Below are 72089 nucleotides of genomic sequence, written 5' to 3'. Positions count from 1 at the left end.
GGCTCTGGCACGTCTCCACCCAGACGGAATGTCACCTGTGAACTGTGCTTCACTGCTGTCATCCTGACCTCTCAAGATGTCTGCTTAACCTCATAGATAAGAACTGTCTGCTTAGAGACGGCCTTAGCAACCAGTCACGTTTAGCCAGGAAGCAACAGTCGTTGCCAGCATAATCACAAATCTTGCAAAACAGCCTTTGTGATTTAGCTCTTTTTGCCTTTATAAACCCCTGCCTCCTTTGTTCTCTTTGGAGCACATTTGGGTTTCTACTCATATCTGTGTCTGCTGAATTGCAATTCTTGAGACCCCACGTGAACTTTTTGCTTCTCTTGTAGTTTATGCTGCTTATTTGCTCACACAGGGTTTGAGCAAGCTTGGCTTTAGGCCAAAGCACCTGATGATGTTTTCAGCTATTAAAGGAGGCAAAATGAAAGTGCTCTACCATATCCTGTAAACATTTTACAAGCAGGAACTTACTGATTGTGCAGAGTATTTGAATAAACAAAGTATTCTCCAAACAGCCTCAACGCACAGGAAGGAACCTGTGCAGTGGGCCTCTTTTTTTGTTTTTCTTCTCCCATTTGTAGCCAAGAAGAAGGCACGTAGTTGGAGGAACTAGTAAGGGGCTGGAGTTGAGGATTAATAGGTGTTGAATCCAGAAGGATGGAGGAGGCCAGCAAGATGGAAGAGGAGGTGTGGTTGGGCTGCGATGAATCAATGCAGCGCCATTCTCCTGCATAGCACTACTCTGGAGTATAATCCATGTCACTTTGTTTTCAATTTGATCCCCCCACCAGCCCCATAAGGATGAGAGAGTGGGTCTGTCTTGCCCACTGGGCACAGCTGTGGTTGGCCTGTCCAAGCTGCCCTGTATTGTTGAATCAGGCCTGCAGCCCAGCACACAGGGCACCAAACCCACCCACTTAGCGTGTTTCCGTGACAGTGGCTGAGGATCACAGCCCAGCAAACACGAATCCTGCTTCTGATTCTAAGCTCACTCCTGATTGCATTGTCTTTCAAAGGAAAAAGGTTTTGTAACAAAGATTCTTTCATATTTTAAAAAATTTTGCACTGTCACTTTTGAAATATGTTGGTAATATCGTCACTGACATTGTAACAGAGCTCTTTTCCCTTGTGCATTGTATCTTCATACGCTCTCACAACACCCAGCACTGCCACATCTCCCAGGCGCAGACCCTGCACTCTACTCAAGGCCACCTGCCAAGTTCCTCCCACTGGACAGGCTACCTCCCACCATCCTCCCTGGCACGAGGAAGAGGGAGGGACATGGGCTTGGGAACAGCACTATAGAGTCCATGGCACCAGCCCACAGGCATCAGAGGCCCTACCCAGACACTGGAGGACTAGATGGAGAGAGGAGGAAGATGCGGGAACTGTGAGGAGTGGGATGGGCAGGCTTTGGTAACTACATGGTCCTGACAAACTGGGGAGATGGGGCAGTCGAGGGTGACTTGGACACATGTCTCTGAGCCTGATGACAGGAAGCACAGCATTGCCCAATGTGAATGGTGACCCTGGATTCTGAAATCAGGGCCCTGTTGCCATCCACAGACATTCAGGGAGTCATGAAGATAAATAATACACGAGTTTATGTATCTATAAAATAGTGTTTGAGCTCTATAATTACAGCCAGGCCACCTTCTTTCTCATCAATTCCACTTTAGCTTGAAAATAAGAAAAACAGCTGTTTAACAGACTCAAAATATTCTATGATGTAGAACTTAAAGTTTATAAAATTACAGGGACCAAAGTCAATTTATGAGAATATACGTATGTTCTGGTCATTAAAGTCCTTAAAACACAGACTGTGCAATAGTAAAATACAGTCCTTTGCTCAAAAGTAAAATCTCCTTAGGGGAGCCAGCCGGGTGGTGCAAGCAGTTAAGTGTGCGCGCTCTGCTGCAGCGGCCCTGGGTTCGCCAGTTTGCATCCCGGGCGCGCACCAACACACCACTTGTCAAGCCATGCTGTGGCGGCGTCCCATATAAAGTAGAGGAAGATGGGCATGGATGTTAGCCCAGGGCCAATCTTCCTCAGCAAAGAAAGAGGAAGATTGGCAGTTGTTAGCTCAGGGCCGATCTTCCTCACACACACAAAAAAAATCTCCTTAGTAACTCAATAATAAATTGGTCATTACTTAACAAATAATTAACAATTTCCATGGAAAAAAATTCCACCTGGGTTGCCTTATTTAGTAAGTACTTAAATTCTCTAAAGTAAAGGTGAACCTGTCAAAACACTGATTTTTTCTTAACGATTCAAGGTTTCTTATGAATGGTGCTCTTTTCTATTCTGATCATCTCCCCAAGGTAAACTGACTTCCCCCAGGTGTTGACTCTGGAAAGGGAACCCGCAGGGTGGGGGAAGCACCTAGAATCTCAGCAGGGTTTTCTTACCGGGGCTTATGCAATAATCTAGAAAAGTCGCATGCTCTGACTGAACGATGGACTGGAGTGTACATGTGGGGGCCCTCTCCCCTCTCTGCTCCTGCAGCCCCCACTTTGAACGGCCCCCAGACAGGGAGGCTCAGCCGCTGGTGGGGACTCTGCCGGCAGCTCCTCCCAGACCAGCAGGGCCTGTGCGCTTGTCAGGGACGGGAAAGGTTCCGGGGAACACTTCTGCCATGAGGCACAGAGTGGGGGACAGGGGCCCCCACCACACAGCCTCCCACCACTTAGAACACCAGCTCTCCTCACCAGGGCTTTCCACCCAACCGCCCACTGCAGTCTCACTCAGGGCGCTTTGTAGGTCTCAGCTCATCCACCACCCAGGACGTCTGCGCAACTGCTAGGAAGAGTGAGGGAGATTTCACAGGACACACGTGGAAAAATATTCAAGATATATTGTCAAGTGGAAAAGCAAGAACTTGAAGAACAAGTTTAAGAGTGTGAATCTGTTCTTTTCCGTGTATTCTGTGGACAGCTAGCGTGTGGTGAGAAAACATTCAGAAGGAAGTTACACTGGTGGTTAGATTATGGGGACACTAACGTTCTAAACTGCCTTGTTCTGGGTTATGAAATATGTTTGTAATAAACACGTGCACATTTGTGAATAGAAGATTCCAGGGTGAGAACAAATGTGCTCAACCAGACCTTGAGCGTCCTCTTCATCCTCCCAGGCACTTGCTCTTGGGGCCCAAAGACATGTCCTCCTCACCCAGCAGGGTGATGGGCCACTCACTCCCTACAGTGCATGCTGGGCCCCTACTCGTGCCAGGCGCGGCTGGCAGGCTCCACAGACCATCCGTGGTCTCCTTCCTGGAAGTCCACGTTCTCTCGCATCCCGCAGGCCCTACACTTCATGCTCCTTGCAGCACGTATTCCAGACCCCGGCATGCCTGGCAGGCACACACTGGACATGGTCCAAGTTCAAGCATTGCCCATAGCAGGATGTTCCCGTCCCAGGTCTGTGGGGAGTTGAAAACCTTTCTTAGTTTCTGTAGCGATCCCCATCTGATGTTCTCTTCCCCCTGCCATTCACTGCACCAGGGGCTTTTTGTGTTTTTCAAGAACCAACTCACCTGGAGAGTCTAGGAGCCTTTTCACATGACCTTACTGCTAATGGTCTCAAACTGGTGCCCTCCCTGCACTGCATGTGGGACAATCCCTGGGGATGGGGTGAGTTGTCCAAGATTAGACAACTGGACCTGAGAAGACCCAAGACTTGGGGTCCAGCTGCAGAGGCCGCTCCCCATCCTCCTTCCATCTTTTAGGCTTCGGTACTAGTGCCCATGAGGTCAGCACTGGAGGGCATGTGACACACAAAACTTCCACAGGGCCAATCACTCTGTGAGCACTCAGAAGGCAGGACCTTGGTTTGAATGGCTTTTGGAACACCGGATTCCTAGTGCCCTGGGCTGGGCATAGCATTGGCTGTTAAAGGACTGAGGGGAGGACCTGATCCCCCTGGGGACATGCGTCGGGGCATCCAGTTTCATGTGCCAAGTAGCTTCCTGCGGTTCTGCTTCCCAAAGGCTTTAAGGAGTCTCACAGGAAAGAAAAATCCAGAAGGTTGAGTTCCTCAGGCTTGATGACACCAGGAGCAGTAGGGAGAAGATGACATTTAACTGGCATAAAAAGCTGAGACCAAAAGATGGATGATTCACTCACAAGGTGCTGACGGGATGTTGGGGGGGGATGTGGAAGACTTCTGGTGACACTCTCTTCTGACCCTCTCCTTGCTCCATGCCAGGCACCTGGCTAACGTGATGCTAAGATCAAACCCTGCTGGAGAAGCCTTGTGCTGGGACAGAGCTGCAAAGAGACCCTGGAAGCAGTGACATCCCTGCTCCCAGTGAATAAGTCCCTGGTTGGGGCTGGGTAAGGCTGGGGGAGGAGCAGGAGCCAAAGCTGCGAGTGGGCAGAAGGGCAGAGAGAGGACAGGAGGTAGTTAGCGTTTAAGAACGGGATCTGGGCAGGGACAGTCCCAACCTCACTTTCCTGTTCACAGTAGAGGGCACAGTGTCCTGGAGACCCCAGTGTCTTCCTCCTCCCCACTCCCCAACTTCCCAATGACCAGGATAGGACTCGGAAATAAACAAAACCGCTGGGTCTGCGTAGCCTCCACAGGGCGAGGGTTTGTGCCACGTCCCGTCCCGGCCTTCCCGAGGTGCAGGCTGACATGCGCAGCTGGTCCTCAGAGCCCAGACGTGTCTGGGTGTCTATATGGAACTACGGCCAATTTACGTACTGACTCCTGATTCGCCCTTTCTGGTGAAGCAAATACAGGGGTGTAAAAGTAGAGGTGGGAAGGGACCCCCAAGAGCAGTCGTGGAGACAGAAGGCAGCGAACTGCCCCGACACCCCACGGGCTGCAGGGACGTTCCCGTGCCCCTACAAAATACAGAGATGAATTCCTGATGACTGCCAGGTTTCAACCCGCAGCGGCCAGAACTAGGAGTGCTCCCTGACCGCACGGGGCAGGGGGTACAGAGCGCACGGGCCACGGTTCCTTCTCCGGAAGGCCGGGGAGTGGGGGCTGGGGCGCAAAGACAGTTGCGGGGACGCGGCGGGGTTCCTGCCAGGGTCATCGGTGGCTGGGGCATGTCCTGGCAGCACGAACTCTTGCGCAGAGTCGAGGGGATAAGCCGGGTCGGGCCTAGCAGAACGAGCCCTGGCGGAGAGGGAGGAGGGTCCCCATTTCCCCTCCCGGTCCTTGTCCTCTAGCCCAGAAGTAAAGCCCAGAATCAGTGGAGCAAAACGAGTTGGAAACTCCGTAGCAAGCATTCTAGGTGACTGATCCCTTTTGGGGGAGGGGGGGGGTGTATTTAATTTTAAAACATGTTCATTGCAAATCAGTTAAATGTACAGCCCCGGAAAAGTCACTTCCCCGCTGCTGTCTTCCACACCTGCCGGATCCGACCCCGAGTGTCCCCAGGGAGCAGTTTACCAGATTCCTCCCAGTCGTTCTCCTGCACCGCAACAGAGATGAGGCTCACAAACAACTAATAATCCCACAGCCCGCGCCTGGGGTCCCCCCTTCCTGCAGAAGGTGGTGGGAAGCTCTTGCTTTGATTTCTCTTTTGAGACAGAAAAACAGCTAGTGGTGAGCTTGGAGATGAAACTCAGTATAGAAAAAATGTGCAACTTCAAACCTTTCCCATGTTGATTGAGGTTCCTGGCCAATTGCCCTTTTGAGATTCCTTATATGTCAAAAAAATTTTTTTAAATGACAAACCAAGGTTACAGGAATAATGAAATTTTAAATGTTTTTATTTAACTAATACTAAATTCAAAAAAGCAATCATTTTGTACTCATAAAATAATTACAGAACTTATTTTTAAAATAGTCTATGTTAAGTGGGATCCACATTTAACACTGCTTCATGAATGACTCAATTTAGTCAGGATGGTGTGTCTCAGGTGAATGTACGGATACCTGCGTAGACAAGGTAAAAAAATCTAAACTTGACGGTTTTGGGAATGTGAGACCTAGGCCTCTGACATCCCAGTCCCCTGGGTCTCTCCCCAATAAGTCTTGCCTATTCTGCAAGAATATATACATGCTCAATCATTCTTAAAACTCTGAAGCCAATAAAAAATTATATTAGATTTTTTTAATTGATGTCTTAATACTTTATAACATTGTGAAATTTTGGTTGTACATTATTGTTTGCCAGTCACCATGTAAAGGCCTCTGTTCACCCCTTGTACCCACTCCCCAATCCCCTTGCCCCTAGTACCCACCATACAGTTCTCTCTGTCCATGTGTTCGTTTATATTTCATATATGTGTGAAATCACGTGGTGTTTGTCTTTCTATCTCTGGCTTATTTCACTTAACATAATACCCTCCATGTCCAACTATGTTGTTGCAAATGGGACGATTTTGTCTTTTTTTATGGCTAAGTAGTATTCCATTGTATAGATATACCACATCTTCTTTATCTGGTCATCTGTTGAGGGGCACTTGGGTTGTTTCCACTTCTTGGCTATAGTGAATAATACTGCAATGAACATAGGGGTGCATAAGCCTCTTTGGATTGTTGATTTCAGATTCGTTGGATAGATTCCCAGTAGTGGGATAGCTGGATCATAGGGTATTTCTATTTTTAATTTTTTGAGGAATCTCAATACTGTTTTCCATAGAGGCTGCACCAGTTTGCATTCCCACCAGCAGTGAATGAGGGTTCCCGTTTCTCCACAGCCTCTCCAACATTTGTTGTCTTTTGTCTTGGTGATTATAGCCATTCTAACGAGTGTCAGGTGATATCTGAGTGTAGTTTTGATTTGCATTTCTCTGATGATTAGTGATGTTGAACATCTTTTCATGTGCCTACTGGCCATCTGTGTATCTTCTTTAGAGAAGTGTCAGTTCATTTCCTCTGCCCATTTTGTGATCGGGTTGTTTGCTTTGTTGTTGTTCAGATGTGTGAGTTCTTTATATATTATGGAGATTAACCCCTTGTCAGATATACAATTTGCACCATATTTTCTCCCAGCTGGTGGGTTGTCTATTCATTTTGATCCTAGTTTCATGTGCCTTGTAGAAGCTGTTTAATCTGATGAAGTCCCACTTGTTTATTTTTTCTTTTCTTTCCCATGTCTGAGTAGACGTACAATCCTAAAAGATCCCTTTATGACCGATGTCAAATAGTGTACTGCCTATATTTTCTTCCAGGAGCTTTATAGTTTCAGGTCTCACCTTCAGGTCTTTGATCCGTTTTGAGTTAATTTTTGTGAATGGCGAAAGCAGATGATCTACTTTCACTCTTTTGCATGTGGCTGTCCAGTTTTCCCAGCACCGTTTATTGAAGAGACTTTCCTTTCTCAATTGTATGTTTTTAGCTCCCTTATCGAAGATTAGCTGTCTGTAGGTGTGTGGTTTTATTTCTGGGCTTTCAACTCTGTTCCATTGATCTGTGTGTCTGTTTTTGTACCAGTACCATGCTGTTTTGATTACTACTGCTTTGTAGTATGTTTTGAAGACTGGGATTGTAATGCCTCCAGCTTTGTTCTTCTTTCTCAGGATTTATTTGGTTATTCAGGGTCTTTTGTTGCCCCATTTGAATTTTAGTATTCTTTGTTCCATTTCCATGAAGAATGTCATTGGGATTCTGATTGGGATTGCATTGAATCTGTAGATTGCTTTAGGTAATATAGACATTTTAACTACGTTTATTCTTCCAATCCATGTACATGGAAAATCTTTCCATTTCTTTTTGTCATCATCGATTTCTTTCAATAATGTCTTATAGTTTTCATTGTATAGGTCTTTCACCTCCTTGGTAAGATTTATTCCTAGATATTTTATTCTTTTTGTTGGGATTGTAAATGGAATTATCTTTTTGAGTTCTCTTTCTCTTAGTTCGTTATTATCATACAGAAATGCAACTGATTTTTGTAAGTTGATTTTGTAGCCTGCAACTTTGCTGTAGTTGTTGATTATTTCTAATAGTTTTCCAATGGATTCTCTAGGGTTTTCTATATATAAAATCATGTCATCTGCAAATAGTGAGAGTTTCACTTCTTCGTTGCCTGTTTGGATTCTTTTTGTTTCTTTTTCTTGCCTAATTGCTCTGGCCAAAACCTCCAGTACTATGTTGAATAAGAGTGGCCAGAGTGGGCACCCTTGTCTTGTTTCTCTTCTCAGAGGAATGGCTTTCAGACTTTCCCCATTGAGTATGATGTTGGCTGTGGGTTTGTCAAGTATGGCCTTTATTATGTTGAGGCACTTTCCTTCTATGCCTATTTTGTTGAGAGTTTTTATCGTAAATTGATGTTGGATCTTGTCAAATGCCTTCTCTGCATCTATTGAGATGATCGTGTGGTTTTTATGCCTCATTTTGTTAATGTGGTGTATCATGTTGATTGATTTGTGGATGTTGAACCATCCCTGCGTCCCTGGTGTAAATCCCACTTGGTCATGGTGTATGACCTTTTTAACATATTGCTGTATTTGGTTTGCCAATATTTTATTGAGGATTTTTGTGTCTATGTTCATCAGCAATATCGGCCTGTACTTTTCCTTTTTTGTATTGTCCTTGTCTGGCTTTGGTATTGGGGTGATGTTGGCCTCGTAGAATGTGTTGGGAAGTGTTCCATCTTCTTCTATGTTTTGGAATAGTTTGAGAAGGATAGGTATTAAATCGTCTTTGAATGTTTGGTAAAATTCTCCAGAGAAGCCATCTGGTCCTGGACTTTTATTTCTTGGGAGGTTTTTGATTACTGTTTCAATCTCTTTACCTGTGACTTGTCTATTCTCTATGTCTTCTTGGTTCAGTTTTTGGAGGTTGTATGAGTCTAAGAATTTATCCGTTTTCTTCTAGATTGTCCAATTTGTTGGCATATAGTTTTTTTACAGTATTCTCTTAGAAGTCTTTGTATTTCTGTGGTAGCTGTTGTAATTTCTCCTCTTTCATATCTAATTTTATTTATTTGAGACCTCTCTCTTTTTTTATTAGTGAGTCTGGCTAAGAGCTTGTCAATTTTTTTTATCTTCTCAAAGAACAAACTCTTTGTTTCGTTGATACTTTCTACTGGTTTCTTAAATTTCAATTTCATTTATTTCTGCTCTAATTTTTATTATTTCTCTCCTTCTATTGACTTTGGGGTTCATTTGTTCTTCTTTTTCTAGTTCTGTTAGGTGTAGTTTGAGGTTGCTTATTTGGGAGGGAGTTCATTACCACTAGAATTGCCCTAAAAAAAATCCAATGAAGTCCTCAAAGTTGAAATGAAAGGGCAATAGATAGTAACTAGAAGCCATACAAAATGTAAAGATCTCTGATAAAGGCAAATACAGAGACAAATATAAAAATAAAAATTATTGTAGAATTTAGATTTTTATTTTTACAGAATTTAAAAGACACATGCATAAAGATTAATTATTAATCTATGTTAATTGGTACATAAGATATAAAAATGTAATTTGGGACATCACTAGCATAAAGTGAGAGGTGGAACTGTAAAGGAGTTTAGAGTTATTTATAAGTAACTGACGTTAAATTAGCATCTATTTAAAATAGATTGTTATATCTTTATGATGTTCTATGTAATCTCCATAGTAACCACAAAGAAAATATCTGTAGAATATACACAAAGGCAGTAAGAAGGGAATTAAAACATGTCATTACAAAAAATTAGCTAACACAAAGGAATGTACTTAAAGTGCTGGATCTAATTAAGGACTAAAAATGTATAAAGCATTCATAAAACATATCAAAAAATGGGAAAAGTATGTCCTTCTCTATCAGTAATTACTTTAAATGTAAATGTATTATATTTCCCAATCAAAAGACATAGATTGTAAGAATGGATTAAAAAAAAACCATATCCAATAAATGCTGTGCACAGGAGACTCACATTAGATCTAAGGACACACACAGATTGAAAGTGAAAGGATGGAAAAAGATATTCCATGCAAATAGTAAGCAAAACATAGCAGCAGTGGCTATACTAGTATCAAAAAAAAAAAAAATAGACGTTAAGTCAAAAACTGTTACAAGAGACAAAGAAGGGCATTAGAGTTAGTAAAAGGGTCAACTGACCAAGAAGATATAATGAATATAAATATAAATATGCACTAAACATGAGAACTCCAAAATATATGAAACATAGATAGAATTGTGGGAAGAAAACAGCTCTACAATAGTAGTAAGAGACTTCAATATCCCACTTTCAATAATAAGTAGAACAACCAAAATGAAGATAGATAAGCAAATAAAGGGCTTGAACAACACTATAGAACAATCAGATCTAATAGGCATATACAGAAAACTCCGAACAACAACAAGGAAGACACATTTTAAAAATGTACATGGAACAGGTAGACCACATGTTAGGCCCCAAAACAAGTCCTTGTAAGTTGAAAATGACTGAAATCATACAAAGTATATTTTTTGATCACAATGGATTGGAAGTAGAAATCAATAGGAGGAGGAAAACTGGAAAATTCACCAATATATGATAATTCAACAACATATTCTTAAACAACTAATGGATAAAAGAAGAAATCACATGAGAAATTAGAAAATATCACGACAAATTAACACGAAAATACAATATACCAAAAATGGCATACAATGAAAGCAGCACTAAAAGGGAAATTTATGACTGTAGATGCTTACATTGAAAAAGAAGAAAGATGTGAAGTCAACAATCTAACTTTACCCCTTAAGGAACTAGGAAAACAATAGCAAAGTAGACCCACAGCTAGCAGAATAAAGGAAATAATAAAAGATTAGAGTAGAAATAAATAAAATAGAGAATAAAAAGGGATAGAGAAAATCAATGAAAACAAGGGTTGGTTATTCAAAAAGATGAAAAAATTGACACAGCTAGATTGACTAAGAAAAAAGAGAGAAGACTCATATAAATGAAATTTGAAATGAAGGTGGAGACATTACCATAAATTTTACAAAAATGAAAAAGACTCTAAGGAAGTACTATGATCATTTGTATGGTAACAAATTGGATAACCTTGAGGAAATGGATAAATTCCTAGAAACACAAAACCTACCAAAACTAAATCATGAAGAAATAGACAATCTCCATAATTAGTTAGGGGATGGAATCAGTAGTCAAAAACCTCTGAACAAAGAAAAGGCCCAGACCAAGTGGCTTCCCTGGTGAATTCCACCAGCTAAAGGAGAGCTAATGTGAATAATTTCAATCTCTTCCAAAAGTTCAGGTGAAAGAAATACTTCTTAACTCATTTTCTGAAGTCAGTATTACCATGATGCCAGAGTTAGATATAGACACTACAAGAAAAGTAAATTGCACACTATTATCCCATATGAATACTAATGCAAATATTCTCAACAAAATACTAGCAAACAAAATTCAACTTCAAATTAAAAGAAGTGTACATATGACCAAGTGGGATTTGTCCCAGGAATGTAAGGATGGTTCAATATATGAAAGTTAATCAATGTAATATACTTTATTAACAGAATAAAGGGGAAAAATAAACACATGTGATCATCACAATTGATTCAGAGAAAGCATTTTACAAAATTCAACATCCTTTCATGATAAAAACTCTGAACAAAGTAGTAGTAGATACCTCAACATAATAAAGACCATGTGTGGAAAACTCACAACGAACATAATACTCAATGATAGAGACTGGAAACTTTTCCCTCAAAATCACAAACAAGACAAGGATGCCCATATTTACAACTTTTATTCATCATAGTATTGGAAGTTCTAGCTAGAGCAATTTGGCAAGAAAAAGAAATAAACGGTATGCAAATTGGAAAGGAAGAAGTAAAATTATCTTTCTTCACAGATACAGGACCTTATATGTAGACAACACTAAAGACTCCACAAAAACTGTTATAACTAATAAACAAATTCAGTGAAGTTGATGGACACAATATTGACATGAAAAATCAGTTGCATTTATACACACTAACTGGAAAAATTTTTAAGGAAAACAAATCCATTTACAATATCATCAAAAACAATAAAATCATTAGCAAGAAACTTAACCTGGTAGGTAAAAGACATGTACCCTGAAAACTTCAAAACTTTGCTGAAAAAAATTAAAGAAGACACAAATAAATAGAAAGACATCCTGCGTTCATGAATTGGAAGACCTAACATTATCAAGATGTCATTACTACCCAAATTGATCTACATATACAATGTAATACCTATGAAAATCACAATGACATTTTTTAAACAAAAATAGTAAAATCCAACCTAAAATTCATATGGAATCTCAAGAGACCGCAAATAGCCAAAACAGTTGAAGAAGGAGAACAAAGTTGGAGTCCTCACACTTCGTGATTTCAAAACTTACTACAAAACTACAGTACTCAAAACAGTGTGTGATACTGCCATAGGGACAGATATAGACCAATGGGATAGACAGAGTGCCCAGAAATAAACCCTAGCATATACAGTCGAATGATTTTCAACAAGATCGCCAAGACCATTTGATGGAAAAGGACTGTCTTTTCAACAAATTGTGTTGGGAAAATTGGATACCCAATGCAAAAAAACAAAGATGGACCTTTACCTTACACCATATTTAAAATTAACTCAAAATGAATCAAATACCTAAATGTGAGAGCTAAAACTACAAAACTCTTAGAAGAAACATAGGAGAAAATCTTCATGACATTGGATTTGGCATTGATTTCTTGGATATTACACCACAAGCACAGAGAATAGCAGAGTCAAACAAGCAGAAGAAATAATTAATGGACTTGAAGGGAAGTCATTTGAAATTGTTGAGTCTGAGGAGCAAAAATAAAAAAGAAGGAAGAAAAGTGAACAGAGCCTAAGGGAGTTATGGGATCTCATCAAGCAGAGTAACAGAAACATAATGGAAGTCCCAGAAGGAGAAAAGAGAGGAGAGATTTAAGCAATGGCCCCAAACATCACATATTTGACGAAAGATGTGAAGATAAACATCCAAGAAGCCCAAGCAGGATAAACCCAAAAAGATCCAAGACACATTATAATCAAACTGTTGAAAGCTAAAGTCAAAGACAGAATTTTGAAGGCAGCAAGAAAAAGGTGATTTGTCACATGCAAGGGCTCCACAATAAGATTATTAGCTGATTTCTTGGTAGAACTCTTGAGGTCAGAGGGGTCAGACTGGGATGATATATTTAAAGTGATGAAAGGAAAAGAAAGTGTAAATCAAGAAAGCTATCTGTGGCAAAATTGTCCTCTAAATATGAGAGAGATATTGAGAGATACTCAGATAAAGAAAGCTCATGAAATTCATTACCACTAAATGCTCAAGGAGTCCTTCAGGTTGAAATAAAAAGATGCTGAACAGTAATTTGAAGCCATATGAAGACATAAAGATCTCTGGTAAAGGTAAATACATTGGCAAATATAAAACAAGTTTTCTAATTTTGGCTTTATAACTCCACTTTAATTTTCTGTAGAATTTAAAGGACAAATTCATAAAATAATTATAAATGTACAATAACGGGTACACAATATATAAAGATGTAATTTATGACAACAATAAAATAATGTTTGGGGGGATGGAGCTGTAAAGGACTAGTGAGTTTGTATGCAAATTAAATTGTTATTATCAATCCAAAATAGATTATTATAACTTTAGGATGTTGTACGTAATCCCCATGATAATCACAAACAAAATATCTGTAGAATAAACACATATGGAAATGAGAAGGGAATCAAACATATCACTACAAAAAAATGAACAAAATACAAAGGAAAGAAGTAAGAAAATGAGGGAGAAAAAAGCTATGAAACATACAGAAAACAAATAAGAAAATAGCAATAGGAGCCGGCCCCGTGGCTTAGCGGTTAGGTGCACGCTCTGCTACTGGCGGGCCGGGTTTGGATCCCAGGCGCGCACTGACGCACCGCTTCTCTGGCCATGCTGAGGCCGCGTCCCACATACAACAACTAGAAGGATGTGCAACTATGACATATAACTATCTACTGGGGCTTTGGGGAAAAAAAGGAGGAGGATTGGCAATAGATGTTAGCTTAGGGCCAGTCTTCCTCAGCAAAGAGAGGAAGATTGGCATGGATGTTAGCTCAGGGCTGATCTTCCTCACAAAAAAAAAAAAAGAAAGAAAATAGCAATAGTAAATTCTTCCTATCAGTAATTGTTTTAAATGTAAATGTATTAAACTCCCTAATCAAAAGATACAGATTGTCAGAATAGATTAAAAAAAAAAAGCACAGGATCCAACTGTATACTGTTAGAAGAGACTCACTTTAGATCTAAGAACACATATAGGTTGAAAGTGAAAGGATGGAAAGAGATATTCATGCAAATAGTAACCAAAAGAGAGCAGGAGTAGCTATACTAATATTAGACAAAATAGACTAAGTCAAAAACTGTTACAAGAGACAATGAAGGGCAGTATATGTTGATAAATGGGTCAATTCACCAAGAAGATAAAACAATTGTAAACTCAACAAGCCACTGAAAATCATTTTTCAAAATTTATAAAGCGAACGCATCAAATTGTAGGGAGAAATAGTTTTAAAATAATAATAGGAGACTTTAATATCCCACTTTCAATAATGAATAGAGCAACCAGACAGAAGATCAGTTAATAAATAGAGGACTTGAACAACACTATAGAGCAATTGGACCTAACAGACATATACTGAAAACTTCATCCAACAACAGCAGAATATACATTTTTCTCAAGTGCACATGGAACATTCTCAAGAATAGAGCATATGTTTCATCACCAAAAAAGTGTTAATGAATTTTAAAAGATTAAAATCATTTAAAGTATCTTTCCCCATCAGAATATAATGAAATTTGAAATTAATAGAAGAAGAAAAGCTGGAGAATCCACAAATATGTAGAAATTAAACATCACATTCTTAAACAACTAATGGGTCAATGAAGAAGTTGCTAGGGAAATTAAGAAATATCTTGGGTCAAATAAAAGTGAAAATTCAGTGTATTAAGATTTATGGAATGAAGTAAAAGGAGCACTAGGAGGGAAATTTATAGCTGTAAAATGCTTAATTTAAAAAAGAAGAAAGATCACAAATAAACAACTTAATTTTACACCTTAAGGAACTAGAAAGAGAAGAACGAACTAAACCCAAAGCTAGCGGAAGGAAGGAAATAATAACTAGACTAGAAATAAAATAGAGAATAGAAAAACAATAGAGAAAACTGATGAAACCAAAAGTTGGTTCTTGAAAATATCAACATAATTTACAAACTTCTAGCTAGATTGACTAAGAATAAAGGAGAGAAGACACAAATTATTAAAATCATAAATGAAAGTAGGGACATTACCAGTGATTTTATAGAAATAAAAATAATAAGAGAGTACTATGAAAAATTATACACCAACAAATTGCATAACCTGGATGAAATGGACAAATTAGTAGAAACCCAAAACCTACCAAGATGGAATCATGAAGAAATAGAAAATCTGAATAGCCTTATAACTAGTAAAGATATTGAATTGGCGGTAAAAAATATCCAAATAAAGAAAAGGCCTGGTCCAGATAACTTCACTCATGAATTCTACAAAACATTTAAAGAAGAATTATAAACAATCCTGCTGAAAGTCTTCCAAATTGAAGAGGAGGGAACACTTCCTAACTCCTTCTACGAGGCCAGCATTACCTTGACACCAAAGCCAAAGAAAGACATTATAAGTAAAGAAAGCTACAAACTAATATCCCTTATGTATATTGATGCAAAAATCCTCAATAAAATGCTAGTGTTAGAGACTGAATGTTTATGTCCACCCCCCGCCCCCAGTTCATATATGGAAGCCCTAGCTACCAGTGTGGCTATATTTGGAAATGAGGCCTCTAGGGGAAGTAAAGTTAAATGAGGTCATAATGGTGGGGCCCGGAACTTACAGGGTTAGTGTCCTTATAAGAAAAGATATGAGAGAGCCTCTCTCTCTCTCTCTGTCTCTCTCTCTCTCTATATCTATCTTCTCCCATGTGTGTGCACCTAGGAAATGCCATATAAGAATACAGTGAGAAGGAGACCATCTTCAATCCAGTGGGAGAGCTCTCACAAAAACACCAACCCTAGAGGCACCTGGATCTTGGACTTACTAGCCTACAGAACTATGAGAAAGTTAATTTATGTTGTTTAAGCCACTCAGTCCATGGTATTTTGTATGGCACCTCTAGCAGACTAATGAAACTAGGAAACTGAATTCACCAGTATATTAAAAAGTTTCTATACCATGACCAAGTGGCATTTATTCCTGGAATGCAAGGATATGAAAATCAATCAATGCCATACAATACATTAACAGAATGAAGCAAAAATACCACCAGACCACCCAAGTGTAGAGACAAAGTCACTGAGGCTGGAGGGCAAAAGTTCACCACCCACCCACTTTCTATGGCCCTGGTGGGCCTGCCACATAGGCAGGGTGTGAATGGCAGTTAGGGTGCTATAGGCAGCACACCCCAGTACGGCTACCTAGGAAAAGAATCCATGTCACTGTGAGTGCTGTGACTTTCACCAGCACTGGCCCCCATTGTGTCTCCATGACTTGCTGAATATGTGAAGAGAGAAGCAGCCAGGTTGGAGATTTAGTGGAGGGAGGATGCAATTAATAGCAACCAGGAGTCTTACATAACTAAAGGTGATCATGAGGGTGGCATCCTCCCACTTTGTCACATCATGTGACCCAATCTGGGAGTGACATCCCATCACCTTTGCATATTCTCTTGGTGGGAAGCAAGTCTCAGATTCTGTCCACACCCAACGGGTGGGGACACCACAAGGGCTGGACTCATTGGTGGTCACCTTAGGGTGTGTCTGCCACGTGGAGTATTTTAAACCAGAAAACAATTGAAGGTGAAGGTAACTGGTAACAAATCATTGGAATCTGTACAAGATGAGGTAGGAGGAGGGAAAGGGCGCCGAAGCGTAAAGCACAGGTTTGATGGGCTGGTTGTTTTTCCAATGCCCACTGAAATACATACCGTGCCTGACCTTCAAAATGACATAAGAATCCTCCATGTTCTCTCTTAACACACTTTGGACGTTGTTAAAGGTCCCACGCTGGCAGCACTGCTCTCTTCCGCATTCTAAATGGCAGCAGGGTAGATTAGGACCTAGGGCCAAATGAGAGAGAAAAGCAAGCAGATAACTGAGGAGAAGACATTAAGAGGAGAGTTGATGACCAGGTATATAACAGACTATTTTCCCTCTTTAAATTGTTGCTCTAATTTCTTTGAGTAAGGGGAAGGTGGAAGGAACTCTAACGGTAACAAGGACTGAACACCCCACAAGACAGCAGTGGGTGCAGGGAGGGATTTTCCCGCAGAGACCTGGGAGTGAGGAGATGCAGGGCCCTACCTTCTGCTGCTGACCAGGACACACAGGATGGGCGAGTCAGCTCTGCTGGACCACTTCCCTTCCAGGGTCCTCTCTCCCTGCGGTGATGACATTCCCTCCCTGGGAATGCCCTGCTCCCTCTGCAGGAGTGGACGTTCTCCCAGGGTCCGTCCTCATGTGCCTGCAGGGCGCTGAACAGCTCTGTGCAGACCTGCCCCTGTCCCGGCCCCAGTATGACCCTCCAGCCTTCTCAACCCCAGTCCCGGGCCCAGCCTTCCTCCAGCACAGGGCAGAAGGGGCACCTGGATGTCAAGCTGTGGGAAACCTGAGACCATAGTTCCCCCAGAAATCTCCACTGACTTCCAATCCCTCTTTATTCTTCCTACATCTGCCTTGCTGGACCAGAGGCCAGGGAACAGGCTCAAGGGGCAGATGTCAGAGGGGTTGTGTGAGGGTCTGACGGGGGAGGCGGGTGTGCGGGAGGAAGAACACAGTGAGCACCACGACACTTTGTTCCCACTGTCTTGATTCTTGCTACGGTGCCAGCAATTTTACCTCCATCTCTTCTTCACGGTGGAGCAAATGCTAACGGAGAACAGAAAAAGTCTTAATGTTCTTTTGTAACCATCCCGACCTCCTGAAGGCCCTGACAGGATCTCAGGGACAGCCAGGGTCCATGGACCACGTTTCAGAACTGCCGATTTAGCACAATAGCCTCAGTGGGGCTAGATTTTAGAACATGAGGCAATTTCTCTTTTGGGACCAGCCGCACTTTCCCCTGAGACAGAGCAACACGTGAAGTCCTGGATGCGGGGACCCAAGTCTCCCTGTGAGATTATTCTCTCAGTACTGAAATACTATGGAGAAAGGTTCAGCGCAGGAGAGCTGAGAAGGTGACTGAGGATTTAAGACAATAGGACAAAGCAGTGAAAGGACAATCTTCTAACTTCTCAGTCATTCTCGTAGTCTTTAAAAATCGGGCATTGTTTCAAAAAGGATTAACACAGCGGTGGAGTTTGGGATCTTGGGTAGGGCCTGCTTCCAACGTTGACCTTTAACTTGGCCTTCGGAGGTGTTCCCAATTTCCCCAACCACTAAGGGCAGCCACTGTGCCCAGACTGTGGGCAAACACCATGGTTAACGTAACAGCTGCGCTCCTTCTGGGTGGCTGGAGTCTGGGTACTTGCTGGGCAGTGCGCCTGCACCGCCAGCCCCAACACCAGCCTTGGGCCCTGGGTCTCTAATGGGCTTCCCTGGGCAGGACCCAGGGAACATGTGGTGATGCATTTTCAGTGGTGGGGGACGTGTGGTCTGTGTCGCCCCTCCTGGGAGGGAGCGAGCACCAGGAAGCCTGCACATGGAGTCCTCCAGACTTTACCTGGGCCTTTTCTCCTTATGATTCAGACTGACTACCTCATTGTGATAAACCTCAGCCAGGTGAGCAGCTACATGCTGAGACCTGTGTCCTTCTAATGAATCTCTGAACATGGGGATGTTTACGTGACATCGTTGTGCAGATGTTAGATGCTTGCAGAGGGACCAAGCTCCTCAAACAAGCACTTCAGACCCCAAAAGGTAGCTCTAGGGGTCAGATTCAGGGACCACCAGAAGTGACAGGGCCCATCCAGTCCCGAGTTAGCAAACATCTAACACAAATCACCCATCAGCCACTCTTCCTTCTTGATGCCAAGGCCAACGTCAGGCACAGATCATGCCCTCTCTCCCCTGAGCTCATATGGAGCTCGTGACGGGCACCTTCTGCAATGGTTCCAGTGATCCTCTCTCCTGGTGGTCATGCCCTTCTGTTATCCTTCCCCTTGTCGTGAGCAGACTTGGTGCCTACTTCTACTGCTGGGTACACAAGGCTCCACGACTGTTTTCACAGTCCTGCATGGTCAGAGCTTCCTGAGCAAAGAGTTCTGGCAGCAACTTGGGTTAAATGATGTTTGAGTAGTAAATATGCCTTGGAAGCTGGAGATTTTAGAAAATCTAGAGAGATTTATAGAATGTGAATTGCATAGTTCTTAAGTGTTCCATTTATGCTTTCAGAACTGTATATACCTGTGTAACCATCACTGAATCAAAACATAGAATGTTCCACCACCCCACACAGTCCCCTTCTGCCTCTTCTAGTCAGTTCCCACCCACATCCATAGAGGCAGTTACCCCCTCATTGGCTTTTTATGTGACTTAATAGAAGAATATATATGAGGGTGCTTTGGGAAATCTAAAATAAGAGTTGACGTCAAGAATGTGAGGGTGCTTTGATTAATAATTATATACCATATCAATGGTCTAAATAAGAAAATGAAAGAATCAGAGAGTTCCCACTGAGCCTGATAAGGCCTTTAGTCAAATAAAGCTTCAACTGGATTTTAAAATGGCATAACGGTAAGAATATCTACATCAAATCAGAGTCAATGTCATTCTTTTTTTTTATTGTGAAATTTTTGTTGTACATGATTGTTTATCAGTCACCATATAAATGCATCCCTCCACCCTTTGTGCTGATCCCCCACTCCCCTTGCCCCTGGTAACCACCGAACAGTTCTATCTGTGCGTGTGTTGGTTTTTCTTCCACATATGAGTGAAATCATGTCCTTTTGTCTTCCTCTTTCTGGCTTATTTCACTTGTCATAATACCCTCCAGGTCCATCCATGTTGTTGCAAATGGGACCATTTTGTCTTTCTTTATGGCTGAGTAGTATTCCACGGTATATATATACCACATCTTCTTTATCCAATCATAAGTCAAGGGACACTTCGGTTGCTTCCATGTCTTGGCTATAGTGAATAATGCTATGATGAATATAGGGGTGCATAAGCCTCTTTGGATTGTTGATTTCAGGTTCGTTGGGTAGACACCCAGTAGTGGGATAGCTGGATCATAAGGTATTTCTATTTCTAAATTTTTGTGGAATCTCCGTCCTGTTTTCCATAGAGGCTGCACCAGTTTGCATTCCCTCCAGCAGTGAATGAGTGTTTCCGTTTCTCCACAGCCTCTCCAGCATTTGTTGCTTTTTATCATGGTGATTATAGCCATTCCAATGGGTGTAAGGTGATATCTTAGTGTAGTTTTGATTTGCATTTCCCTGAGGACTAGTGATGTTGAGCATCGTTTCATGTGCCTATTGGCCATCTGTATATCTTCTATGGAGAAGTGTCTGTTCATTTCCTCTGCCCATTTTTTGATTGGGTTGTTTTTTTGTTATTCAGTTGTGTGAGTTCTTTATATACTATGGAGATTAATCCCTTGTCAGATATACAGTTTGCAAATATTTTTTCCCAGCTGCTGGGTTCCCTATTCATTTTGATCCTGGTTTCATTTGCCTTGTAGAAGCTCTTTAATCTGATGAAGACCCACTTGTTTATTTTTTCTTTTCTTGTGTTTCCCTTGTCTGAGTAGACATGGAATTCAAGAATATCCCTTTATGGCTGATGGCGAGTAGTGTACTACCTCTATTTTCCTGCAGGAGTTTTATAGTTTCAGGTCTCACCTTCAGGTTTTTGATCCATTTTGAGTTAATTTTTGTGTATGGTGAAAGAAGATGGTCTACTTTCATTCTTTTGCAAGTGGCTGTCCAGTTTTCCCAGCACCGTTTATTGAAGAGACTTTCCTTTCTCCACTGTATGTCCTTAGCTCCTTTGTCAAATATTAGCTGCCCCTAGATATGAGGTTTTGTTTCTGGACTTTCAATTCTGTTCCATTTGTACCTCGACCATGCTGTTTTAATTAGTATTGCTTTGTAATATGTGTTGAAGTCAGGGATTGTGATGCCTCCAGCCTTGTTCTTCTTTTTCAGGATTGCTTTAGATATATGGGGTCTTTTGTTGCCCCATATGAATGCTAGTATTATTTCTTCTATTTCTGTGAAGAATGTCCTTGGGATTCTGATTGGGATTGCATTGAATCTGCAGATTGCTTTAGGTAGTATGGACATTTTAACTATGTTTATTCTTCCAATCCAAGTGCATGGAATATTTTTCCATTTCTTTATGTCATCATTCATTTCGCTCAATAATGTCTTATAGTTTTCCTTGTAGAGGCCTTTCACTTCCTTGGTTAAATTTACTCCTAGATATTTTATTCTTTTTGTTGCAATTGTAAATGAGATTGTCTTCTTGAGTTCTCTTTCTGTTAGTTCGTTGTTGGTATATAGAAATGCAACTGATTTCTGTAAGTTGATTTTGTACCCTGCCACTTGGCTGTAGTTGTTGATTATTTCTAATAGTTTTCCAATGTATTCTTTAGGGTTTTCTATATACAAGATCATGTCATCTGCAAATAGTGAGAGTTTCACTTCTTTGTTGCCGATTTAGATTCCTTTTTTTCCTTTTTCTTGCCTAATTGCTCTGGCTAGAACCTCCAGTACTGTGTTGAATAAGAGTGGCGAGAGTGGGCACCCTTGTCCCTGTTCTTAGAGAGCTGGCTTTCAGTTTTTCCTCATTGAGTATGATGTTGGCTGTGGGTTTGTCATATATGGCCTTTATTATGTTAAGGTACTTTCCTTCTATACCCATTTTGTTGAGAGTTTTTATCATAAATGGATGTTGGATCTTGTCAAAAGCCTTCTCTGCATCTATAGAGATGATCATATGGTTTCTATTCCTCTTTTTGTTAACATGGTGTATTACATTGATTGATTTGCACATGTTGAACCATCCCTGTGTCCCTGGTATAAATCCCACTTGATCATGGTGTATGATCTTTTTAATGTATTGCTGTATTTGGTTTGCCAATATTTTGTTGAGGATTTTTGCATCTATGTTCATCAGTGATATTGGCCTGTAGTTTTCCTTCTTATTGTTGTCTTGCCTGGCTTTGGTATCAGGGTGATGTTGGCCTCATAGAATGTGTTGGGAAGTGTTCCATCTTCTTCTATGTTTTGGAATAGTTTGAGAAGGATAGGTATTAAATCTTCTTTGAATGTTTGGTAAAAGTCTCCAGAGAAGCCATCTGGTCCTGGATTTTTGTTTTTTGGGAGGTTTTTGATTACTGTTTCAATCTCTTTACTTGTGATTGGTCTATTCAGGTTCTCTATTTCTTCTTGATTCAGTTTTTGGAGGTTGTATGAGTCTAGGAATTTATCCATTTCTTCTAGATTGTCCAATTTGTTGGCATATAGTTTTTCATAGTATTCTCTTATAATGTTTTGTATTTCTGTGGTATCTGTTGTAATTTCTCCTTTTCATTTCTAATTTTATTTATTTGGGGTGTCTCTCTTTTTTTCTTGGTGAGTCTTGCTAAGGGTTTGTCAATTATTTTTATCTTCTTAAAGAACCAGCTCTTTGTTTCATTGATCCTTTCTACTGCTTTTTAAATTTCAATTTCATTTATTTCTGCTCTTATTTTTATTATTTCCCTCCTTCTGCTGACTTTAGGCTTTGTTTGTTCTTCTTTTTCTAATTCAGTTAGGTGTAGTTTGAGGTTGCTTATTTGGGCTTTTTCTTGTTTGTTAAGGTGGGCCTGTATTGCTGTGAGTTTCCCTCTCAGGACCGCTTTTGCCACATCCCATATGAGTTGGTATGGTGTATTTTCATTTTCATTTGTCTCCAGATATGCTTTGATTTCTCCTTTAATTTCATCAATGATCCATTGGTGGTTTAGTAGCATGTTGTTGAGTCTCCACAGCTTTGTCACTTTCCTGGTTTTTTCCTTGTAGTTGATTTCTAGCTTCATGGCATTATGGTCTGAAAAGATGCTTGTTATGATTTCAATCTTCTTAAATTTATATAAGCATGCCTTGTTTCCCAACATGTGGTCTGTTCTTGAGAATGTTCCATGCACACTTGAGAAGAATGTGTAATCTGCTGTGTTTGAATGGAGTGCTCTGCATATGTCTTTTAAGTCCATCTCATCTAGTTTTCCATTTAGGTCCATTATTTCCTTGTTGATTTTCTGTCTGGATGATCTGTCCATTGATGAGAGTGTGGTGTTAAGATCCCCTACTATTATTGTGTTGTTGTTAATATCTCCTTTTAGGTTTGTTAATAGTTGCTTTATGTACTTGGTGCTCCTGTATTGGGTGCATATATATTTATAATTGATATGTCTTCTTGGTGGAGTGTCCCTTTTATCATTATATATTGCCCCTCTTTGTCTCTCATTACCTGTTTTATCTTGAAGTCTACTTTGTCTGATATAAATATGGCAACACCTGCTTTCTTTTGTTTGCCATTAGCTTGGAATATTGTCTTCCTTCCTTTCACTCTGAGCCTGTGTTAGTTCTTTAGAGCTGAGATGTGTTTCCTGGAGGCAGCATATTGTTGGGTCTTGTTTTTTAATCCATCACACCACTCTGTGTCTTTTGATTGGAGAGTTCAGTCCGTTTACATTTAGGGTGATTATTGATATATGGGACCTTGTTGTTGTTATTTTATCACTCTTTTTCTGGTTCTTTTGCATTTCTTTTGTTTCTCTCATCGGACTACGAATGCAGTTTGGTAGTTCTGTATGGGCGTTCTCTTAGTTTTCTCTTTCTTTATTGTGTGTGATTCTGTTCTGATTATTTGGTTAGTGGTTACCCTGAGGTTTGTATCAAAAATCTTGTGGATGTGATAGTCCATTTTTTGATGGCCTCTTATTCCCTTAGACTAAGTCAATTCGATCCCTTTCCTCTTCCCCTTCTATGTTATTGTTGTCACATCTTGTTCCTTCTTGTGTTGTGAGTTCATGTTTAACATGATGAGGTTATATTTATGCTTGGTGCTTATCTTCCCTTGATCTTTGGTTGTATAATTAAGTGTTTGATAATCTATTTTGATACAGGACTGCAATTTTTCTGGTTTTGTCGACCTATTTTCCTCCTTGTTCAAAACTTTGAATCCCCTTTCTCTTTTTTTCCTCAAGGATGAGGGCCTTCTTGAGCACATCTTGTAGTTGGGGTCTTGTGGCAATGAACTCCCTTAGCTTTTGTTTATCTGGGATAGTTATTATTTCTCCATCATATCTGAAGGATATTTTTGCTTGATAGAATATTCTTGGTTGAAAGTTTTTGTCCTTTAGAATTTTGAATATATCGTTCCACTCTCTCCTAGCCTGTAAAGTTTCTGTCGAGAAATCAGCTGAGAGCCTGATAGGAAATCCTTTGTATGTCATTTTTTTTTGGTCTAGCTTCCCTTAATATTTTTTCTCTGTCATTGACTTTTGCCAGCTTTACTACTATATGCCTTGGAGAGGGTCTTTTCATGTTGATATATTTAGGAGATCTATTGATTTCATTCACTGGTATTTCCAGCTCCTTCCCCAGGTTTGGGAAGTTCTCAGATATTATTTCTTTAAACAAGTTCTCTGCTCCTTTTTACCGCTCTTCTCCCTCTGGAATACCTATAATCCTTATGCTGGATTTCCTAATTGAGTCAGATATCTCTCGGAGAGTTTCTTCATTTCTTTTTAGTCTTAGTTCTCTTTCCTCCTCCATCTGGAGCACTTCTGCATTGCTGTCCTCAGTATTGCTAATTCTTTCCTCCATATTGTCAGCTCTGGTGCTTAAGGCTTCCAGATTTGTCTTTATCTCCTCTATTGTGTTTTTCATCTCTAAGATTTCTGATTGTTTTTTTTTTTTATAGTTTCAATCTCTTTTGTAAAGAAACTCCTGATTTCACTGAATTGTCTGTCTGTGTTTTCTGGTATTTCATTAAGCTTTTTTATGATAGCTATTTTGAATTCTCTGCCATTAAGGTTATACATTTCTGTGCTTTCCAGATTGACTTATGGTTGCTTGTCAGTTTCCTTTTGGTCTGGAGATTTAATATATTTTTGTATGGTGCCTGTTGGTGTTGACTTATCTTTCCTCATAGTGAAAATATATGGTCCCAGTTTCCTCTTGCTGCCCCTGGGTGGGGGTCAAGGGCTGTGTATTCTGGCCTGCCTCAATCCGTGGGCACTCTTGTCAGCCCCTGGCTGATCTGTGGTGTGGCTGAGTGGAGGCTACTGGGGGGGATGTGTGGAAACAGCTGGAGCTGGAGCGCACGTAGGCCAAAGTAGCTGGGGCTCGGGTGCGGGTGGGTTGAAGCAGCTTCAGCTGAAGTGCTACTGGGCCAAAGGAGCTGGAAGTGGAGTGCACTGGGCCAAAGAAGGAAGAGCTGGAGCACCATCGGGCCAAAGAAGCTGGAACTGGAGTGCACTGGGCTGAAGAAAGAGGAGCTGGAGCACCGCTGGGCTGAAGAAACTGGAATTGGAGTGCACTGGGCCAAAGAAGGGAGAGCTGGAGTGCTGCTGGGCCAGAGAAGCTGGAACTGGAGTGCGTTGGGCTGAAGAAGAAGGAACTGGAGTGCGGTGGGCCAAAGTTGCTAGTGCCAAGTCAGCTGGAGCCTGAGCACAGGCCAAGCCAAAGCAGCTCCTTCCACTTACTCTGGAGATTCCAGCACCTCAGTCCTTGGGTGTATGGCTGCCTGTGTGCCTCAGACGTCCCCTGTGTTGTGTGAATAGTTTCTGTTGAAATATGAATGTCCTTTTTGTTGTGTCTTAGAGGGGGAGAGTTCAATGGGGGAAGCTCACTCCGCCATAATTCTGATGTCACTCTCAACGTCATTCTTAATGTGTTAAGACCTCTAGGTGTGTTAACCAAGTCAAAGCAAGACTGAAAGACCTGCCTTCTCTAAGCATCATTGAGCATTGCTCTGGATGCTCTAGCCTATGAAACAAGACTGGAAATGAAGGCAAGAGGCAAGACACTTGGAAGGAGCCAGACAATATAATAATTTTTTAAAACATGATTGTATTCTTAATGAACCCTAAGGTTTAAGGTACTGGATCAATATTTGACTTAGGAGAATCAACAAGTTAGATAATGTAATTTAAGAAGATTCAATTCATAATGGATAAAATATAAAGTATAACATTGACAAGAAATAGGAAAAATTTATCTGAAGAAAAACAAATTAATTCAGTTATAATTATATATATGCATTGATGAATATTATCTTATTCAAAAAGAAAAAGTATGAAATTTTTTTTGGGGGGGAGGAAGGTCAGCCCTGAGCTAACATTCATGCCAATCCTCCTCTTTTTGCTGAGGAAGACTGGCGCTGAGCTAACATCCATGCCCATCTTCCTCCACTTTATGTGGGATGCTGCCACAACATGGCCTGACAAGTGGTGCATTGGTGCATGCCCGGGATCAGAACCTGGGCCGCGAGCAGCAGAGCATGCACACTTAACCACTATGCCACAGGGCTGGCCCCATGAAATGTTTTAAAGATCTCGATTCATCCCAGATTAACTTATTAATTGAAAGTTAATCTAATCAAAATTTCAATGATTTTTCTTTTGGGGAGACAGTATCTATTAAATAATTCTAGGGGCAGCCCCAATGCCCTAGTGGTTAAAGTTCAGTGCTCTCCACTGCAGCAACCTGGGTTTGGTTCCCGAGCACAGAACAACATCACTCATCTGTCAGTGGCCATGCTGTGGTGGCAACTCACATTAAAAAAAAAAAGGAGGGGCTGGCCCCGTGGCATAGTGGTTACGTTTGGCACACTCCACTTCAGTGGCCTGCAGTTCACGGATTCGGATCCTGTGCATGGACCTACACTACTCGCCAACCATGCTGTGGTGGCAACCCACATATAAAATAGAGGAACATTGGCATAGATGTTAGCTCAGGGCTAATCTTCCTCAAGCAAAAAGAGGAAGATTGTCAACAGACATTAGTTCAGGGTGAATCCTCTCCCACACCAAAAAAAAATTTTCTAAATTATTTCTGAGTAATATAATGGAGTTTTGAAAAGCATAAAGAAGAGGCATTTGCTCTACCAGGTATTTAAAATGTGTGAGAAAATTACATTTAGTAGAGTATTGTCTGTAATTCCTTTCATGTAAATAAAATAATACAGATGTATATATTCGTGTATATAGATACATGGCATATGCCTAAAGATTTTGGCAAAGAATCACAAGAAATCATCTACTTTACCTTAAGTAAAATGAACCGGGGGGCCAGGAAGAGTGGGGGAGGCTTTCACTTCTCACTGAGAATCATTTGGTAGTGTTTAAATTTTCTCTCATTGGATGTCTTAACCTCTTTAAAAAAGATCAACAGTGGTCAACCAGGATGGGCAAATTATTGGGCATTTCTTTTTGTTTTTGTTTTTATAACGTCTCTTTATTTTAAAAAGTGTGGTATTGATGCAAGAAAGGAATGGAACACAACAGTCTGGGTGGAAAGAGATCAATGTCACTGTAAACATTTGACCTTTGACAAAGACGACCAAAGGCAGAGGGAAAAGGGACAACCAGTTGCTAAATGGGGTTGGAGCAAGGAGAGTGACTCAGAACCATCAGGCTAACTCTGCTCCTCAGATCACAGCAAAAATAATTTCCATGTAGATATACAGCTACATGCTACAATGCAAATCATTTTTAAAAGACGCCTAAGAAATTAGAGAAGTTCATCTCATCTAATGTTGGGTGAAGAACTGTCTAAGCTTATGACCAATGAAAAAAATAAGGACATCTATAGATTTAACACCTTAAAATTTAAAACTTCTGTACGTAAAAATATAAGACAAAAAGAAAATGGAAACATACTAGGAATCTACTATCTGCATTTGAGAAAATAAATGACATCACGTCTTCAAAGACAAGACAGAAATCATAAAAAGTCAATCTGCAGAGATTCAAACAACTAATAAACATGTGAAACACGTCAATAAACAGAGAAATGCATATCTAAGCCAATTAGTTTTTTCCTATCTGGCAAAAATGAAAACAAAACAGTAGTGATGTCAGATCAAAACTAGTGAACTGTTGGTAGGAACCAATACCCTGTATGTGTGTTTGTGTGTATGTGTGTGTGTGTGTGTATGTGTGTGTGTGTGTGTGTTCATGTGTGTGTGTAGAGAGGAAAATATACCTTACAGGTTGACCCAGGTATTCTACTTCTTCTAAGAAGCCATCCTATGAACATGATCAGAAATATGACCAAAGATTTATTTTCAAATATATTCACAAATTCTCAGCCTTCAGTATGCTGGTGATTGAGGTTTTGGGGTAGGGTGGTCTCAGGGCTCAAACATAGCATTGCACGCTTGCCTTCGCCCATCTTAAGAATGTAGGTTATCTTCCTCACCTTCAGAGGTGACCGCACAGGATGTTTATTGTGTGTTTGCAGGGGGCACAAGGGTCAAATGTCAGGAAAAAAGGTACAGAGCTGGAGAATGGAAGTGATCTATAGTGAAGGATCCTAGGAAAGAGCTATAACTAGTGCTGGTTTGGGGAAAAGGGAAGGAGAAAAGGAGAGAATTGAGCAGGAGCAAAGCAAGGTCCATCCAGAGAAGAGGAAGGATGGCACTGGAGGACTGTGGAGGGTTAAGACAGCTGCTTGCAGCTCCAATGTCTTCAGGGTGAAACTTAACAGTCAATGGGCAGGGGCAGGAGGGGAGCAGCTCTGCAGCCAGCACATTTGCTCTGGGGAAGGGGGCAGAGGTGGGGCTACAGGGGCCTCCTAGGAACTCTACATGAGAGTGAGGGCCAGGTACTGAAGAGCAAGAAGAGGGGAAATGGACCTCTGTGAGCTTGCAGGGCTGAGCCATCTGGCCCACCAATGGGGATGCAAAAAGGCCAGCGGGGAGAGAAAGTGAAGGTGTCCCCCGAGGTGCAGGAAGCTACAGGAGAGGGGCCACACAATGACCCCCGCAACCAGGGCCAGCTCTCCCCTCAGGGACCCACCACCCCTTCCCAACTACTCTGTCAGAGCTGGTCTGCACCACTCAGGGGCCCAGCAGACCCAGGTGCTACCCGGCTACACCACCTGGGGAGCCAGGCCAGGGCTGGGGTCCCTCTCCCAGGCGGAAGGGCAGGCAGGTGAGGGAGGGAGGAGGTGCAAAATTTAAGTCCTCCAGGAACCTGGCACTTGGAAATCCAGAGTCAGAGCAGGAAACCCATCCATGCAGGGCAATCCTGGAGGCATACAGGGGAGAAAGGAAGGAGCAAGTCACACAGCAAGAATACACACCCTTGGACTTGTGTCTCTCAGAGCTGCTTTAGAGGAGAATGGGAGGATGGGGGAGAAAAAAACCCACACCTCTTTTTATATAAGGTTTCATATTTAATTTGGTCATGAATTCATATATACATGAGTATTTTGTACCTCATTGCCTTCCTTGTATTCATTAATATTTTCAACAGACTCTTCAAAGAGATCATCTGCTTATTCTCTTTATAGGAGAAAAGATAATCCAGGGATGTTCTCATTTCCTGAAGCAATTCTTGCACCCCCATGCACACAGCAGAAGCTATCTGCCCTGTGTTCTTTTGTCTTGTCTTCAAGTTCGCTGATTCTTTCTTCTGCCTATCAAATATATTGTTGAATATCTTGAGTAGATTTTTCATTTCAGCTCTTTGGCTTCTCAGCCCTAGAATTTCTTTTTGGTTCCTTTTGATGTTTTCAATCTTTATGGATATTTTCCACTTGTTCGTATATATTTTTCTTGTTTTCCTTTAGTCCTTTGTTCATGGTGTAATTTAGATCTTTGAGCATATTTAAGACAGTTGATTAAACCTTTGTTAATAAGTCCAGTGACTGGGCTTCTTCAGGTATCTGTCAATTTATTTTTTCCCATGAATGGGCCAAACTCTCCTGTTTCTTTGTATGCTGTTTGGGTTGAACTCTTTCCCAAAACACATTGAAATCCTACTCCCTTGTACCTGTGAATCTGAGCTTATTTGGATATCAGTTCTTTGTAGATACAATTACTCAAGTTAAAATGAGGTCAAATGGGATTAGGGAAGGTCCTAAATCCAATGACTGCTGTCCTTATAAGAAGGGTCTGGAAGACACAGAGAGACACACAGAAGGGAGACTGCTATGTGAGGATAGAGACAGGGGTTGGAGTGATGTGTCTACAGGCCAAGGAACATGAAGGATTTCTGGCAATCACCAGAATCTAGGAGAGGGTCATGAAACAGGTTCTCCCTCAGAACCTCCAGGAGAACAAACCCTGTGTACACCTTGATTATAACCTACAGAAGTGTGAGAGAATAATTTCTGTTGTTTGAAGCCAACCAGTTTGTAGTCACTTGTTATGGTAGCCTCAAGAAACTAATACACTTACTGGAATTCAGCCATGCTTTTTTCATTAGGCACTCCCTTGTTAGCTATTATCTTTAGCTGGATTCCAGAGTTCTGAGAAAGCTGACTCTGTCAGTTTTCCAGTGTACTGGTTGTTTCTGTGGAGGGAATGATCTGTGAGCACTCTATTCAGCCATTTCCCCTAACATCACTCTGTCCTGTTATCCTGAATGATGTACTTTCTGAAGCCTGCGAGGTGGTCCTGAATTGTCTCCTTTGCATTTCTTCCCTCCACCCTGGGAGTTTCCAAGGTGGCCAGCAAGATGTTGACTGAGGCAACCCACCCTGTATTATTGAATCAGGTCACCAGCTTCATAGACGGCATCCTGCGGGCCCAACGCTCCAGCTCTGGACACGTGGATCTCCTTGTCTGTGAGGCTCACCTACTGTGTGAACAGGTTCCAGGAATTAAAGGGCATGATGGTTGGAAAGTAATCAAAAAAAAACCATTTCAGGCCTAGGTGGGGGGAAGCTACACAGTCAGATGAGTTGGGACACCTTCAGAAAGGGCAGAGGATCCTCAGTCAGGCCTAGATCTAATGGAACCTGGTGGAACCTAGTGAGCTCCCCCTGCTGGTGAACCTGCTGCTCTGTGTCCCTTACCTGCTTTCCATCAGCAGAGAATCAGGCCACACTGCCTGGGCCTCATCTGAGCCCAAGGGACTGAGGGGAGTCAAGGTCAATAGAGAATCCTGGCCTAAGGGAGGGCTGAGAGCCCACCTGGGAGGGGAGAGGGACGTCATGGGGGGAGTAAGCAGTATGTGGTAGGAGACAGATTGGGCCCTCAGAGGAGGGAACCTGCTCAGGCTGCGCTCACCAAGAGAGTAAGGTCCCAGGGCTGCCACACTGGCACCTGTGGACAGAGCAAGGGCCTGGAGGGAGCAAGGTCTCTGCCTTTACACCCAGCCCAGCCTCACTCACCGACACTGTGGCAGAGCTAGTCGGGGACAAACAGACTCTGAACAAGAATTGAACCTGTAAGATGGAGGATATACCACCCATCTCATGGGATCATACTGGGGATTAAATGAGATGTGTGTGAAATGGACTGCACGCCGCTGTCCTATAGAAATATAAGGCGAGTCAGGTATATAAGTTTAAATTTTCTAATTGTTGCATTAAAAAAAGTTAAAAAGAAATAGGTGACCATAATTTTAATATCATATTTTATTTAATTCAATATATTCTAAATATTATTGTTTCAATGTATAATCAATATATATGAATTATCAATGAGATTTGCAGTCTTTTATGTAGTTTATACTACAGCTCATTGACTCTGGCCCAGCTACAGGTCAAATGCTCAATAGAAAGTGTAATTTCCTGTATTACATATTAAATAATAGAATGTATTAGAAGTTATATTTATAAAATTATTGCATATAATACAATCTCTTTTATGTAGATAAAATTTATATATGGGTGGCCAGCCCAGTGGCATAATGGTTAAGTTCGCGTGCTCCACTTCAGCGGCCCAGGGATCGTGGGTTCGGATCCTGGGTGCGGACCTACATCCCACTTCTCAGGCCACACTGTGGCAGCATCCCACATACAAAATAGAGAAAGATGAGCACAGATGTCAGCTCAGGGCTAATCTTCCTCAAGTAAAAAGAGGAGGATTGGCAATGGATGTCAGCTCAGAGCCAGTCTTCCTCACAAAAAAAAATAGTAATTCATATATTTATATATATATGGAACGTTCATAGATTTTGACAAAGAATCATAAGAACGTGTCTACCTAGTTACCAAAAATGAAAAGAACTAAAGGGTCAAGGGGGAGTGGGGGAAGTTACACTTTTCACTGAGTACCTGTCTGTACTATTTAAATTTTCTGACTCTGGTTATATGCATTAACCTGTTTTAAAAATATCAACAGTATGAGGAGGGAGGGGTTATTGGCCTTTTTTCTTGGTTTTCTTTTGTATACCATCTCTTTATTTTCAAAAAAATTGGAATTGTATCAGTCAGCTCATGCTGCAGTAACAAAATACCATAAACTGGATGGCTTAAACAACAGAAATTTATTCCTCACAGTTGTGGAGGCTGGAAGTCTGAGATCAGGGAGCCAGTGTGGTGATTTCTGGTGAGGACTCTCCTCCTGGCTTGCAGATTGCCTCCTTGTTGGAGAAAGAGAGCTCTGGTGTCTCTTCCTCTTTTTATAAGGGCACTAAGCCATCATGAAGGCCCCACCCTCATGACCTCATCTAACCCTCAGTACTTCCCAAAGGCCTCATCTCCAAATACCATCACATTGGGGGTTACAGCTTCAACTTGGGAATTTGGGGAAGAGGGGAACACAATTCAGTCCATAGCAGGAATGATGCGAGAAATAAAATAAGACTGAATAGTCTAGATGGAAAGAGGTCATTGTCTATGTGACTGTTTTCCATGTGATAAAGGAGGGACAAGAAGCAGCAGGAAGTGGGAGAATCAGTTGCTAAAAGGGGTTGGAGAAACAAGACTGTGACTCAGAACCAATGGGACACCTCACGTTACATCATGTCACAAAATCAATTCCACATAGATTATATAGCTATATGCTACAGATCAAATCGTTTAAAAAAGCCTTACCAAGGGGCCGCCCCGGTGGCGCAAGCGGTTAAGTGCGCGCGCTCCGCTGCGGCGGCCCGGGGTTCGCTGGTTCGGATCCCGGGCGCGCACCGACGCACTGCTTGGCAAGCCATGCTGTGGCGGCGTCCCATATAAAGTGGAGGAAGATGGGCACAGATGTTAGCCCAGGGCCGTCTTCCTCAGCAAAAAAAAAAAAGAGGAGGATTGGCAGATGTTAGCACAGGGCTGATCTCCTCACAAAAAAAAAAAAAAAAAAAAAAAAAAAAAAAAAAAAAAAAAAAAAAAAAAAAAAAAAAAAAAGCCTTACCAAGAAATTAAAGAAGTTCATCTCACCTTTTGTTGGGGGAAGGACTATGTAAGTGTATGAGCAATGAAAAAAATAAATGTATCCATAGGTTTAATTACTTAACATTTAAAATTTCTACATATTAAAATATTAGCCCAGCTGGATGAAAGACTAGAGGAAATCACCCAAGCTGAATAGATAAAAGAAAAAAGAATTAAAGAGAACGAGGACAGTCTAAGGGACCTCTGGGACAACATCAAGCACACTAACATCTGTATTACAGGTGTCCCAGAAGGAGAAGAGAGAGGCAAAGGGGAAGAGAATCTATTTGAAGAAATAATAGCTGAAAACCTTCCTAACCTAAGGAAGGAAACAGACATCCAGGTACAGGAAGCACAGAGAGCACCAAACAAGATAAACCCAAAGAGGCCCACACCAAGACACATTATAACTAAAATGTCCAGAATTAAGGATAAAGAGAGAATCCTAAAAGCCGCAAGAGAAAGGCAACAAGATACATACAAGGGAAACCCCATAAGGCTATCAGCTTACTTCTCAGCAGAAACCTCACAGGCTAGAAGAGAGTGGCACGATATATTTAAAGTGCTGAAAGGAATAAACCTACAGCCAAGAACACTCTACTCAGCAAGGTTATCATTCAGAATGGAAGGAGAGATAAAGTGTTTCCTGGACAAGCAAAACCAAAAGGAGTTTATCACCAAGAAACCAGCCTCACAAGAAATGCTACAGGGACTTATTTAAGTGGAAAAGAGAAGACCACAAATAGGAATAAGAAAAGTATAAAAAAAAAAAAAGCAATAAAACCACTGGTAAAGGCAAATTTACAGTAAAGGTAGCAGATCAACCACCTATGAAGCTAATATGAAGGTCAAAAGAGAAAAGTACTAAAATGATCTATTTCCATGATAAGAGGGTAACAGATACACACACACAAAAAAAGAGGTTAGATATGATATCAAAACCATAAAATGTGAAAGGAGGGGAGTAAAAGAGTACAGCTTTTAGCAAGAGGTCAAACTAAAGAGACCATCAACTTATAGCTTGCTATATACGTAGGTTATTATATATGAACCTCATGGTAATTACAAGCCAGAAACCTATAATAAGTACACAAAAAATTAAGAGAAAGGAACCCAAACATAATACTGAAGAAAGCCATCAAACCACGAGGGGAGAGAGCAAGAGAAGAAGAGAGGAAAAGAGAAAAACTATTAAAACACCCAGAAAAAAAGTAACAAAATGGCAATAAGTACATACTTATCAATAGCTACTTTAAATGTCAATGGACTAAATGCCCCAATGGAAAGGCATAGGGTGGCTGACTGAATAAAAAACAAGACCCGTATATGTGGTGCATACAAGAGATACTCTTCAGACCTAAAGAAACTCACAAACTGAAAGTGAAGGGATGGAAAAAGATACTCCACGCAAATGGCAATGAAAAGAAAGCTGGGGTAGCGATACTCATATCAGACACAATAGACTTTGAAACAAAAGCAATGCATCATCCACTCCACAATGCCTGAGTGTGGAGTTTGACTAGATGGTTCTCAAAGCAGAGTCACCTAAAGCATAAAAAGAAAGAGGGTTTCATTCAGGTATCATAAAAAGAGCAAATCAAAGAAATAGAACATAATAAAACTCAGTTACTCAAGAAACAATAGCAAGAGAAACACTAAACATCTTACATTGGATGAATGAAAATACTACTGATAATCCCTTTTATTTAAGAAAGTAGAAAACCATTCACAATATAGTCCCTTTATATGGCTCCAGTATCATCTCCTGTCACACCTTCACATGTACGTACCTTTCCAGGAAGTCCCATAGACCTTCCCATGTCTCCCCATTGTATCACATTCTCTCTTGCCTCCATACTTCTGCTCAAGTCTGACCACCCACCACAACCCCCACCAACTTCTAAGGTCTTGCAAGATTGAGCTCAAGTGAAACGACTCGACATGCCTTGCCCCAAAGGAGCTTGGTGTCCCTTCCCTTGCACACCCTTGAAACTTCCATAACACCCTATGCATGCCTATCCCATCACATTGCATTAAAACGACTGATTTTCTTACTTGCTCTCCCACTAGACTGCATTCTTTGAGGCTGGTGATCAGTCATCTCTAATCCTAGGGCCTACCACTATGCGAGGCACAGAGAGAATGCTCAATATATATCAAAGGAATAAAGCCACAGCTAGTGGCCCTTGTGCTTTGGCCCTCATGATGGTGAGGATAGCCCAAGTTCAATCTCTGTTTTAGAAGTAAGATTCCTGGTAGTTCACCAGGTCACAAAACAGGATCTACGTACACTCTCCAAGCCCTAGGAAATGATCAAAGGTCTAATCTAGTACAGAACAGTGTGAGACATTAAAAATTAAAATCCAAGGCCACTCTGACCAATGTGAGCTATCTGCCACCTCCCTTTTATTCATGTATCTCAAAGCTCTTCCTTCCTAAGGTAAAGAGAGGCAAATGACAGTTATCAGCCAAAGGAGACAAATTTTCAAAAAGGCTAAGGAAGGTCAGAATAGGGTAAGTCATGAAAATCGGTACATGTCCAAAGCTTGAAAGAAATCTAGGCTGTCATTAAAATCTCCAGGCACTTGACCTAAAATGTTAATAAGCCTCTGAACCTTTCCTTTCCCTCCCAAATCAGCTTCTTACTTCCCTCTCTTCAATACTTTTTCCCCACCCACCTACCTACCCACCAGCTGGCCTGCCTTTCTTTCTTTCCCTTCTTTCTTTTCCTTCCTTCCTGTCTTTATCAATACGAATAGAGCTGGTGAGAATCTGGCAAACAAATGACAACTTCAAACTATACGTGGGGTGTGTATGAAGTGATATCCAATTATTTGTTCCTTCATTTGTTCCTTCATTCATTCATTCAACAAACCTTTCGTACTGGGCACTGTGCCACACACTGTGGATACAATTCAATACTGCCCCCGCCCTCACGAAGCTCAAAAGCTACTGAAGGGGACAAGTAAATAAACGGCATAATAATGTTCTATGATAAGTGTGACTACAAATGTTAATTTAATTTCAAGGTGTTACGGAGGCATCCAGCTAAGACTGGGGTGGGAGTGGGGCCAGGGGGGCGGGGGGGGCCAATTAAGAGTGGGTGTCTTAAAGGACAAAAAAGGTCAGTTAAGAGAAGTTTTGGGTGGAGGGAGCAGTGTGTGCGGAGGCAAACAGTGTTCCAGGAACAGCAAATAGCTTGGTGTGGCTGAAGTGCAGAAAGTCATGAGTGATGAGGCTAATACAGCAGACAGAAGCCAAGGCACAGAGAGCCTTGCATGCCGCACTGTAGCACTTGGAGTGTGCTGAAGGCTACCGGGATCTACTTAAAATTGAGGCTAGGGGCTGGCCCGGTGGCATAGCGGTTAAGTTCGCGTGCTCCGCTTCCACAGCCAGGGGTTCACCGGTTTGTATCCTGGGCGCGGACCCACTCACTCCTCATTAAGCCCTGCTGTGACGGCATCCCATATAGAAGAACTAGAAGGACCTACAACTAGCATATACAACTATGTACTGGGGCTTTGGGGAGGAAAAAAAAAGAAAAAGAGGAAGATTGGCAACAGATGTTAGCTCAGGGCAAATCTTCCTCAAGAAAAAAAAAAGAGCTTTAAAATTGAGGCTAGAGAATGACATGATTAGATTTGCATTTAGAAAGCTCTCTCTGGTAGCAATGTAGAGAAAGTACTACATGAAGGGGTAAAAGACTGAGGCAGTAATCCAAGTAGAAGAACTTCGAATTGATCAACAGAATCTGTTGATCACAGAATGAGAGAGGTGCAACATAAGATGTAGAAAGTGCTCTATACTGAGTTTGAGACCAGGTTATCACTGATAAGCTTTCTCTTTTGAACAATAAATTACTTAGAAAAAATAAAAATAAAATATTAGCTCAAATAAAAAGGCCAACATAAGGCTAGGCATCTATTATCTGTATGTGAGAAAATGCATGGGCACCAGGGCATGTCTTCAAAAACAAGACAAAAATCTAATAAGTATGTGAAACACAAGCCAATAAACACAGAAATGCATATTTAAGCCAATTATTATTTTCCTGGTTACCAAAGAAGAAAACCAAAGAGCAGTGATGTCAGATCAAAACTAAAGAACTTATTGGTAGGAACCCAAACTGTGTGTGTGTACAAGAAAAAATACCTCTACAAACTGACCCAAAATTTCTACTTCTTCTGGAAAGCTGCTCTGTGAGTATGATCAGAAATCTGGTCAAAGGTTTATTTTCAAATATGTTCACAAGTTCTCAGTTCTCAATACGCTGGTGTAGAGGTTTCTTGGGAGGGTGGTCTCAGGGCTCCAACATCGCATCAAACGCTTGACTGATTTTGCCCATCTTGAAAATGCAGATTCTCCTCCTCCTCTTCATAGGGGGGCCTTGCAGGATGATTCTTGTGGTGGGGATAGTGGTGGGTGCAGCGTGGGGGTCAAAGATTAGGAAAAAAGACATGGAGCTGGACAACAGGAGTCCTCTGAAAGAGCCCCACCTAGTGCTGGTTTGGGGTAAAGAGGAGGTGAAAAGGGGAGAATAGAGCAGGAGCAAAGCAAGGTCCATCCAGGGAAGAGAAAGGATGGCACTGGATGACAGGGGAGGATTAAGACAGCAGCCTGTGGCCCCCATGGCTTCAGAGTGGAACTAATGAGCAGATGGGCAGGGTCAGGAGGAGGTGTTCACAAGATGGCTGCAGCTCTGCACCCAGCACCTTTGCTCTGTGGAAGGGGGCAGAGGTGGGGCCACGGGGCCTCCCAGGAACTCTAGGTGAGAGTGAGGACCAGGTGCTGAAGAGCAAGAGGAGGGGAAATGGGTTCCCGTGAGCTTGCAGGGCTGAGCCATCTGGCCCATTGATGAGGATGCAGACAGGCCGGTGGGGAGAGAGAGTGAAGGTGGCCCAGGAGGTGCAGGAAGCTAAAGGAGAGGGGCCACACAATGACCCCAGCAACCAGGGCCAGCTCTCCCCTCAGGGACCCACTGCCCCTTCCCAACTGCTCTGTCAGAGCCGGTCTGCACCACTCAGGGGCCCAGCAGACCCAGGCGCCAGCCGGCTACACCACCTGGGGAGGCTGTGGGGGAGCCAGGCCAGGGCTGGGGTCCCTCTCCCAGGGGGAAGGGCAGGCAGGTGAGGGAGGGAGGAGGTACTGAATTCCAGTGGCTCAGGAACCTGGCACTTGGAAATCCAGAGTCAGAGCAGGAAACCCATCCATGCAGGGCAAGCCTGGAGGCATAGAGGGGAGAAAGGAAGGAGCAAATCTCACAGCAAGAATACACACCCTTGCACTTGTGTCTCTCAGAGCTGCTTCAGAGGAGAATGGGGGAATGGGGGAGAAAAAACCCACACCTCTTTTTATATAAGGTTTCATATTTAATTTGGTCATGAATTCATAAACATATGAGCATTTTGTACCTAACAGCCTTCCTCGTATTATTGATATTACCAACAAACTCTTCAAAGGAATCTTCCCAGTAGGAGAAACGAAAGGACAGCTAACCATTAAATAAAACTTAAAAAGTGTCATATTTGCACTGGGGATAAAGCAATAAAGAAGACAATTTCTTGCTCCCATGAAGATTCTCTCTGGTGAAAGACACACATGAAAGACACACATGTGAACACATAAATACACAACACACTTTACATGGGTACTCAAGGAAGTCTTCCGAGAAAGGGACAAGTTGGCTGAAATCTGACTGACAAGAATTCCCTCATAGCTCCATCTGAAGATATAAGGCAGAGCGTCCTGCACTGAAGGAACAGCTAAGGCAGGAAACACCTCAGTCTTTCAGGAAAGGGAGGGGTGCACCACGGGACCTTGGGAAGGAAGTGGGACAGGGGTGTAAACAACAAGGCCACAGGGGTCACCCCTTCCTAAAAACTCCAGTGGATACCATATCCTGAATGTGCCCAAAAGTCCAGGCAATTCCAGTTTTAGCGCCGCCACACTAGCTCTGGAGGAAGGACAACATGCAGTCTTGAGATGGAAACAACCAAAAACCCTGAGAATTGCTTCCCCCATAATATTAGCCTGCCATCACTGTACTGTGGAGAAGCGTTTAGTGTGTCAGAAGTTCAGGAAAAAACAGAAGAAAATCAAGGAATCACTGTAGTAATTAATAAAAGTTTATTGTGCACACAACAAAAAGATAGTTTGCAAACGGGGCGCATTCAAACCACACCATGAGTGAGTTGAGGCTCAGAGGTCCGTTGTTATAAAGCAGCTTCTATAGGGAGAAGGCAGGGACTGTTTATTCTTCACTGTGATGGGTTACAATATTAGAATTTTCTTAAGTAAAAGGGAATTGGTTAGCGATCACCCCATATCAATTCTGGGGAACAAGTTTTCTTTTTTTTTTTTTTTTTGTGAGGAAGATGAGCCCTGAGCTAACATCTGTCGCCAATCCTCTTTTTGCTGAGGAAGATTGGCCCTGGGCTAACATCCGTGCCCATCTTCCTCTACCTTATATGTGATGCCGCCACAGCATGGCTTAATGAGCAGTGCGTGGGCTCACACCCCGGATCCCAACCCCAGGCCCCCGCAGGGGAGCACAGCACTTAACCCCTATGCCACTGGGCTGGCCCCTAAGTTTTGCTTAGGTTTTCCAGAGGCATCAGCAAGAAGTGACCCAGGTTAAGTTAGCCTCACTTGTCTTGCAAAATAAACTAAATTAAGCTTTGCTTATATGACCAAACAGGTTTCATCTGCTCAGGGAATTTTCAAATCTGGTCTCTGTTTGTGTTTGAGTTTAACAAATGGCAGAAGAGCTAACATGGTTACTGAGGATTTAAAAAAATAAAATAAAGCAATAAAAGGACAAAACTCTAAAATATCAATCATTTTAGGCCAAATCACACAGTATTTAGGAATTGGTATTTCTGCATGAGTCTTTCGTGCAGGAAGCAGATGCTTACAGAGGGGCTAAGATCTTTCAACAGCCAATCCGTGTCCCCCCAGAGAAGTCCCTAAAAGCGTTTTCTATGTCTAATGCTTTATTTTTAAGTTGTGCTTGCTTATAGGAACCAAGGCAGAATATTGCCAGATGGCCAAACCACAGAACACGTCCAAACCAGAAAGGTCCAAGATGGCGGCGGGGTGCCATGTGCAAAAGGAAATGTGTGCAAAAGGTGCCCTGCGAGGGAAGGGAAGATCTGTGCATGCCCCAAATGCCCCGCCCCGAGCGATGATGTGGAGACTCCCTCTACTCCCCCCCCATCCCATAAGAAACCTGCTCACCTTCCCTTCCAGGAAAAGGTGTTTTAGAGCAGGCGCTCTGCCTCCTCCATTCATCGATTAATGAATAACGTTTCTGATTGCTATTGAGAAGCTGGTCTCATTCTATTGGTAGCGGGCAGCTCTGGGCAAAGGGACCCACTTGTGGGTCACCAGTGCCTTGGGGCTTAGTAACCTCTGGACCAAAAACGGAAGTCCTGGGCCTCAGATTCACAGACCATCAGAAGTGAGAGGGCCCATCTGGTGCTGAGTTAGCAAACCTTTAACACAATCCATGAGCACCATGGCAGACACCAGCAGCAGACCCATGTTCTCTCTCCCTTGAGCCCAGAGGGGGCTGAAGGTGCACTAACATGACCTGAAATGGCAGATGACACAGAACCTATTTGCCACCTCAGATCTAACCCCACCCACACCCATAGATGAGGAGCAGGAGGCCCACACATGACTGCCCAGTTCAGAGACACCCAGACACGGGGCTGCATGTGATACCACTTCTCCTCACTCGTCAACATCTGCCTATAAATACTATAAACATTCACACACCTATGAAACTATGCGTTGAAAAGGGGCACTTTAGAAGTTGCCGGTCTTCCAATCCTGGACAAGCTCAAAGTACATATGAGGGAGAACTGGAATCCACCAGAGCCCCACAGAGGTAGGGATTTTTCCTCCTTCTCCTTTTGTATTTCTACTTGTTTTTGATTGCCAGCTCTCATCCAGGCAACCCATGTAAACAACCAAGTGAGTACATTTCCAAAATCTTTTCCATGTTCATATAAATATAGAAAAATATAAATGTAGAAAAATGTACATCATATAGTGTTAAGCAATAGTTACACATAATTAAACGCACACATACCAACATGACATGTCTTACAGTAAAACAAATTCAAGTAAAGAGTGCAAGTCTATTAGGATAAAAAAGTGCAAAGGATGAGGTCCTAAAACACTCAGGACACAGCGGAGCCTGCCCCACCTTCCTCATAGACGAACTTTCCAGAGCCCACCAGGTGATCTTGAATTGTCTCCTTCGCATATCTTTCCCCCAGCGTTTCCAAGGCATCCAGCAGGGTGTTGACTGAGGCACCCCGTCCAGTTTTGTCGAGCCAGGTCACCAGCATTTCATACAAGGCATCCCCTGGGTCTAAGGCTCGAGCTCTGGACACGTGGATCTCGTTGTCCGTGAGACCCATCTGCCGCATTAACATGTTCCAGGAATTAATGGACACAATGCGTGGAAAGTAGTTGAAGAACAGCCTCAGGCCTAGGTGGGGAAAAAGCCACAGGGACTGTCAGGTGATTTGGGCCACCTTCAGAAAGGGCAGAGGATCCTCAGTCAGGCCTAGACCTAATGGAACCTGGTGGAACCTAGTGAGCTCCCCCTGCTGGTGAACCTGCTGCTCCGCGTCCCTTACCTGCTTCCCATCAGCAGAGAATCAGGCCACACTGCCTGGGCCTCATCTGAGCCCAAGGGACTGAGAGGAGTCAAGGTCAACAGAGAATCCTGGCCTAAGGGAGGGCTGAGAGCCCACCTGGGAGGGCAGATGGACGTCATGGGGGGAGAAAGCAGTATGTGGTAGGAGACAGATTGGGCCCTCAGAGGAGGGAACCTGCTCAGGCTGCGCTCACCATGAGAGTAAGGTCCCAGGGCTGCCACACCGGCACCCGTGGACAGAGCAAGGGCCTGGAGGGAGCAAGGTCTCTGCCTTTACACTCAGCCCGGCCTCACTCACCGACACTGTGGCAGAGCTAGTCGGGGACAAACAGACTCCAAGTAAGAATTTAACCCAGAAGATGGAGGATATACCACCCAGCTCGTGGGACTGTACTGCAGTGCACACCACAAGCCAGGACTACTTGTTTTTATTTTTCTAATAGCTGTATTTAAGAAAACAAAAAGAAACAGGTGATATTAATTTTAATACTACAGTCATGCACCGCATAACGATGTTTTGGTCAATGATGGACTGCATATACGACATCATACGGTCCCATAAGATAGCCTAGGTGTATAGTAGGCTGTACCATCTAGGTTTGTGTAAGTGTGCTCTGTGATGTTTGCACAACACCAAAATCGCCTATTTCTCAGACAATGCATTTCTCAGAACATATCCCCATCATTAAGTGATACATGACTGTATACGGTACTAACCCGATATATACAAAATATTATCATTTAACATACGGTCAATAAACAAAAAATTATCAATGGGATATTTTATATTCCTATTTTGTACTAAGATTTGAAATCTGGTTTGTAGTTTACAATTACAGCTCTTCAAATTTGGCCTACCCCAGGTCAGGTGGTCGGTAGCCTCCTGGGGCCAGTGGGTGCCGTACTGGACAGCATAACCCCTTAGGTGCCCTCAGTGTGGGTCAACCTGGCTCTGAACAACAAAGGAGAACAGAGGATGGTGAAGGAGGGAAGGACGGAGAGGTGTCAGGGGACAGAGGGATGCAGTGGGGGGAGAAGAAGAGGAAGGAGAGGAGGATTTAGGGTCCCGATGGTCCAGTGACAATCAGCATAGGAACCCCTGCTTCTAGTATCCTGCTCTGTGCTGCCCTAACAGCTATGGGGATGGCAGGTAGGACGCTGTCTGTCTTCCCTCCACTGCTCCGAACAAAATACTCACTTTCCGTGGGGTCTGCGCCGTTTGCTGGAACCAGCAGCCTCCTTCTCATCTGAGAGCCTTCAGCTCCTGCAGGTCCCTGTAAAATACAGTGGAGAAAGCCCTTAGTCAAGTCAGGATCCCAGAACTGAGCCTGACAACCAGCCAGCTGTGTGACCTGGGGCAGCCACCTCCCCTCCCGGGTCCCTATGGAGAAAGAGAGGAACCTCCTCCCCTGCTCAGCTCACGGGCTGTGTGTGCTCATGGAGGTCCACCTTACCTGCATGGCGCTCACTTCTCAAGTGTCGTTCCAGCTTTGACAATTTTATACACCCGAGTAACCATCACCCAATCAACACACAGAACATTCCCACCACTCCACACAGTTCCTTTCTGCTCCTTCTAGTCCATTCCCACCCATCCCCTCAGAAGACAGTCACTCCCCCACGAGCTTCTATGTGACTCAAATGAAGAATATATATGAGGGCACTTTGGGAAATCAAAAGTAAGAGTTTATTCCATTAATGCAAAGATGGTTTGATCAATAACAATGTGTCATATCAATAGTCTAAATAAGAGAATGAAAGCATCAGAGAGTCTCCACCGAGACTGGAAAGCATTTTATAAAATTAAACATGAATTCTGATTTTTCAAAAACACCTCAGAATAGGATAAGATCCTATTTTGCATCCATGGTGCATCCACAATGATGGGATTTCCTATATGAACACAAGAGTCAACATCATTCGTAATGCTGAAATATTCGAGGCCTTCCCAACGAAATCAAATCAAGACCAAAACACCTGCCTTCTCTAAGCGTCTTTGAACACCGTTCTGTAAGTTCTGGACTATGCAGCAAGACGTGAACCAAAAATGAGGTAGGACTTGAGGAGGCGGGCAGAAACAATCGTTATTTTAGATATGACTATGTATTTTTAAAAAACCCTATGTTTTGCACTACAATACTTAAAAATGAATGTGTGTCTTGCTGAATGTTAAAAAACATAGCAGAAACAAAACGTAAGATACAAAGAAACAACTGTGACAAGAAATAGGAGTAATTTTTTTTTTTTTTTGTGAGGAAGATCAGCCCTGCGCTATCATCTGTCACCAATCCTCCTCTTTTTGGTGAGGAAGATCAGCCCTGAGCTAACGCCTCTCACCAATCCTCCTCTTTTTGCTGAGGAGGATTGGCCCTGGGCTAACATCTGTGCCCATCTTCCTCTACTTTATATGGGACGCTGCCACAGCCTGGCTTGACAAGTGGTACATCGGTGTGTGCCCGGGATCCGAACCCGCGAACCCTGGACCGCTGAAGCAAGTGTGCACCGGGCCAGCCCCCAAAACACAAATCTTAATTGAGTCATAACAAAGCCCTTGACTTGAAATGCTATCTTCTTTGATAAGAAAAATATTTAATGACAAGATCTCAGTTCCTAGATTAATTTACGTATTTAAGGTAATAGGAAAAAAATTCTAATGAGTTTTTTGGGGTGGAGGAAATCTCATAAAATAATTCTAAATTTTATCTGGGTAAAGATAATAAATTTTGAAAAAGTAAGGAAAGAGGTATTTGCTCTCCCAGATGTTAAGACACATGAGGAAGCTTCATTTGGTAGAATATTGTATACAGAAGACATAGGCATAAAGATTTAAGCAAAGAATCAGAAACAACTCTCTCTCGTGGTTACGTGAAATAAGAGCAGGGCGCTGCAGAGAGAGTGGGGGCTCTCACTGCTCACGGAGAACCTTTCTGTGCTGTTCAAATGTGTGCACTGTGGATGTGTAGGAACTACTTTGAAAAAATGTGAAAAGTGATTAATCAGGATAAAGGGATTATTGGCCCTTTTTGTTTGTTTTCTTTTATACCTTCTCTTTATTTAAAAAGAATGTAGTATAGATGAAGAAAAGGGCACTCTAATTAGAAAGAGGACCATTGTCGATGTAAACATCTCACATGTGAGAGAGATGGGAGCACCAGCTGCTAATGGAGTTGGAGGAAGGAGAGGGGGACTCAGACTTCAGGGAGCACCTCACGTCACACCATATCACAACACAAATTCCACTTAGATAATATTGCTATATGATAAAAATCATTACTAAATAAAAAAACTGTAAGAAATTAGAAAATTTCATCTTATCTTACATTGGGAGAAACGACTTTCTAAGCTTATGAAGAATGAAACATTAAACGTTTCTACAGATTTACTACCCAGTGTTATATCAAAGCTGATGAACTGATATGAACCAAAACTGGATGTGTGTTTGTGCGTGTGTGTGTACGTGTCTCTCCAGTAAAAACTACTTCTACACATTGACCAAGAGATTCTACTTCTTCTAAGAAGCCAGCACATAATATGATCAGACCAGGACTAAGAATAATTTTCATATATGTTCAATGTAATTATCATCTTGAAATAAACTTGAAATTCCTAATGATATGAGGAGTGGCTTAAAATTATGTAACACACAGTGGAACATTATGAGGCTCTAATGCCATCATTCAACAATCACGAGAGCACCTACTCTGTGGCTGTCTTGTTCTAGAATCTGGGGATTCGGTGAGAACTGGACAGGTAAGAAGCAGCATAACGTTGTGTAAGGCTGACAGTCTACCATACCAGGGTGGCAGGGTCTCTGCACACGGAGCCCCTTCCTCTTCAGGTCCTGATCTCCCTCCATCAGCACTTCCCATGGGACAGGAGACCTGACCAGCATCAGCCTTTCCCCATTTCTACCATGGTCCTGGGCGAGCAGAGGGCCAGGGCGCCGCATGGCCCATCACCCACTCACCAGCAGACGCTCTGCTTCCCCTGGGGACTGTGTACTGACACCTTTCAGCTCCTGGCCTTCTAGTTCCTGCTCTGAGGCCAAGGTGGACGGTGATCCTCTGTTGTCCAGAGCCCCAGGCCCTCTTGGGGGACATGAGCGCCAGAAAAAGACCTTGGGAAAGTAAAGAGCCGACTGAGGAATCCTCACCCACAGCTCCTGCAGGGTCTCAGGGGACAGGGTACGTTCTCCGCCCCACCCCCTCCCATGTTGTCCCCCAAGAGTGGCACAGGCTCAGCACATCTAGGACTCTGCTGCTGGCACCAGGACCCTGGTGCTGTGCTACCGGGGGGCCAGCACCCTTGCCTGACACTCCCTCTGCCCCAGGGTGCAGGGCTGTGGGGTGAGGGTGTCTCAAAGGCAGCTGGAAGGACAGGGCTCAGCACTGCCAACCGGCCTGTGGGCTGCTCACAACGGGCCCTTTGGCCTCTCACAGTCAGCCCAGGCACCCAGGGCACCTCAGAGAGCCAGGGGCAGCAGTACAGGACAAATCGGGACTTGTTGTGGGCGGGAAGAGGTTCCTGAGGGCCCAATGCTGCCAGGTCCTGGAGAAACCAACTCACTCTGTTCATGCACTTGGCGTCCACTCCACAACCTAGAAAAGAAGGGACGTCTGCCTTAGCAGTGGGGAGGGCCTCATTGTAGCACCTCCCTCCCCATAGACAGTGCAGGGGCAGAGTGTGGGCTGGGGGCTCAGACATGGAACAAGGAGCCCTGGGCCTGGTGACAGGCAGGGGGCCATTCCAACTCTGGGGCACCCTCGGGGGGGGGGAATAAAAATAAACACGAATAGAATGTCTGTTGGGTTCTGCTCTGACCAAAGCTGTATAAAGCCGCTGACCCTCTCCTCCTGACTCTTGTCACCCGATTGAGGAGCTGACAACCTCTCTGCCCGGGCTGGGGGCCCTGAAGACACGAAGAACTGGCCCTGGCCCCCTGGACTTGGCCAAGGACAGGAGGTGACCATCAGCCCCGAAATGGGGGCTGATGTGATCCCGGCCCTCGTGAGGTGCAGGTGAGGTGGGAGATGGGGGGTGATGCCCAGGAACAAGATCAGAGCCAGGCCAGAAAGACCGAGGATTTGGGAGAGGGAGGGGAGGGGTTTTCTGTCTGGAGAAACAAAGCAGGAGTGAGGGAGGTGGAGACTGCCAGCACCTTTCCCTCCCTCCCCCCATCTCACCTTGAAGGACTCGCTTCCTGTAATAATATGCAGTGACCACCAGCAGCAGGACAACACCCACTGCCCCGACTACAATCCCCATCACCAGCCACGGATTGCCTGAGGAGGGAGAGGAAGCGGTGGGTGGCCACGGGTGCGTGGTCACTGGCTCTCCAGGAACTGGGGCCTCCCCACTGGCCTGGATACCTGATTCTTGGTGGACACACTTGAGGTCACTCCGGGCGGTACAGGGACTGGCCTCAACCATCCCATCGGGGCACCTGGGTACAGACAGAGCGAGGACATGGAGGGGATTCATGAGGGAAAGCTGGCAGGTTGGGGAGAAAGAGGGAGCAATCTCCTGCCCCATGTCCCCTGACAAGAGCGTGCAGGAAGAACAGGCTCCTCCCGTCTGCAGGGCCAGGTCCCCTCACTCCCCTGTTGGGTGGGAGAAGATCTGAGCATGCGCACTTCAGTGCCTAGGGCTCCTGCTGAGTGTTCAGAGCTGCACCATCACGAGTGAGCCTTCTCCCCAAGGCCTGCGTGAGCTTCCCTGGGCTGCAGGGGGAGCCGCAGGTGAGGGGGCATCTCATTCCAGGTCAAGGATCAGAAGCCCCTTTAGGCACAAGCTGAGCCTCATCCTCCGTCAACCCCTAATACAAGGAACCTCTTGTCCTCCACCTGTTGACTGTTCCTCCAATCACAGCCAACACTGGGGCTCCGAGAAGCGGAAATTACTATTGGCCCCTAAATCCCAGTAAGAGGGAAAACACACGTCTTCCTGAGGGAACCAGGGCCTGCGGGAAGGCAGGCTGAGTCGGCTCAGGGCTTTATGGAGCTGTAGGCTAGGTCTCATGACTTGCCTGTGGGCTCTTTTGTGTTCATGGGCCCTGCCTGCATAAAAAAAATATTAAAAATTACACTTGAAGATGGAATTGTTATAAAGAGGAATATAAGCCCAGCTACATTCCACTCAATTTTTTCCTTCTGATTTCAAAAGGAACTAAACCTTTTCAAGGGCCCCTGACAGTATCATGGGCCCTAATTAGTGGCCTGCTGGGCCCAATGGAAAACTTGACCTGGCCAAAGGGAAAACACGCTGAGGAGATGTGGGGGGAAGGGGACACTGCAGGGGCCAGTGTGGGGACACACAGATGGACAAGGAGGGGCCGCTGCCGGCTCAGAAGACCCCAGCGGCACAGGGAAGCCCTGGGGACGTGGAGGGGCTGCATGGAAGAGGACAGAGACAGGGACAAGGGAAGTCGCGTCTCCTGTGGCTTGGGAGCCACTTGTGTCGCCAAGTGTCGCACCTGGTGCTGCACTTCTGGCAGACCTCGGGAGAATCTTCTCCGTGGAAAGTGCCACGTTTGCACTGGCACCGTGTGTTCTCAGTCCTCGTGCAGGGGGCGATCTGTTCTTCATCTGAAGACACAGGATAAGGTTTTGGGGACGTGTTTCCCTCACGTGTCCCTCAACCCTCCTTCACCACCCAAACCCCCTCCACTCAGCTCCACTCAGGTCACTGTAGCTTTGAGGGTCAGTTTCTGCAGCACACACACGGGGCACACAAAGCACAGCCACCATTCACCTGTCACCAATACTCAGCGGTGTAACAAAAGGACCACGATTCATTATTTAATGCATCAGGAGAGGGAGAAAAACTCTTTTAGCTCACAGGGTCAGTGGGAAGGGCGGGGTGTAATCTGAGAGATCCTGAATGGACAGGAGCCCTTGGGTGACTTCCCAACACCTGGCCCTGCTAGAGAGGCAGAGGGGCCTCAGGCCGTGGAGGCTGAGACATGCCGAGCACCTGCCATGAGCACAGAGCGCAGGGCTAAGAGGGCCTGGCCCAGGACCAGACCCACGCCACAGCTCAGACCTTTCCACTAGGCCAGGCCTTTTCTCATGCTGCAACTATACAGCTCCCCCCATCAAGGGACCGATTATTTTCCCACTTTCATCCAGCAGTTGAAAAGATTTCCCTATCATGTGGCATGCATTATAAAAATAATATCTCTTTTTATTTTATTGACATAAGACATAATCATGCAACAGGGTAAGAGGAAGACCAAGAAGGATTGGAATCCAGGTGTCCTGACTCCATGCTGGATACAATGCCCACCTCATCACCCCTGCACGTGGCATGTGGTCCCCATGTTCTGTACCTGATTTACATGTAGAGCATGGTAAGCAGGAAGAGAGCTTACTCCAGTGACTGGTGTAATCCACTCCATATGTACAAAATGTACAATTTTTATTGTCTTCTGATACGCGGGATCCTGGGAAGGGAGAGAAAATCTGGTGAATGAATCCCCACAAGATTCCCAGGGTTGGCAGTGGTGATTGGGGGACCCTCTTTCAGCCATCAGTGAAGTCCAAACAGGGAAATCCACTCTCCCTGGCATTGGCCACTTCATCAGTTCTGCATCTACTATACACGCTGGACCACCATTGTACAGAAATATATTATAAGCCAACATGAAATTCAAATACTATAGGAGTCACATTAAAGGAGTAAGCGGAAACAGGTCAGATTAATTTTAATAATGTATTTTAATCAATATATTCAAAATAATATCACTTAAATGTAATAAATATAAAACATTCAGACATTTTACATTATTTTTTCAAAGTATGTGTTAGAATCCAGGGAATATGTCTCCCTTACATCACTAACGATTCGGAGTAGCCATATTTCAGGTGCTCAACAGTCTCAGGTGCCTAGTGACTGCTGCATTGGACAGTGCCACCTAGGTCCCTGGAAAGTCACAGAAGAAAGTCCTAATCTCTGTCCTCAATGAGCTCCAGGTCAGTGGAAGAAACAAACGACAATCAGGGACAAGCTTCAGTTAAAGAAAATGGAAGGAAAAATGGGTCCTACGTGTAAAGAGTCAAAGACTGATCCAAAGAAAGGGGACTTTGTGCCCTGGTATGTGGAGGTGTTCTCCAGGCACTGAGCTGTACTCATTAAGCAATCACTCCCCATTTCCCCTTCCTCCTCAGCCCCTGGTCACCACTCATCTATTTTCTAAGAATTAGCCTAGTCTAGACATCCCTATAAGGGACTCATACAATGATTGTGTTTGGCTTATTTCACTGCGCATAACGTGTCTGAGGTTCATCCATGTTGTAGCATATCTCAGAATTTCAGTCAGTGCAGGAGCTCTCGCTACCCGCAGCCCATGTCCCGAGGCTAGACTGGCATCTCTAGGACTGGTCCTTCACATGACCTCACTCTCCCCTGCAGGATCAACCTCTCCTTCTCTATATTCATTTTTTATTGTGGTAAAATATATGTCACATAAAATTTGCCATTTTACCACTTTTAAGTGGTTGTGCAACCATCACCACTATCTATGTGTCCCGAGGCTAGACTTGGTTTTACCATGTTCTCCACCATCCTGAGTCAGCTGGCTTGACAGAATGGCGGAATAGCCTTTTGAAGACTCACTTACAATGCCAGCTAAGTGGCAATATCTTGTAGGGCTTGGACAAGGTTCTCCAGGCAACTATATATGCTCTGAATCAGTGTCCAATATACGGTACTGTTTCTTCCACAGCCAGGATGCATGGGTCCAGGAACCAAGAGCTGGAAATGGGAGACACCACTCACTATTACCCCTAACTATCCACTAGCAAAATTTTGCTTCTTGTTCCCACGACGTTGTGCTCTGCTGGCCTAGGGGTCTTAGTTCCAGAGGGAGGAATGCTTCCACCACAGGACAACAATGATTCCACTGAACTGGAAGTTAAGACTGCCACTCAGCCACTTTGGGATCCTCACGCCTCTGAGTTATCAGGCAGAGAAGTTACTGTGCCGACTGGGCGACTGACCCCGATTACCAAGGACAAACGGGACTTGAAGTACACAGTGGAGGTAAGGAAGATCATGTCTGGAGTACAGGAGATCCCCCTGGGACTTTCTTAGTATTACCACGCCTATGATCAAAGTCAATGGAAATCCATAACAACTCAACTCAGGCAGGACTCCTAATGACTCAGACGCTTCAGGAGTGAGGTTTGGGTCACCCTACCACCCAAAGAGCCATATCAGCTGAGGTGCTTGCTGCGCGCACGGGAAATGCAATGGGTAGTGAAGGAGGTAGTTATAAATACCAGCTGTGACTGTGTGACCAGTTACAGAAACAAGGACTGTAATTGTTACGAATATTTCTTCTTTATTACGTTATGCCTATGTTTTTGTATGTCTATATGTTAAGCAAATATCTTTGTTTTCTTCCCTCTCTTATCCCGTTATCATATGACATAAGATGTGTTGACTTCGTATCATAGTACTTAAGTGTTGTTAACTTACATCACAGTATTTAAGTTATGGGACGTCGAGGGCAAGAGTAAACACAACCCAAGGACATTGCATCCTCTTCTGAGGAAAGGGTTAGTGTGCTTTCAGAGGTGTGCAGCATACATGCATCATGTCAGATAGAACTATGACCTTCTTATTGTCTTTATTTGGAGATCAAGCATGGTTAGAAAGATTTCTAAATCTTCTAAAATTCTGTATTTGTCAGGGTTCTCCAGAGAAATAGAACCGAGAGAGAGAGAGAGAGAGAGAGAGAGACAGAGAGAGTGTATGTGTGTATGTGTGTATAGAAAGAGAGAGATTTTTATTTTAAAGAATTGGTTCACACAACTGTGGAGGCTAGCAAATTCAAAGTCCACAGGGTAGGCCTTCTGGTAAGAGTTGTAGTTTGAGTCTAAAGGCAGTGAGCAGGCAGAACTCCCTTTTCCTCCAGGGAAGTGAGTCTTTTTCTATGAAGACCTTCAGATGATTGGAGGAGGCCCACCCACATTAAGGAGGCTAAAATGCTTCACTCAAAGTCTACTGATTTAAATGGTAATCTCCTCCAAAAACATACCTTCACAGAAACATATAGAAAACTGTTTGACCAACTATCTGGGCACCACAACCTAACCAAGCTGACACATAAAATTAAACATCACAAGTCCCAGCTTGTAAACTTGGCACCCACACACACCTCCATAAGGTCTATGTAAATGGGCACACGCTGTACAAAGATGTGATCTATGACACAACATAAAAGAGGAGAGATGCAGATGTATAGGAGCACAGGGGTTCGGATTCCATTGAAGTTATGTCAGTTTTATAAAAAGTAAGTTTTATCAGCTTAAGATGGTAATTGTAACCTCCAAAGTAACCACTCAGAAAATAATTAAATAATAGACAGAAAAGGAAAGAAGAAAGGAATCAAAATGGTACTCCAAAAAATCAACTAAATAGAAAAAAAGGCACAAAGGTGGAATTGAGGAACAAAATACATAAGACGTAAGGAAAACAAATATCTAAGGGGCAGAAGTCAGTCTTACCTTATCAGTAATTGTGTTAAATATAAATAGTTTAAACTCTCCAATTAGAAGGCAGAGATCTTCAGAATGGAGAAAAACAAACAAAAAAGCTCCCATAATCCTTCTACATACTGTCCATGAGTTTCCCGATTTACTTTTATCAATATTGAAAGATGCTCTAAAAAACCTACCTTAAATAGACCTTGCTGAATAATGTATTATCATGATGGCAATTTATATCAATGATAAAAATGTGACTATTTAATAATGGTGCTGGGCATCTAGCAAGACTGCTGCAAAATAAAGTGTCTTTTTTTTTGTGTGTGAGGAAGATCAGCTCTGAGCTAACATCCATGCTAATCCTCCTCTTTTTGCTGAGGAAGACCGGCTCTGAGCTAACATCTATTGCCAATTTTCCTCCTTTTTCTTTTCCCCCCAAAGCCCCAATAGATAGTGGTATGTCATAGTTGCACATCCTTCTAGTTGCTGTATGTGGGACGCGGCCTCAGCATGGCCCCACAAGCAGTGCGTCGGTGCGCGCCCAGGATCCGAACCCGGGCCGCCACTAGTGGAGCGCGTGCACTTAACCACTAAGCCACGGGGCCGGCCCCTAAAGTGTCTTTCTTACTCTCTTCTTACAAGAAAATAAAGTCTGGGTGAATCAATGACTTAATTATAAAATAGGAAACCACGAAACTACTGCAAATATATAGGAGAACTCTTTCTTACCAGTTTGTAGAGGGAAAGGATGTCTATGTCCCTTGTCCTTCCTAATCTGCCCATGACTCTGCTCACCACCCTGGTCAAGCCCACCCATCTCGCCCCCGGACCACAGCAACTGGCACCCGAAGATCTCCTGCTTCTGCAGTTTCCTTTGTGCGTTTGTCTGGGCTGGGCTCCTCCCTCTCCACATCCTGACACCTTGACCAGGTGCTGTGGAATGTGGGCTCGCCCTAACGGAAGGGCACAGGAGCCTTTCCTAGGATCACACAGTCACAGAAAGGAAATCAAATTCTTCAAGGGATTTTAAGCACCCCTAGTGCTACTCTTGCCAGCTCTGGACGCCCTTGTGCAGGAGATCAATCCTAACTCACCCAAGTGGAGAGAGAAGGAGACAGGCACGAGGCAGAGCCCCAGCCAACCACCACGCCAGACGTGGTTCCTGCGGCCTTTCCCCACGCTCACAGAACCACAGGGAACACAGACACCCCACCAGGTAGAAAACCGAGGGGTGCGCTTCACAGACATGCCCTGGAAGGTGCTCCACCGGTTCTAGTCTTGCCACCTTTTAATCCAAGAGTGGGTGCTAAAAATACAAATCCGATCCCATCAGTCTTCTGCCTAAAATGTTTCACAGGTATCCCTTGCTCAAAAATAAATCCCACGTTCCCTCCACGGTGTCCAGGGCCCTGCGTGATCTGCCCCTACCTGTCCCTCTGAACTCTTCACCCTCCTCTCACCCCAGCTGCCCCCTAGCTTTGCTCAAACCAACCCCTGTGCCTGCCCCCTGGGTGATAGTTCCTGGGGCCCTCTCAGGAGCACCCACCTGGCTCTCTGAACCAAAGAGAGTGGCTCTCTGCATGAAAGTCACCCTCCCCAGGAGGCCTCACCAACCCGGTCTCTGTCCCACCCATCACTCAATTATCCTCACAGTTCCTAGCATGCCTCTCTGACTGTCACGTTCATCCTCTGTCTGGACCATCCCAGAAGGAAAGCTCCAAGGCCAGGGGCCTCATGCCCTCTGCTAGCACAGTGCTTGGCATACAGAAGACATCCAGTAAATTCCTGTGGAATAAAGAACCAGGAACCGCAGGAATAGAAGACTGGAAAGAGGTGGAGACAGAGTGAGGTAAAGAGTTAGAGATCAGTCTTAGAATGTACCTGGTGGACACCCCTTCTCCCAGAGGCTGTGATTCGATTTCTGTGGGGCAGGTAACTGCTGGGGAACTCTCTCTTGCTGGGTTACCATGGCCGAGGCAGCTGGGACCTGTGGGGACAAAGCAGGGCCAGGCATGAGTGGCTTCCAGACTCTCACCTTCCCAGGATCCATTTCACACTCTCTTCACCTCACCTCCAAAACTAAGCAGAACTTCCACCTTTCTTCCAGCTCTGAACTCTCACATATTCTTTTCTATTTATGTTTGTCCCTCATGATTTGGGGCTAGGCAAGTAACATACACTTGAAAAACTCTGCTCTATCCTTTTCCCTTATTATAAAAGAAAACATGTTTATTCCAGAAAATATGAGCAAGTTAAGTTTTTATAAGAATACAAAAACCACCTGGTCCCCTCAACTAGAAGTAGCATCCTTTAATATTTTGTCTTACTTAGTTCCACTATATCTCCATATGTGTGAATACTCTCTCTCCCCCTCTCTCTTACACACACACACAATTTTACAAATGAGAGTTATACAATATGTAAACTTTGAAAAAATCAGGATACAGGATCAAACATTAAATAATGAATTTCTTGTTTAAAAAGATGCCTCAGACATCTAGACCAATGGAGTAGAACAGACGGCCCAGAAATAAACTGTTGCATATATGGTCAAGTGATTTTTGACAACGGTACCAAAACCGCTTCCCCATTGCAAAAGGAAAATCTTTTCAACAAAATGATCTTGCGAAAACTGGATCTCTATATGCAAAAAAATGAACTGGGACGCTTACTTTACACCATATACAAAAATTAACCCCAAATGTGTCAAAGATCTAAATGTAAGAGTGAAAACTATAAAATTCCTAGAAGAAAACATAGGGGCAATTCTTCATGACCTTGCATTTGGCAATGGTTTCTTGGATATGACACCAAAAGCACAGGCAACATAAGAAAAAAATAGACAAATTGGGCTATATCAAAATATAAAACTTCTGTTCGTCAAAGAACACAATCAACAGAGTGAAAGGGCAACCCATAGAATGGGTAAAATATTTGCAAACCATATATCTGATAAGGGTTTAATATCCAGAATATATAAAGAACTCCTACACACAACAACAACAACCACCACCAACCTGATTAAAAAATGGACAAAAGATTTGAATAGACATTTTTCTGGAGAAGATATACAAACGGCCAATAAGCACATGAAAAGAAGCTCAACATCCCTAATCAACAGGGAAATGCAAACCAAAACCACAATGAGATGCCACCGCACACCCATTAGGATGGCAACTATAAGAGAAAAGAAAAAAAGACAAGAAAGAAACCTAGAAAATACAATTGTTGGTAAAGATGTGGAGAAATTGGAAGACTTGTGCACTGTTGGTAGGAATGTAAAATGATGCAGCCCCTATGGAAAAAGTTTCCATAAAATTTGGGTTTTCTCAAAAAATTAAAAATAGAATTACGATATGATCCAGCAATTCTACTTCTGGGTATATAAACAAAAGAATTGAAAGCATGGACTCAAAGATATATTTGCACACCTATGTTCATAGCAGCATTATTGACAATAGCCAAAAGGTGAAAGAGACCTAAGTGTCCATCAATGGATAAACAAAATGTGGTGTATTCACACAATGGAATATATATTGATCTTAAAAAAAAAAAAAAAAGGAAATTCTGACATGCTACAACATGGATGAACCTCGAGGACATTATGATAAGTGAAATAAGCCAATCACAAAAAGACATATACTATATGATTCTACTTATATACCTAGAGTAGACAAATTCATAGAGACAGAAAGTGGAATTTTGGTTGTCAGGTACTGGACAGAGGGGAGAATTGGAAGTTGTTTAATGAGTATAGAGTTTCAGTTTTGCAAAATGAAAATACTTCTAGAAATTGGTTGCACAACAATGTGAATGTGGTTAACACTACTGAACTGTACACTGAAAAATGGCGATGGTAAATTTTACGTGACATATATTTTATCACAATTAAAAAACGTTTTTTTAAAGTGCCTGGCAAGCCATTGCTGATGGAACCTGTCAATGTCCCACTAAATACCAAAGAGTCACAGAAAAGTGACAATGCAGTGATTTGTGTCACGATCTCTGAGCTACAAATGACATAGGAACAATCGGAGAAATTTGAATGGGGTCTGAGAATTAGATAATCGATATTGACATTAATGTTTTGATCTGAAGGTTGTATTGTGGTTATGAGGGAGAATGTTCTTGTTTGTAGGGAGTACACACTAAAGCGTTCAGGAATGATGTTCATCGTGTTAGCATCTAGTTTTCAGATGGTTCAGAAAAAAGTTTTTGTATAGTTTTTGCAACCTTTCTGTAATTTTGAGAGTATTTTAAAATAAAAAGTTAAATTAAGAAAATAAGTCAGAATAAAATCTTTTTTTGAGCTCAGTTCAACCAACTGTATCTAAACAAGATAAAACGCAGCTTTCTTCCACATAACGGCTAGTCCAGCATTTGGTGACCGCTAAGCTCACGTGTCCCTCAGGTCCTCCCTTGTCCAGGCTGGGCCTCCTCTGAGTCCAGCAATGTCTGTGTCTCCTTTCTCTGCTCTCACAATGCTATTCCCTCCTGTCTTCCGGATTCTCCTCTCATGGACTCTTTCTCAATATTTTATTAAGAACAGTTTCAAGCACTCAGTAAAGTTAAAAGACTTGTACAATGAACTCCCATATACTCACCACCTAGATTCTATAACTAATATTTTCCTATATTTGCTTCATCACATATTTCTTTCTCTATCCATCCCTTTGTCCATTCATCTGTCTTATTTTTATGATGAAATTCAGTTGCAGATATCAGTACATTTCTCTTAATACTTTAGCATGTATTTCAGTAACTAGAGTTCAATATTTGTTTACAGTTTTCTTAATGGTAAAATTTACAAAGAGTGAAATGCCCAATTCTTAAGGGTACCACACAAAGCGTTTTGAAAAATGCACACACTTGTGTAACCCAAATCCTCTCTCTAGATCACGGAACATTAGTAATACCACAGAAAATTTCCTCATGCCCCTTCCTAGGTTATCCTAATTTGCTATGTGACTCCAAGAGGAAACAGCCTTTAGCAGATGGAGGAAGTTCCCTTCCCTCCTGATATAACCAGAGCTTTTATCATGAAAGGGGGTTAAATGCTGTCAAATGCTTTTTCTCGTCTATTAAGCTGTTCATATAGTTCTTCTCCTTCACACTGTTAATATAGTGACAAACACTGATTTTCAGATGTTAATCCAATACTTACTGCCGGGATTAACCCCACTCGGTCACGACGTGTTATCTTCTTTAAATATTGCTGAATTTGGTTCACTATTTGTTTTATTAAAGATTTTTGCATCTATTTTTAGGAGGGATATTGTTCAGTATTTTTCCTCTTTTGAAATGCTTTTGTCAGGTTTTAGTACTAGGGTTATGCTGGCCTCCTAAACCACTGAAGAACTCCTGTGTTTTATGAAAGAATTTGTGTAAGACTGGTGTCATTTCTGCCATAAATATTTATAGAATTTACCAGCAAAACTGCTGGACCTACAGTTTTCTTTGTGGTGTCAAAATTGACTTTAGTGGAGCCATTTTAAAATGGAGTTAGAGATGCCTTCCCAGAGAAACTGCCTTGCTGTCTTGAACCTTGGACTGGGCCAAAACGGCAATTGTTTTACAAGCTATTGTTTGAGAAGTCAGCGGGAGAATGACATCCCGATCACAAAAACTGAGGACTGTGAACTTTCTGAAGACAGAATCAATCCTCAATCAATGCTTAGCCAAGACTAGCTCTCTGCCTGCAACTCCATTTAAAATTCTTTGTAATACAACCTCCCTTCTTTGCCTTTAAAAGCCCATGACTTTTACTCCCCAGCAGGAGACTATTTGGGTTTCTACCTGAGACTCTGTTCCTTGAATTGTAATTCTTTTGATCCCAAATAAATGCTTTTTGCCTCTTAACTGGTTTTGGTTTTTGAAGGTTAACAGTGGTAAAGTTTTAAACAAGAAATTCTGATTCATATGTAACTATTGGTTTTTTTTTTTTTTTTTTTTTTTTTGTATCCCTGAACTTCACATAGCAGATAGAAGTTACAAATTGTTAAAAGCCCAGGTGGCCTCAAGCTGGGCTCACACTGAAGTTTTGGCTAATTACCAGTTCTTGAGGTTTGTTACAGGGAAACTGATATCAAGAAGCTAAAGCTTCTTAGACCTCAACTCCTTGGCTTCCTGGCGCCAGAATCTACCATCCACCACAGAGACGGCTGAAGGACACCCACCAGCAATTCCCTTATCTCGCCACCCTCCTCCCTGCCAGCAGCCTCACAAGGCCAAACGAAGGCTGATGGGAAAGCGCTGACTAGCAAGGCCACAGGCTCCCCCTCCCTATAAGCAGCCACATTCCTCACAACCTCTAAAACCCCTTGCCTCCCATCTTTCGGGGAAATGGGACAAATTTGAGAGCTCTCGTCTCCCGGCTGACGTCACCCGAAATAAAAACTCTTTCCTTGCCATAAGCCTGGCGTTCCAGTTTTCTTTGGCCCCTCTTGTGTGGCGGGTAGAGGACCTGGGTGTGTGTCCGGTAACATTTTCATTTTGTCTCTATTTTGCTAAGTAGTATTTTTCAAAGAACGTGTCCATTTCATCCAAGTTGTCTAATTTATTGGTATAAAGTTATTCAAAGATCCCCTTCATATCTTTTTAATGGATGTAGAGTTTGTTGTGACGTCCATCATTAATTCTTGACACTGGTATTTTGTGTTTTTTCTTTGTTAGTCTAGTCAGGAGTTTATTCATTTTGTTGATCCTTTCAGAAAACTAACTTTCCATTTTTGCCAGTTCTTTTTATTGTATTTGTGACATAATAGAAAATATATATATTTGGTCTCTGCCCCCAGTTTCTAAAACAGAGCTCCTAAAACCCTTGTAATTTCCTCTGTAATGGTGGTGATAGGAATGTCTTTTGTTCTAATGTGGCAACTCTTGGTGGACTACTGAATAGCTTCAGGATGGGGGCTGGGCACCAGGAAGACCAAGCCATGATTAGAAGCTGGGAATTTTCAGCCCCACCTCCATCCTCTAGGGAGGGGAAAGGGGGTAGAGAATGAGTTTATAATTGATCATGCCTATAAAACCAGCAAACAGTTAGCCATTGATGATTACGCAGCCAGTAACTATGGGGGATTGGAATTGGCCCCCGTCCCCACCCCCACTAACTAACGAAAGGAGTTTGGGATGGGAGGCCTGCCCCCAGAACAGGCCATTGCCACGGACATCTCCTGTTGTCTGGGTGAGTCTGTGCTAAGCCCCTTCTTAGTTCTGGTTGCCCTTTATAAAATAAAGTTTACATTTGTAAAGAAAATCTCCATTTGTAAAGGTATCTTCTTCCCTGTACCAGGAAGGAGAGGCGGATGGCCTTACCTAGAAACTTATCAGAAACAGAAGAGGAGGACTTAAATCTGCATGATAAACTTACCCACTGTTAACTGTGCTGTTTAGGCAATATGCTATCTGACTCCCGCCAGGCTCCTATAGGTACCATCCCCCTGGAGCCGGCGTCACCATGGTAATGAGTGTTTGAGCTATTCTTTCCAGGAACTGAACTCCCTGTCCACTTCAGGCCGGATTGAGACCACCAACCCATCAACTGGACCCACGCAGACATGTGTCCGATAAGCGACCTATAAGCGACGTTTTGACAGCAAGAGGTTGGAACTCCACCCGCAGAGCATGCTAATGCCGCCATTCTGTGGACAGTCCTACGCAGAGGCATGAAGCCTGACTACGCTTGCGCTTGCGCAGATCATCAATTACCTCACCTCTCCTCACCTCCAATCATTTCAGACCATCTTGCCCCTTCCCCATAAATAGCCCTGAGTCCCTATTTTCAGGGAAGCGGATTTGAGATTCCTTCTCCCGTTTCCACACGTGGCTGCCTTGTGATTAATAAACCCTCTCTCTCTGCAATCACATCATCTCAGTGATTGGCTTCTGGGTGGCAGGTAAAAACATACCTGGTGCGGTAACACCTATGTGATGAAGCCTCCATAAAAATCCCTAAACTGGGGGGTTCAGAGAGCTTCCAGGTTGGTGAACACACCCACATGCTGGAAGGGTGGTGCACCCCCACTCCATGGGGACAGAAGCTTCTGTGCTTCTGCACTCTTCTGGACCTCGCCTTTCACCCTGGCTGTTCATTTGTACCCTTTATAATAAATCAGGGAATGTGTTTCCCTGAGTTGTGTGAGCTGTTATAGCAAATTATCAGACCTGACGAGAGGGCTGTGGGAACCTCGATTTATAGGCAAGTGGGACAAAAGCGTGGGTAACCTGGGAGCTCACTACTAGTGATTGCTATCTGACGTGGGAGCGGTCTTGTGGGACTGAGCCCTTAACCTGCGGGGTCTGCGCTGACTCCAGGCAGACAGTGTCTGAATATTCTATTTCACTGATTTCTATTCCTCCTGGTTACTTTATTTGCTTTAAATTTACATTTATTTTTATGGCTCATTAATGTGGATCTTCAGGTCATAGATTTTATATATTTCATCTTCTTTTTCTTAACAGTTTTAATGATATAATTCGCATAATTAATAATTATAATTATTCACATAAATCACCCCTTTAGATTGTTTTAATATATTTCAATTGTGTAATATATTCAGAGTTAAACAATCATGACTAAAATCAATTTCAGAATATTCTCATAACCCCAGAAAGAAACTCCATACTATTAACAGTCACTCCCCATTTCCTCTACCCCTCTATTCTTTTAATAAAAGCATGGAAAGCTATACATTTTAATCTAAGCACAGTTTTAGCAGCATCCCACTAGTTTTGATGTGTTATAGTTTCATTGTTATTTATTGTGAAATGTTTTTTCAATTCCATTTTGATTTCTTTTTTGAACCATGGATTGTTTAAAAGTGTTTTGCTCAATATCCAAATTTTGGGGGTCTTTATAGATATTGTTATTGATTTCCAATTTAGTTTCCTTGCATTAGATAACATACTCTCTATAATTTCACTCACTTTAATTTCATTTAGCCTCATTTTATAGCCCAGAACGGGGACTGTCTTGGTGAAGGTACTGTCGGGGGAAGAGGGTGAATCTCCCTCTGCCCTTTCCCTTAAGGTTCTTATGGCTGGCCAAATAATTAACAAGACAGGTTAGCAGGAGAAAATAATACCAAGTTTAATAACATGTATACATGGGAGAAACTCAGAAATGAGCAACTCGTCCCTCTGTCTAAGCTGCTTGCTTAAGTATTGCAGCTAAAGGTGAGGAGCGTGTTGGGGGTGGGTAGTGGCCTGGGACTTCAGAGGGCAGGAGGACAATTCTTTTCGGGGTCATCTATAGATAATGTGGTCAGGGAGAGACAGAGTTTTTTGATAAAAGAGGCTTGGTGCCTTTGCTATTGTAACCTCTATCCTACATTATCTTTATAGCCATCATGATAGAAGATCTGTTCCAGGAAGGAGCCACCATGTCAAATTCTTTAGGCAGTTAGTGGGGGAGGTCAAATGTCCTTCAGAGAAAACAATCAAGGTAAAGAGATATATTTCAGGATGGCCAAATCTTGATCTCCCACAGTACTATGTTCACAGAAGAAAATGAGTCTTCAGCAGATGTTGCACGTCTGCTCTGTGAACAACCATTAAGTCAAGGTGGTTGACAGTGTTAGATCTCTCATGGCTTTACTGAGCTATCATCTAATCATTCCATCAATTGCTGATAAAGTGGTGTTAAAATCTCCCTTTCATTCTGTGGATTTTTGTTTCATGTATTTTGAAACTGTGTCAGTCACATACACATATACAATTATTGTGACTCCCTAAGGAATTAATTCTTTTAACATAACAAAAGTTCCCTCTTATCTCTTGAAATGGGGGGCCAACTTGCTTTAACTATACACAGTTAGTTGTCTGTCTGCAAAAGTAGTTAGATAATGCATTACTAAAACCCACCCTATAGATAACATCTCTAACACCTGAGTCACCATGGTAACAGGTGCTTGAGTTTTTCGAACTGAGAGTTGACTCCTTGCCCAGTTCAGACTGGTTAAGACCACTGACTCATCAACTGGGCCTGTGCAGATGACCAATAGGTGACCCTTTGACATCAAGGAGCTGAAAACTCCACCCTCAGATCATGGTAACACTGCCATTTTGTGAACATGCATCCTATGAAGAGCCATGAATCTTAACTATGCTTGCACAGATCATCAATTACCTCACTTCTCCTTACCTCCAATCATCTATTCCCACTTCAGACTGCCCTGCCCCTTTCTCCCATAAATATCCCTAATCCTCATTTTTGGGGGAGGCAGATTTGAGATTAGTTCTCCTGTCTCCTCACTTGGCTTCCTCATGAATTAAACGCTTTCTCTGCTGCAAACTCGTCATCTTGGTGATTGGCATAATCATGTGGTGGGCAAAACAAACCGGGTTCAGTAACACTCTCATAATATTCTTTGTTTTGAAATCAATTTCATCTGCTATTAAGATAGCCACAGCAGATTTCTTACCACTACTATTTGCATGGTACACTTTTTTCCATCCATTTATTTTCAATATATCTGTGTCTTGCTTTTAAATGCATCTCTAATAGATACTATATTTGCGGTCTTGCTTTTTCGTCCTTTATAACTTTTTCTACCTTTGAATTGTAACATTTAGTAGATTTATAGCAAATGTAATAACTGATGTGTTTGAAAGAGGTCTATAAGTTTAGCATTTATTTTGTGTTTGCCCAATTTCTTTCCCTGTTCTCTTTTCCTGCATATTTTGATGTTAATTACTTTTTGAAATTCCATTTTATTTGTGTACTGGCCTTTTTTTTAAAAAAAAAAATTTTTTTTTAACTTTATTTATTTTTTTCCCCCAAAGCCCCAGTAGATAGTTGTATGTCATAGCTGCACATCCTTCTAGTTGCTGTATGTGGGACGCGGCCTCAACATGGCCAGGGAAGTGGTGCATCGGTACGTGCCCGGGATCCGAACCCGGGCTGCCAGCAGCAGAGCGCACGCACTTAACCGCTAAGCCACGGAGCTGGCCCTGTACTGGCCTTTTATCTATACATGTTTCCTTGTGTATATGCAATTGGTATAGGGATTAAAACATACAATCTTAACTGTTTTCAGTCACGACAAGACGTGGCCCTTCCTTTCCTCAGGACAGTTCCAGGTCACAGGGAGCTGAGGCAGAGACACAGGTAACCTCAAGGTTGACAAAGGTGAAAAGAGCCTGGGGGTGCTGCCCAGGCAGAGGTGACAGATTCCATGGGTGGCGGGGACACTGGTGGACATAGAGGGAAGAGTCTACATGGACAGGATCACAGACAAGAATGGAGTCAAAGTAACAGGGTGGGGGGAGTAGGGGCAATACTAAGTGGGGTAGAGGAGGAGACCTTCTAGTACATGGTTACCTCTGCTTGAGGGACCAAGGGTGCGGCCAGAGATTTGAAGCTGTGTCAGTCCACAGGGGTGTGTGTGTGTGTGTGTGTGTGTGTGTGTGTAAGAGAGAGAGACAGAAAGACAAAGAAACACACAGAGAGAAAACAGCTTGACACATGCTAAGTTCTATATTTAATCACATGCTGTGGTTAGTATAAACATTACCCACAATGTTGATTTAATCAAAACCACATTCTCCAGGCCAGCAGTATCATAACCTGGGGTCTTGCAACAAAATGGCCTCACCTCTGTCAGAGTCCAAATACAGGGGAATGACATTCCCTGGCACCATCACAGCCTCTCTGGAGGTGGGGTGAAGTGAGGGTGATAGGATCTCACAGCATTTTATTTTAGTTATTTAGGTCCCTGGTCTCATCTCTTCCACCAGACTGTGAGCTCCCAGGAGCACGATGAACACGGGCTCACTCATTCTCTCCCCCAGGGCCCAGACACTCCGAGTGAAGGGCTCATCAACTCCTTGGGGGGTCAATAACAGCGCCCCACCCCCCAGACACACAGGAGGGGAGCCCAGTGCTGGCCTCAGCATACTGCCCAAGGACAGTCTCCAGGCTACAGCTCAGGGAGGGGGCACTGGAAGCCCCGGGCCTCTGCTCAGGAGGCACAGAGAGGAGTCCAAGAGGCTGAATGCAGCGCAGAGAACTGGGGAAGGAGAAGCTGCACAGAGAGGGCTCTGGAGATGTGCAGAGGGGCCCGTCCAGGGTCTGGGTGAGAGCTGATCTGTGCACACACGAGAGGGACCCACCCAGGCTGAGAAGAGACCACTGGAAATCAGCAGGCTGGACAAGGACCGAGGCTCACCAGGGCTGGGAAATGTCCATGTTCCCATCTACCAGAGCAGACAGACCGCAGAAGACGGTGCTGGCTAGTTACCAGTTAATTACTAGACCCTTGGTGTTAACTAAATTAGCCCCAAATAAGCAACTGTAGCCTAGGCATAAAGATAAAAGGTACTATTGGAGGATCAAATCGATATTCAGTTTCCTTAACTGTGACCAGAACAGTACTCAACACTCTTTAACTGAATACTGCAAAATTCAGTTCCCAAGAAAGTGAAATTCACAATGTCTTCATCTAATGAAAAATTACTAGACATAAAAGAATTGGGAAAATATCCCCATGAATAGGAAAAAAATTCATCAATAGACACAAAGAAGTGACAGAAATAATGGAATTTAGAAAAACAACTTAAAACACTAATCTAAATCTTATATACATACTCAAGGATATAAAAGAGAAAACATGAACATGACCAGGAGATAGATGGGAGATATTAAAAAGACCAAATGGAACATCTAGATATTAAAAAAGTACAACATCTGTAATGAAAAATACACTGGATGGGATTAACAGCAGATTAGGTACTGCAGAAGATCAGCGAACTTGAAGGCAGAGCAATAGGAACTACCCAAAATGAAATATAAGAAGAAAACGAAGGAAAAAATGAATAGATCCTAAGTTATCTCTGAAACAACACTGAGGATTCTAACATAAAAGCAATTGAAGGCCCATTAAAGGAAGAAGACAGACGAAATATTTAAAGACAGAATAGCCAAAAATCTTCCAAGCTGGATAAACTATAAAGCCAAAGGTCTAAGAAATTCAACAAAACCCAATATACAGAAAACCATGCTATGATGGTTAATTTTATGTGTCATCTTTACTGGATCACTGTGTGCCCAGATATTTAGCTAAGCGTTATTTCTCCTTCAGTCTGTGAGGGTGTTTCCATATGAAATTAACATTTGAACTGATGGATTCAGTAAAGCACTTTGCTCTCCCCAGTGTGGGTGAGCATCATCCAACCCTTTGAGGGCCTGAATGGAACAAAAAGGCAGAGCAAAGAAGAATTCGGCCCTTCCCGCCTGACAGCTCCAGCTGGGACATCCATCTTCTGCCTTTGGTGCCCTTGGTTCTCAGGCCTTCCTGGAATCTACTGGTTGGCTTTCCTGTTCTCAGGCCTTCAGACTCTGACTCAATTATATCACCTACATTCCTGGTTCTCCACAGCACTGACAGCAGATAGTGGGACTTCTGAGCCACCATAATTGGTGACCAGGCACCTGCAGCCACAGGGACTGATGCGTTTCCTGCTCACTCCTCAGACTGCACCTGTGTGGGGCCCTCAGCACAGGGACAACTGAGTCATTTGAGGATGCCAGGCCTGTGGCCCTGCAATGTCATTATGGTCATCACTTGACATTTGGGCTCCTCTGCGTTCCTCCACGACCTCCTCCAGCATTGCTCTCCTCCCTGTTCTTCAGAAGCTCCTGCCTCCACCACAGGGAGCCGAGACCAAGGTGCCAACACGAGCAGGTGGCAGCCACTGCTGGGCTGGACACCATGTGCCCTGTGGCCCTCCCAGCACCACAGTGGTGGACACCACCCGAGGATGGGATCTGTCCTCCCACACAGCCTCCCACGGCGCCCCCACGGCTCTCAGGGGTTCACAAAGGGCCCTGCAGACTTCTCCCCACTTCACACGGGAGGAAGCGGGGGCCACACCAGGGGCCCAAAGCTGGAAAGGAGTCGAGCAGGCCCGCTGTCTCCAGCTCCCACAGCAGGACTCACACAGCCTGACTCAGCCTCTGAGCCTCTGAGCCTCACAGCTCCTACTTTGATAGAGAGGGACCTGAAATGGGGCCATACCAGCACTGCAGACAAGGACCTGGGGCCAGGAGAGGGCTCAGCACTGGGCCCCATCTGATGTCACCCTTCCAACAGCCCGAGCACATGGGCCCCATCTCATTACAGGCAGGGCTGCGGTGGTAACTGGCCCCAGGTGACACAGCTCAAGGGCAGAGCTGGGATTCCAGTCCCCCTGCCGCCCTCCCCTGCAGCCTAATCCGGGTCTCCTGGTCACCTGCTCCCAGTCTCAGAAACCTCACAGATCCTTGAAATCTCTAAGAGCACCGAGGAATCAAAACTACAACTCTTGGGGCCAGTCCAGTGGCATAGTAGTTAAGTTTGTGCCCTCTGCTTCGGCGGCCCGGGGTTTGCAGGTTTGGATCCCAGGTGTGGACCTATGCACTACTTATCAAGCCATGCTGTGCCAGCATCCCACATACAAAATAGAGAAGGATGGGCATGGATGTTAGTTCAGGGCCAATCTTCCTCAGCAAAAAACAAACAAACAAACAAACACCACAACTCTGTGGTGCACCATTTTTTATCTCTTGACTAGGAAAGAGTTAAAGTTCAGTGTAGTGAGAAAGTAAGGAGACAGGAGTACTTGTGGACTCGGTGTGAGTGTAAAACGGTACAGCCTTCTTGTGGAGGACAGCTGGTCATTATCTAAACAAAAGTACAAAATTATCTGACCTGCTGACACAGCAATTCCACTTCTAAGGAGTTACTCAATAGACAGTGCACATAGCTATGTGGATATATGACATGTACAAAGGTATTAACTATAATGATGTTGAAATTAGCAAAAACAGAAACAGGATATAATCTACACAGCTATCAGTATGAGAGAAGACTAAAATAAATTGTGGCTCACTCATGGAATAAAATACTAGACCATTGCTAAAAGAATAAGATAAAGCTGAATATACTGACATAACACATGTAATTTGGATTACCACAAAATTTTAAAAGTGATCATGCCTAAAAATACATAGAAAAAGGCAAGATTAATGGAGGGATTAGACGGTGGTTGGGGACACCAGAAGGCCTGGGTTTCACACTCCCCAAACCAGCAAATTCAGATTTTTTACCTTGTCTGCACAGGCGTACTTATATTCATCCAGATTCACACCAGCCTGACTAAAGTGAGCCATTCATCAAGCAGTGGTAAACGTGGGTCCTATCCATTACAAACTGGTATTCTAAAAATTAATTCTATAATTTTTTGAGTGCAAAATGATACTGGTTTTCCGATTTTAGTAGTAATTTGTTCAGCGAAAACGTAAATTTTCATGATTCCTGTAACCTTGTTTGACCTTAATTTTTTTTTTTTTAATGTATAAGAAACTTCGAAAAGAGCCTCACACAACCTGGAAAAGAAATGGAAGTAAGCATATTTTTCTCCTAATGAGTTTCTTTAGGGTACACACCAATACTGGCTTGGGTCAGAAGCAAAATCAAGACCAGAGCCTTACCCTGAATCCTAAAGGAAGGGGCGAGCCTCCGAGGCCTGAGATGACTGACGGGTCTACACAGCGCCTGTACCTGTTGCTGTGCTACAAAGTGACAGGCAGGAACTTGGGAGACTGTGCCCAGCGGCCGTTCAGGGGGCGGAACTGGAAGCTGCGTAGGGCAGCCTAGGGAAATTTCCTTTTCGCTGGCTGCAACCTGAACCGAGTTGCAACAAGCACGTTTTAGAATTTAAACGTAAGGTAAAATAGGGTGGTGGGGGTCGGGGAGAGGAATAGGACGGAGGAGAATGAAAAGAAAGAAAAGGTAATCTATCTGTCACTCTGAGGCTTGCTGGGGCTGGGGCTCTTCGTGGCCAGCCGCTCCAGGGACCCGCAGGCGGAGCGCGGGCTCTTCTCCCTCGGCCCTGGTCGGCCCTGCCGGCCGGGGACCCTGCTCTTCCCCCGACTTTGCCCGGGTCGGTCCTGCAGTACATGCCCCGGCAGCTGGTGACCCGGGCAGGCACCCGGCCGCGTCTCCCAACTCCCCCTGCTCCCTCCCGGCCACCAGACACGCCTTCCCGAGCCAGGAACCGCGGCGAGGACTCACCGGCAGCAGGACACTGCAGACGACGAAGACAAGGGTCCTGGGGCCCCGGAGCCGAGGCCTGGCTCCTCGCGCCGGCCTGGGACCTGGGGCGCGCCCCGCCCGGGCGCCCGAGGCGGCCGGTGCGCTCGGCCCGCGCTGCCCGGTGAGGTCAGGGAGCGCTCCTAGTTCCCGCCGCCGCTGGCTGAAACCTGGCAGAGGCATCAGGAATTACTCGGTGTGTTTCCCGGGGCGCTGGGACGTCCCTGCAACCCTGGGGGTGCGCGGGGTCTCAATAGCTATGCAGCCTGCCACTACTTTTATACCCTGGCTCTGCGCCCCGGCAGTCAGTCAATGTCTACTTTCTGCCAACAGGTTGCAAATAGCCAGTTATTTCTATCCGGGATCAGCAAAGAATTGCAATCCTGGATCTACAACTATGGCCAGCCACTTGCAAGTCTGCCAAAAAGGGGAAGAGAAACTCTTTTATAGAGGGGAAGGGGAAGTTGGGAGGGCTACAGTTCACTGGAGGAGACCCCTCTCCAGTCCCAAGTGTAGCGGCTTTTCATTGGCTGAGCTGTTGCCAGGCAAGAAGAGGAAGTCTTTTTCTCTAGTTGGGCTCTGGTGGTGCCGTGAGAGCTGCTCCCTCTGGCCTCCGAACTCCGTTTTAAACGAGGTTTCTGTTTATTAATATTCACATCGTCGATATGATTCACGTCTGCTTAGACGTCCTGCATCAGCAGAGGAGCCCTGCCTCCTCTGGTTGCCCCTCTGGGAACAGGGAACAGGGATGTGATGCAAACCCTTGCTCTGGCGGCTGCCCGGGGGATGTGGTTTCATTCCGGGTCCTGTCGACCTCATTCCGGAGGTGGGGACACTGGGCGCTTCCCGGATGCTCTATTGTGATCAGGGGAGTGAGGTTCAAAGTTTGCGTTTCAAGGCGCGTCCTGATCCTGGGGGGCAGATGCCCCACCTGTTCACGAACCCTGAACTGCCTCCTATCCTCTGACTGCTGCCTTCTGCCCACTCTCAGCTTCTCCCTTCCCCTCCCCCATTGACCAGGGCCCGCGGGAGGCGAGAGAACGTGGACTTCCAGGAAGGAGACCGCGGATGGTCTGTGGAGCCTGCCAGGCGCGCCTGGCACGAGTAGGGGCCCAGCATGCACTGTAGGGAGTGAGTGGCCCATCACCCTGCTGGGTGAGGAGGATATGTCTTTGGGCCCCAAGAGCAAGTGCCTGGGAGGATGAAGAGGACGCTCAAGGTGTGGTTGAGCACATTTGTTCTCACCCTGGAATCTTCTATTCACAAATGTGCACGTGTTTATTACAAACATATTTCATAACCCAGAACAAGGCAGTTTAGAACATTAGTGTCCCCATAATCTAACCACCAGTGTAACTTCCTTCTGAATGTTTTCTCACCACACGCTAGCTGTCCACAGAATACACGGAAAAGAACAGATCCACACTCTTAAACTTGTTCTTCAAGTTCTTGCTTTTCCACTTGACAATATATCTTGAATATTTTTCCACGTGTGTCCTGTGAAATCTCCCTCACTCTTCCTAGCAGTTGCGCAGACGTCCTGAGTGGTGGATGAGCTGAGACCTACAAAGCGCCCTGAGTGAGACTGCAGTGGGCGGTTGGGTGGAAAGCCCTGGTGAGGAGAGCTGGTGTTCTAAGTGGTGGGAGGCTGTGTGGTGGGGGCCCCTGTCCCCCACTCTGTGCCTCATGGCAGAAGTGTTCCCCGGAACCTTTCCCGTCCCTGACAAGTGCACAGGCCCTGCTGGTCTGGGAGGAGCTGCCGGCAGAGTCCCCACCAGTGGCTGAGCCTCCCTGTCTGGGGGCCGTTCAAAGGGGGGCTGCAGGAGCAGAGAGGGGAGAGGGCCCCCACATGTACACTCCAGTCCGTAGTTCAGTCAGAGCATGCGACTTTTCTAGATTATTGCATAAGCCCCGGTAAGAAAACCCTGCTGAGATTCTAGGTGCTTCCCCCACCCTGCAGGTTCCCTTTCCAGAGTCAACACCTGGGGGAAGTCAGTTTACCTTGGGGAGATGATCAGAATAGAAAAGAGCACCATTCATAAGAAATCTTGAATCGTTAGGAAAAAATCAGTGTTTTGACAGGTTCACCTTTACTTTAGAGAATTTAAGTACTTAGTAAACAAGACAACCCAGGTGGAATTTTTTTCCATAGAAATTGTTAATTATTTGTTAAGTAATGACCACTTTATGATTTGAATTACTGAGATTTTACTCATAAGCAAAGGATTGTATTTTGCCATTGCAGAGTCTGTGTTTTAAGGACTTCAATTACCAAAACATATGTATATTCTCATAAGTTGACTTTGGTTCCTGTAAAGTTCTACATCATAGAATATTTTGAGTCTGTTAAACAACTGTTTTTCTTATTTTCAAGCTAAAGTGGAATTGATGAGAAAGAAGGTGGCCTGGCTGTAATTACGGAGCTCAAACACTATTTTATAGATAAATAAACTCGCGTATTATTTATCTTCATGACTCCCTGAATGTCTGTGGATGGCAACAGGGCCCTGATTTCAGAATCCAGGGTCACCATTCACATTGGGCAATGCTGTGCTTCCTGTCATCAGGCTCAGAGACATGTGTCCAAGTCACCCTCGACTGCCCCATCTCCCCAGTTTGTCAGGCCCATGTAGTTACCAAAGCCTGCCCGTCCCACTCCTCACAGTTCCCGCATCTTCCTCCTCTCTCCATCTAGTCCTCCAGTGTCTGGGTAGGGCCTCTGATGCCTGTGGGCTGGTGCCATGGACTCCATGGTGCTGTTCGCAAGCCCGTGTCCCTCTCTTCCTTGGTGCTGAGTTTTCTGTCCTACAGGGTGTGTGAGCATTTGATGACACAATGCAGGTACAAACACCTGGTTCAAAAAGCTCTACCGAAAGTCTGTTACAGTACATTTCAGATTTAATGATGCAGAATAGAAAGCAGATGAGGGAACTCTTATTATGAAACCCTTCTCTATTGAAAAGAAACCTCTACTAACAGGTGAGCCTGGTTCAGAGCAGAGTAAGTCATTCTCCCTTTCCCTCTATCCCTTTCTTTTCTTTCTCTCAACCTTTGGCTCGGGGGGCCCACTTCCTATGAGAATGTTTACAGATTGGGAATGCAGGTTCCTGCCCCATGCTGCATGGGGGCACTGGGAGATGCTCTGGGAGCTGCGTCCTCAGACGCCTGGCCAGGGCCGAGGAAGTGCCTTTGTGTGCGGTGTTTGTCACAGCAGCCTCCCAGCCAGACCCTATATTGGATTCTTGTAAATTTTGCCATGCAGAGAACTTCCAGGTAAGGAAGACGCCTCTGGATCAGCAAAGGGTGATTCTGCTGCCCTTTATTTATGACCAAAGGAACATTCCTCAACATCCAAATACCACCGGGCTACTCTCAGACCTCCCTTGTGAAGGAACTATGCTTGCACATGTCCCGTCAGATGTGGACCCTTCCCCTTGTGGGGAAGGACACAAAAGTGAATCTGCTTTGGAGAAGGGCAGTAGTTGTGACCCTGTTGCTCCTTCTCCTGGGGCAGATGTGACTGGGACAGTGACCTCATGTGTCACCCCATCACCTCCTTCGGGCAGGTTTTGACAGGCAGATCCCTCCTTGTCCTTAGCAGCAGAATCAAGAGCCAGCCGGGACAATTGTTGGAGAGA

At 43.8% G+C, this 72089-nt stretch overlaps 1 protein-coding gene across 2 annotated transcripts; it reads right to left on the bottom strand.

Annotated features, from left to right (window-relative positions):
- Positions 1-39323: 39323 nt before the first annotated feature.
- LOC131411547 (tumor necrosis factor receptor superfamily member 10A-like) lies at positions 39324-68878 on the bottom strand. Of its 2 annotated transcripts, XM_058550524.1 has the most exons (10): positions 68434-68878; positions 54260-54365; positions 49219-49332; positions 48364-48475; positions 47261-47334; positions 47075-47173; positions 46458-46489; positions 45859-46008; positions 43090-43165; positions 39324-41720 (listed from the first exon to the last, which is right to left on the bottom strand). In XM_058550524.1, the coding sequence occupies exons 1-10, from the start codon at positions 68632-68634 to the stop codon at positions 41407-41409; spliced, it is 1278 nt and encodes a 425-aa protein (XP_058406507.1). In that variant the 5' UTR covers positions 68635-68878; the 3' UTR covers positions 39324-41406. The 2 variants fall into 2 exon arrangements, with proteins under 2 accessions (XP_058406507.1, XP_058406506.1); XM_058550523.1 differs by having other exon boundaries at positions 47075-47334.
- Between the last annotated feature and the right edge of the window lie 3211 nt (positions 68879-72089).

The sequence above is a fragment of the Diceros bicornis genome, chromosome 11 (assembly GCF_020826845.1).
Source record: "Diceros bicornis minor isolate mBicDic1 chromosome 11, mDicBic1.mat.cur, whole genome shotgun sequence".
Lineage (NCBI taxonomy): Eukaryota > Metazoa > Chordata > Mammalia > Perissodactyla > Rhinocerotidae > Diceros > Diceros bicornis.
Note: the sequence above shows the minus strand (reverse complement) of the source record. Positions and strands in the feature narration are given on the sequence as shown.

Excerpts from the sequence above, each read along its gene's own strand:
- LOC131411547 (XM_058550523.1), bottom strand. The coding sequence starts at position 68,634 with ATGCCTCTGCCAGGTTTCAGCCAGCGGCGGCGGGAACTAGGAGCGCTC. Across the intron at positions 54,366-68,433 it reads TCTGCAGTGTCCTGCTGCCG|GTCCCAGCTGCCTCGGCCAT; the intron begins GTGAGTCCTCGC and ends TTGTCCCCACAG. Across the intron at positions 47,335-48,363 it reads TGCCAGAAGTGCAGCACCAG|GTGCCCCGATGGGATGGTTG; the intron begins GTGCGACACTTG and ends GTCTGTACCCAG.